This window comes from Mchenga conophoros, linkage group LG9, assembly GCF_057382185.1.
Source record: "Mchenga conophoros isolate Kocher_MC1m ecotype Shallow Benthic linkage group LG9, M_conophoros_male_GT1.1, whole genome shotgun sequence".
Taxonomy (NCBI): domain Eukaryota; kingdom Metazoa; phylum Chordata; class Actinopteri; order Cichliformes; family Cichlidae; genus Mchenga; species Mchenga conophoros.
In genome coordinates this window covers 3,465,627-3,537,715 of record NC_140534.1, presented here as the reverse complement: position 1 = coordinate 3,537,715, position 72,089 = coordinate 3,465,627, and the positions used below count along the sequence as shown (strand labels likewise).

At 44.5% G+C, this 72,089-nt stretch overlaps 1 protein-coding gene, 1 non-coding gene and 1 pseudogene across 2 annotated transcripts; 2 read left to right on the top strand and 1 right to left on the bottom strand.

Moving 5' to 3' along the window:
* Window positions 1-27,995: 27,995 nt before the first annotated feature.
* On the bottom strand, window positions 27,996-28,114 carry LOC146566624 (5S ribosomal RNA). The gene has a single exon (XR_014893986.1). It is a non-coding gene; the product is annotated as a 5S ribosomal RNA (ribosomal RNA).
* A 360-nt stretch (window positions 28,115-28,474) lies between these two features.
* Window positions 28,475-28,593, top strand: LOC146566623 (5S ribosomal RNA; annotated as a pseudogene).
* A 28,563-nt stretch (window positions 28,594-57,156) lies between these two features.
* Window positions 57,157-61,437, top strand: LOC146566622 (uncharacterized). Its single transcript, XM_085285888.1, has 2 exons — window positions 57,157-57,365; window positions 59,201-61,437. Exon 2 carries the CDS (start codon window positions 59,292-59,294, stop codon window positions 59,922-59,924), a length of 633 nt encoding a protein of 210 aa, XP_085142014.1. The 5' UTR covers window positions 57,157-57,365; window positions 59,201-59,291; the 3' UTR covers window positions 59,925-61,437.
* Window positions 61,438-72,089: the final 10,652 nt, after the last annotated feature.

Genomic DNA, 72,089 nt, shown 5'->3' with positions numbered 1-72,089 from the left:
TCCAACATTGTCTTTATCTTGGACAGCATCCGCCTCTCCGACACCACCTTGAGGGAGTCCAGCTCCATCCCCACAACATTGCTGGCCTTACGGATCAGTTTATTAAGTCTGTTGGCATCTGCGACCCTCAGCCTGCTCCCCCAGCATGCAACAGCATAGAGGATCGCACTGGCCACCACAGACTCATAGAAAATCCTCAGCATTTTCTGGCAGATGTTGAAGGACCTCAGTCGCCTCAAAAAATAGAGACGACTCTGGCCCTTCCTGTAAAGTGCTGTGGTGTTTTTAGCCCAGTCCAGTTTATTGTCAATGTGTACTCCAAGGTATTTATAGTCCTCCACAATGTCAACACTGACCCCCTGGATTGAAACAGGGGTCAAGTGTTTCCTGGTCTTCCTGAAGTCCACGATCAGTTCCTTGGTCTTTGCCATGTTGAGCTGCAGATGATTCTGCTCACACCACGTGACAAAGGAGTCGACCACAGCCCGGTACTCTGTCTCATCATCCCTGCTGATGCATCCAACCACCGCAGAGTCATCAGAAAACTTCTGAAGATGGCAGGTCTCTGTGCAGTGGCTGAAGTCTGTGGTGTAGAGGGTGAAGAGGAAGGGGGAGAGGACAGTCCCCTGTGGTGCCCCTGTGTTGCTAATCACCTTGTCTTCTCACCCTATCTCTAAGGGAGAGGCCAGCCACCCTTCGGAGGAAGCTCATTTCTGCCGCTTGTATCCGCGATCTCGTTCTTTCGGTCACTACCCACAGCTCGTGGCCATAGGTGAGGGTAGGGACATAGATCGACCGGTAAATTGAGAGCTTCGCTTTTACACTCAGCTCCCTCTTCACCACGACGGACCGGTGCAGCGTCTGCATTACTGCAGCTACAGCCCCAATCCGTCTGTCGATCTCCAGCTCCCTTCTCCCATCACTCGCGAACAAGACCCCGAGATACTTGAACTCCTCCACTTGGGGCAGGAACTCATCCCCGACCCGGAGTGGGCACTCCACCCTTTTCCGGCTGAGAACCATGGCCTCAGATTTGGAGGTGCTGATCCTCATTCCCGCTGCTTCACACTCGGCTGCGAACCGTTCCAGTGCGAGCTGGAGGCCCTCACCCGATGAAGCCAACAGAACCACATCATCTGCAAAAATCAGAGATGAGATTCTGAGGCACCCAAGGCGAAAGCCCTCCGCCACTTGGCTGCGCCTAGAAATTCTGTCCATAAAAATGATGAACAGAACCGGAGACAAAGGGCAGCCCTGGCGGAGCCCATCACCCACCGGGAACGAGTCCGACTTATTGCCGGCAATGCGAACCAAGCTCTTGCAACGGTTGTATAGGGATCGAATGGCCCGTAGCAATGGGCCAGACACCCCATATTCCCGCAACACCTCCCACAGGACACCCCGAGGGACACGGTCGAATGCCTTCTCCAAGTCCACAAAACACATGTAGACTGGTTGGGCAAACTCCCATGCACCCTCAAGTATCCTGGAGAGGATAAAGAGCTGGTCCAGTGTTCCGCGACCAGGACGAAAACCGCATTGTTCCTCCTGTATCCGAGGTTCGATTAACGGACGAACTCTCCTTTCCAGCACCCTGGCATAGACTTTCCCAGGGAGGCTGAGGAGTGTGATCCCCCTGTAGTTGGAACACACCCTCCGGTCCCCTTTCTTAAAGATGGGGACCACCACCCCGGTCTGCCAGTCCACAGGTACTGCCCCTGATCTCCACGCAACATTGCAGAGGCAACCAGGACAGCCCTACAACGTCCAGAGCCTTCAGGAACTCGGGGCAGACCTCATCAACACCAGGGGCTCTGCCACCAAGGAGTTGTTTAACTGCCTCAGTGACCTCGCCCCCGGAAATTGGCGGGTCATTCCCCTCATCCCCAGTCTCTGCTTCCTCCTCGGAAGACGTGTCAGTGGGATTAAGGAGGTCCTCGAAGTATTCCTTCCACCGCCTGACAATTTTCTCAGTCGACGTCAGCAGCGCTCCGCCAGCACTATACACAGTGCAGGTAGAGCACCGCTTTCCCCTCCTGAGACGCCTGACGGTTTGCCAGAATCTCTTCGAGGCAGTCCGAAAGTCTTTTTCCATGGCCTCTCCAAACTCCTCCCACACCCGAGTTTTTGTTTCAGCCACTGCCCGAGGCGCATTCCGCTTGGCTTGTCGATACCTGTCGGCTGCCTCCGGAGTCCCACAGGCTAACCAAGCCTGATAGGACTCCTTCAGCCTGGTGGCTCCCTTCACCTCTGGTGTCCACCATTTGGTTCGGGGATTACCACCACGGCAGGCACCAACCACCTTGCGGCCGCAGCTCAATGCAGCAGCTTCGGCAATGGAGACGCTGAACATGGTCCATTCGGACTCAATGTCCCCAGTCTCCCTCGGAATGCTGTTGAAGCTCTGCCGGAGGTGTGCGTTGAAGATCTCGCGGACTGGGGCCTCTGCTAGACGTTCCCAGTACACCCTCACTACGCGTTTAGGTGCACCAGGTCTGTCCAGCGTCCTCCCCCGCCACCTGATCCAACTCACCACCAGGTGGTGATCAGTTGACAGCTCAGCCCCTCTCTTTACCCAAGTGTCCAGAACATATGGTCGCAGGTCTGCTGATACGATTACAAAATCGATCATCGACCTACGGCCTAGAGCGTCCTGGTGCCACGTGCACTTATGGACACTCTTATGTTCGAACAGGGTGTTCGTTATGGCCAAACTGTGATTAGCACAGAAGTCCAATAACAAAGCACCGCTCGGGTTCAGATCAGGGAGGCCGTTCCTCCCAATCACGCCCCTCCAGGTCTCGCTGTCGTTACCCACGTGAGCATTGAAGTCTCCCAGCAGGACAACAGAGTCTCCAGCACCCCCCCCCCCCCCCCCCCCCCCCCAGGGACTCTAAGAAGGCTGGGTACTCTGAACTGCCACTCGGCGCATAAGCGCAGATGACAGTCAGGACCCGTTCCCCGACCCTAAGGCGCAGGGAACAAACCCTCTCGTCCACCGGGAAAAACCCCAACGTACTGGCAGCAAGCCGAGGGGATATTAGGATACCCACCCCAGCCCGCCGCCTCTCACCAGGGGCAACTCCAGACTGAGACAGAGTCCAGCCCCTCTCCAGGAGACTGGTTCCAGAGCCCAAGCCATGCGTAGAGGTGAGCCCGACTATATCTAGCCGGTACCTCTCAACCTCACGCACTAACTCAGGCTCCTTCCCCACCAGAGAGGTGACATTCCATGTCCCTATTGCCAGTCTTGGCAGCCGGGGGTCAGTCCGCCAGGGCCTCCACTCCTGGCCGCCACCAGGCACACAATGCACCTGACCCCTATGGCGCCTCCTGCGGGTGGTGGGCCTGCGGGAGGATGGGCCCATGTCTCCTCTTCGGGCTGTGCCCGGCCGGGCCCTATGGACTAAGGCCCGGCCACCAGACGCTCGCCCTCGGGCACCCTCCCCGGGCCTGGCTCCAGGGCGGGGCCCCGGTAACCCTATCCCGGGCAGGGTAAACTGTTCCCTCGGTGTCCTTTTCATAAGGGTCTTATGAATCGCTCTTTGTGTGGTCCCTCACCCAGGGTCAGTTTGCCATGGGAGACCCTACCAGGGGGCAAAAGCCCCCAGACAACATAGCCCCTGGGATCCCTGTGACACACAAACCCCTCCACCACGATAAGGTAGCGATTCAAGGAGGAGTCTGTTCCCATCTTGTTGCAGTATATTAATAACTAACCTCGTATTGTGGATGAATGATCTCAGTTGTTCTCCTGACTGAAGTTTGGCCCGTGTATAGCATCCTGCTATGCGATTGCATTTGTTCATACAGAATCCCTCACGCTAACTTTTATCGAGTGGACAAAAAGTTGGCGTTCATCCTCCAGCTTCACTGTGCTAATGTTATGCTAACATAGCTGTGTCGCTAGCAATCACGTAGCACAACATTATATACCAGGTAGTCCAACTTCAGTAACCCTGCAAACGCCACTGCTGTTTAATTTCCTGTCTTCATTTATGTTGGAAGTGGTAGCAGAGCTGTACGTTTGAATTAGTTTCAAAAATCTCTCAGTCAGAACATGGTATGAAATGTTTAGGTGGAAACTAGCGAGCTAACTTCCTCCTAACTTCTAACTCCGTTAAATTTAATAAATTCTGTTTTCATGGATGCCTGGATGTTAAACTTAATTGTTACACCTGCCAAAGCAGCAACGCTGATGATTTTATTAAAGATGAAAGAATTTAGACCGTTTTTAACTTTGACTTTGGGACCTGAAGCAGACGGAGTTTTGGACCCAGATTACTCTGCGAAGCTCCTCACTACGGCAGCCGTAATGCTCTGACAATCCATCAAGCAGTGCGGCTTACCAAAGTTGTACTAAAACATTTTTGACAGATTTCTGCAGCCAAAATCGGTTCGAGGTCAGTAAGCACAAACAGAATTCATACATAAGGCACTCTCTCAATTTTTGAGAAAATTAAAGGATTTTAAGTGTGCCTTATAGTGTGGAAAATACGTTATACAGAAGAAAATAATATATCACAATATATATCGTGACCACACATGCTTCAAATTATATTGTGATATGGATTTTAGGCCATATCGCCCAGCCCTAGTGTTGGTGTTATACAAATAGTGTTGCCCATCATGCTGTTTATGTAGTCAGAAAACTTCAGCTCGAGTAATAATACCACAAATCACATGCAAAGGAAATTCAGAGGAAGTTGTTTCAACAGAAACCCCCACATTAGTTAACAAAATCTTACTTTAATCTCTGGATTATAAAAAGATTATTATCCTGTTTATGAATCTTCCAGTGTCTCCTTTGTTTTTGTTAGTGTTCTTCTTCAGCTTATTTCACTGTATATTCTTCATAACTTGCAAAAATGCTCAAGATTTTCTTTGTGCTTTGTAGTGGTGTAAAAAAGGCGCTTGCCTTGACTACACAGTCTTTTTCAAGTCATAAATAAGATGCATTGGCTCCTCTCAGTGAAGTGTGCACTAGTAAAGCAAAGACAATGGATTTCTGTGAATGTGTGCGATCCATCATGGACTCTCAGGCCATAGTTACTACAGTGGCCAGGGACAGTTTATGTGTTGTTTTGCTTTTTACAAACATTACTGATGCTTCACAGTGTTTGCATGAGCTGGAGGTATATATATTGCAGTGAGCCTGTGTCTGTTCCCAGGGCTTTGTTCTATGTTTGTACTGTCTCCTCCTCTGAGATTTGCATTAACTGTGAGAACCATCTATTATCCCAGTTAGACCTGCTAAGCAACAGTACATCTACCTGCACTCTGTGACTTTTGGTACTTTGCTTCGTATATACTTACGTTAAGATTGTTCGCATAAGTACAGTATGTACAATACTGTGGAAAGTTCTGAGCAAAAAGGGAAATCGGTGCAGCGATTTATTGAAATGTGCAAACATAAATGGAAATGCAGTATATAAGGTCAAAACTACGGAGCCCCGCAGGGGACATGGGAGAAAAAAAAATTAAGACAGACTTTTGCGAGATCTCACAAAACAAACTCTGGATCTCGCTAAACTTTTGCGAGATCTCGCAAAACAAACTCGGGATCTCGCATTCTTCGGCCTTCGACCTCCCGTTAGCTCGAAGCTAACGGGAGGTCGAGACCTACTACAGCCGGGAGGAACACCGCGCACATCGTGCCTCGACCTCCCGGTCGGCTTCGAGCCGGCGTCCGAGGAATGCGGCTAAAACTTTTGCGAGATCTCGCAAAAGTTTTGCGAGATCCCAAGTTTGTTTTGCGAGATCTCACAAAACTTTTGCGAGATCTCGCAAAAGTCCGTCTTAATTTTTTTTTCTCCCATGTCCCCTGCGGGGCTCCATACAAAACAGATCTTTACAATTCAAATCAGATTAAAAGTCAGTATTTGATATGAGTAGGGCTGCCATGATTAGTCGATAACTAATTTAATAGTCGACGCGTCGTTGGAAGCTTTGTAAGATCCTGAAAGACGCAGGAATAAGTAGTAGGATTTAAGAGTGTAATAACGGACTGAAATAGAAGATGGCAGCACTGCATGTACATAGGGATGGGTACCGGGGTCCGGTGCCATGATGGCACCGGTTCTGACATAAACGGTAGTAACCAGACCGAAAAGCAGCGCACATTTCAGTGCTTTATTTCGGTGCTTTTTTTTCCTGAGCTGTGATACACTTTAGATTCGAGCCAATCATTTTACGTTTCCGAGGATAGTAGGCGGGGCCAGGTACGTACGTTCCGTTAGAGCAGAGCTACAGATTGAAAATGTCCAAGGCGAAGCGGTCAAAAGTCTGGCTGTACTTCATGGCAAAATATGCAAACTCAGCAGCAACAAGTGCTTTAAGCTGATACTGTGATACTGTCAAAGGAGGTAACACCTCAAATCCGATGAAACACCTGGCGACGCATAGCGTTTTTTTTAAAAGCCCAGAAATGCGCCGTATTTGATAGCTTGCTGCGAGACCTCACACCGAGCACATCTACTGCGGGTGGGTTGCCTGTTATGCAACATCCCCCAAAAACACGAAGAGGAGAGTCCTGGCCCCTAGCCCTGCCAGTGTAGCAGAAATGATGACGGCTGATGGTGGCAGCAGCAGCCGTTCTTCTCTGCGTGAGTAGCTAATTTACGTTGAGTAGGCTAACCACGTTATTACATTAATGCATGTAAGGTGAACTAGCAAACATCATCATAGCTACATGCGGCTGTCCTCTTGTTTGATGGCAGATACTCCCTTCACCCTGGCCAAAAAGACTAAAATGACCAAAGAAAAAGTGGAAAACAGTTAAACATGAGAGGTTTAGGACAAAGTTTGTGTTTTTTCCATTGTTTAAGCACTGCTTCCAGCCAAGAGTGATACCATATATGCCCCATAGCTGCAGAAAAGGCTAACATTGTTATCTTTTTACAAAAAACAGCTGAACGTGAGAGGTTTTTTGACCAATTTTGTGTTCTCCATTCTTTAAGCACCGGTTTGAGCACCGTTTGAGCACCAGCACCATTTCAAAAGTACCGATTTGGCACCGGTATCGGATAAAACCTAAACGATACCCATCCCTACATGTACATGTACCAGCTGCTGTTAAACCCCGAAGGGCGCATTTGAAGGCCGATTACATCACGATGCGACGAAGGCTGTCCAAATTTGAAGACTCCTCCAAGATTTGAAGGATGGGTCGGGTGTACCCTCCGTGGCCCAACCTATCCCAGAATTCATAGCGTGGCCCAGCCAATTCCAGTTTTATTCCAGTTTTCCTACTCCAACAATGGCGGCAGCTACTTAGTGTTAATATTACACTTATTACTCTTTCTGGGTCACAAAATAAACTTTTAAGATCTTTTCAGGGGAGAATGTAGCTGTGTAAACTTCAAATATCTGCTCGGTTTATCAAGACATCACATATTTGCAAAAGTGCTCCAACGTATTTGGAGACATCTGTTACCCACCAGCTCGATAGCTAGCCGGGAGGTCAAGGTTCACTAGAACCAGCGAGAACAGCGAACTCCTGGCACATTGTTCCACATTGTTCACAACTCCTGGCAGTCTTTCACTACTCAGGTTAAACATGATATATAAGTTACTTAGATAACTTAAAAATGTTATTGTTTGGTTTTTTTCAGTGTTTTATTAGTTCGTGAGTAAATCGGTTTGGCTGAGATTAAAGTTATAGTTTTTACACAGCTGAATAAACTTCAAACAGAAAACTGATTAAACAGAAGTGTGAGATGCTCGAGAATTTACTCCGGTGTCCTGTTATATTTTAGATAGCAAGGAGCAGACGGCTGAGTTAATTAAACTCCACCTAAACAATCTGCAAATTTCATTCAAAGTTTAATAAACTATCATCCTGTCTTTATTTTTAGTTAGCACATACCTTAAACACTTCAAGCTGTAAGCTAATGATAGTTATATAAGAGCAGATGCTGCTGGTGCAATAAGCTGTACTTTTATGTCCAATGGATGCATGATCTGATTGGTCGACTAATTGCAAAAATAATCGGTGACTAGTCGACTAGTAGCCCTAGATATGACCAACACAGTCTGGACTCTCATAGTTTTCTTTCAACTTCTACATATAGTCTCAAAATTGGTCCTTCAAGTTTCTTGAAGGACATTCAGTGATCTTTTGTGGCTGTCTCTGTTTTCTCACACTGCTTCGGGAATGTTGAAATCTGGGCTCCTCGTTACGGAGGCTCCGCTGTGTTATGCAGATGGATGCATAAGCTCACTGTTGTACTGCTCACTTGACTTTTTCACACATATTCACAACAATTTGTACCAAAATTTTCAAATTTGGACTATTGATCTTTCACTCTGCTTTTTGTGGAATTTGGTATAGCTCAGTGTTTTCTCCCTGTTTCACTTCCTAAAGAATGGCTGGATCAACAGAAGGGTCAGATGCATCTGTCAGATCCTGTGTCAGGTCTTTGCTGGATTTTTCCTGTTTCTTTAAGGGTATGACTTTCAGATAATTGTCAGTTTGCTGCGGATCGTTTGTTAGGTCTGCCGAATTTTTTGTCCTCCACTTGTCCAGCTACCAAAAGTAGTTCTTGCTGAGTTTTCTCTTATGCGTGGGTTCTCTCCGGGTACTCCGGCTTCCTCCCACCGTCCAAAGACATGCAACTTGTGGGGATAGTTTAATTGGATAATCCAAATTGCCACTAGGTGTGAATGTGCGAGTGAATGTGAGTGCGAATGGTTGTCTGTCCCTGTGTGTTAGCCCTGCGACAGACTGGCGACCTGTCCAGGGTGTACCCCGCCTCTCGCCCTATGACAGCTGGGATAGGCTCCAGCGCCCCCCGCGACCCTGAAAAGGATAAGCGGAAGCGAATGGATGGATGTTGAAACACCGTTCATCCATGGAGTTAAATGTCTTTTCTATGCTTGAATCATTAATACACCAGTGTTTGGCAAAACAAAGACCACATCCTCTGAAAATGGTCAGGTATAAGGACCGGACTGAAAATGTATGTGAGAAAAGCAAGCAGTGTGCGCAGAAAAGCTGTTGCTCGTTTTAAATAGTACTGCGCTACATACAAACTGTGAGCATTTAGGCACTGACAGATTGTATTTGTGCATTTTTTTGAACGTTCTTTAAATTCATAAAATGAGTGCAACATGTAACAGGTCCTTCTTATTTGTAAATGGCCTGTATTAGTATAGCACTTTACACATTCAGTCATCCACCCATTCACACACACTGGTGATGGCAGCTACATTGTAGCCCCTGGGATCCCTGGGACACACAAACCCCTCCACCACGATAAGGTAGCGATTCAGGGAGGGGGTCAAAGTATCTTACTGTATATTTTACAGTTTTGTACTGTCTTTCTAGAATATCATTAAATTTACATAAGTAGACTATGATTTTACATGTCAAAGGTAAAATAACATAACGTCACTGTAAATATAGTAAAACACAATTTACTTTTTTTTAATATATGTTTTTGTACATATGCATATTTAGATTGTAAAAATACATTCAGAAATGTATCATAATTTCACAAATATTTATCTGTTATGTGAGAGAATGATCTGTTAAATTCAAATGTAATACTATGGAAAAATATATAAAATGATCGAAAATTAATGAGAATAATGAATAATTAGAGTATTTGAATTAGAATTTGCTGAAAATTTCATGTCATCCAGGTCTGATTCAATAATTCATAGGTAACAAGTGAAAATATAATTATCCATCCATCCATTCGCTTCCGCTTCTCCTTTTCAGGGTCGCGGGGGGTGCTGGAGCCTATCCCAGCGTCATAGGGCGAAAGGCGGGGTACACCCTGGACAGGTCGCCAGTCTGTCGCAGGGGAAAATATAATTAATAGGAATAAAAACTAAAAAAACATATAAAACATTGCACGGTTACGCTGTGCTAATTATATATTTTAAAAAATAAATGTAGAGGTAGGAATTGCAATTAATATAAATCTCCAAGTATTCACAACATTCCTGAACAGAAATAGGCCTCTGCACCTGGGGTGAGGGTGTGGCCATGAAAACAATGTGACATGCCATTGGATGTTGGGACACATAATAAGATGACGCTAAGTATCAGCCAATGTGAACTAACAACCACAAGATCGTGGGTATGGACTGTGATTTCACATTTCAAATGTAAATTAACGTTAAATCACTGTAATGTAATAAAACATAATTGTCATGAGTATTAAATGTATCTGTCTGTACTTAAGCATATTTAGATTGTTAAAATACATTCACAAATGTATCATGATTTCACAAATATCTGTCTGTTATTTGAAAGATTGAACTGTTGAATTCAAATGTAATGCCAGTGGTTCCCAAACTTTTTTCGCTGGGCCCCCCTTTGTTTTACAGAAAAATGGTCGTGCCCCCCCTCGCGCGCGCACACGCACGCACTAACACATCCTCCAAACATACACGCCCATATTTGCTCAATTGCGGTTTATTTCACACCTCAAACTTTTAGTAAACAATTAAGCAAATACAAGTAATCTGCAATAAATTACAGGTAGTAATAAAATAAACTACTAACTCTTTTACGCTACGTCCGCACCTACACGGGTGATTTTGAAAACGCAGCTGTTTCGTCCACACGTTAACAGCGTTTCGAATCACCGAAAACTGAGACTTTTTAAAACTCCTTTTTTGCGTTCACGTGTGGACGAGGAATACAGAGTTCATCACGCAGCGTCAAAGGTATGTGCCTTTTTTCACGTCAGCTGTGCGCCACGTTATTGTTTACATGAGATGAATTGCAGAATGGCAGATAGTCAGATTAACAGTATTTTGTCTCTATCTTCAGGTTTTACACGCTTACATATAAACATGCAGTTACTGTCCCTCCATTTACAAAGGCAGAGGCGTCACAGTGTGACTATTTTACATTTAGTTGTTTTTTCCTGTGTAATAATATTCAACATTGCTGTCAATAAATAAAAAAAAAAAAAGCCTCTCTGTGCAAAATGGGTCTAAAAACATAAACAGCTGTGGGATCCTGTTTGTCCGTGATTTAGACAGGGGGGACAAATCGTGGCAGGATCAGCCTGATGTTATTTGTATCCCGCTGTAACTTTACTGTATAAAGAGCCAACATCTCCAACATGTCAGGAGTAGTTAGTCATTACAACAAGTGTTTGTGAACTAAAAATCAAGAATGTGGGATACTGTTTGTCTGTGATTTGAAGAGCCCAGCGCTGCTCCCGACGAAGGGAAAACCAACCCTGCAGGGAGACCTACCTCAGCACTTGTGCAGGTGAAGCCAAAGGGAAGATTTGCTTTGGCTTTGGCTTAGAATGAAGTTGGTTTGGAAACATATTCAGCGATGCTTCATCTCCTGCTTTGCGTTTCTGTGGGCGCCCCGTGCTAGCAGTGTACAAGCGTTGTTGTTTTTTTCCCCCTTTTCATGCCGGGCCCCCCCTGCAATGGCTCTGGGCCCCACACTTTGGGAAGGTCTGTGTAATGCTATGGAAAAGTATATAACATGATTCCTATAAGCTTGTGTTACATCACATAAGTATTATTCACCTACTGCCTACTGGTGATGGCCAGAGGGGCCGATGGTGCGATATGGCAGCCTCGCCTCAGTCAGTCTGTCCCAGGGCATGCAATCCATTATTATTTAAACCAACTGTTAACTGTATATTGCTGTACATTTACGTATTATGATTCATATTGCCACATTCATTCACCTTGTTTATAGGTAATTTCATTGTTTGATCACGTTAAAATGTTCCTGATTTAATGTTTAAAATCACTTGAAATGGCAAGATCCCATGTAAAATTAGCACAACAAGCTGTATTGTCATTAGAGATGGACCGATCCGATATTACGTATCGGTATCGGTCCGATACTGACCTAAATTACTGGATCGGATATCGGAGAAAAATAAAAAATGTAATCCGATCCATTAAATATCACGAAAGCACCTCACAAAACTTGCAACACGCCGTAACTCACCTCAGAACGTTAGCACGTCGGAGCAGTATGCATCACGTGATAGAGCGGCTGTGGCATGCGGGACCTGTCGGTGCTCTGGATAGCATGTGGAGCTTCGCTAGCAACCCGGCATTTCATCTCCGACAAAGTTATCCCGAGAGAAGTAAAGCAAGTGTGTAAGTCCATCTCTGAATGTTTGTAAAGCATTCCTGCGTTAAGCTTACCAAGCGATATATGGAGCGACTGCCTCTTCTTGCTGCTACTTCAATCATGAAACTGCTTAACGATCAGCTGATCAGCTTTTCTGTCGTGAGTCCGTGTTTCTAGTTTGCTTTTGGCCCACTTTGCACCAGAAAGAGGAAACCAGCGGCTGAACAACAGCAGCACGTTTAAGCTTGATCAGCTGTTGTTAGAATTTATTTAATATTACTTTCTACTCGAGGATCTTTTTCTACGTAGCTGACGCTGGTAACTGTGCAGGGGCGGATCTAGCAAAGTTTAGCCAGGGGGGCCGATAGGGCATTAACAGGGAAAAGGGGGCACAAAGACATACTTTTCTTTCTTATTCTCATTTAAAATGTCGAGCTTTTAATAAATAATTATCTGAATCTTACACCCAAAGTTTTAATCTGATGTAAAATGAATAGAAGTCAATTACTGTATATAGTAACTATTAAGTCTAATATATATACCCTAGTAAGCTATAGTACTTTTTCCTTTGGGAAGGTACCATCTGTGCAGTCTGCAATTTTGTTGAAGAAAGATGTTGAATCTATTTAATATTTCTTGAAAAACAATTGATTTCTGTGCATTTTTTTTCACACTGCATCAAATTAAGGTTGATTATGTAGATTAAGCATCATGAGGTGGAGCGTGAGGGGTGGTTCCCTATTTTTTATTTATTTATTTTTGTTGTTGCTGGGAGTTGGAACCCTATTAGTTAGGCTGCTTAATATTTATGCTAAGTACTCTTTAAAATACCAGAATAGGGAGGATGGTGTAGGTTTAAGTTTATTAGATTGATCAGTATTGCTGAACTATGAAATATTTTTTTTTGTATACAGGTATAACAGAATAGCTTTAGTGTAGTTGTTGTTTTAAACTTGAGTATGAACATATACAAAATGCAGCAAGATATTAAAAAAAAACAGTTTTGTTGATTAAAAAACACTATATCGGATTCATATCGGTATCGGCAGATATCCAAATTTATGATATTGGTATTGGACATAAAAAAGTGGTATCGTGCCATCTCTAATTGTCATTACTGAAAATAACCGTATTTTTATGAGGAAGTTATTTTCTGTTATTTTACGGTAGTATTTTGGCCCCAGCTGCCAGAATATTACCGTTTTTTTAAGATGTTTTTTTAACATGTTTTTTTAACAGTGTACCACATCCATGTTAGCAGTGTATAAACGATAGTTTAGCATATATTAACACAGGTATCATTAAAGGACTACCGTATTAAACACTTTTACTAACCTCAGGCAGATGGACAGGCGCTCTGCAGGTGGGATTGATCGCCTGTAGTTGGTGTCTAGGTGAGTGATGCTGGGACCAATGCGGGACAGCAGCTCCTCAAACTGGGCGAGGGACAGACGGTGGTACCGCTGAAAGCAGCCGTCGTCCAGGCGCAGCTCCTGGAGCAAATGGTGAAACTCACCAAACTGCTCACGCCTCTGGAGGACCTGATGGACCCAGGTACGGCGAGGACGTCCTTAACGCCGCTGCTCTGCTCTCCACAGTAAATAGAGAAGGGAGACTCTCTCTTCAAACGCTAGCTCGACAGCTGCCATCTTGCAAAGATACTGTCAGGCACAACTTCTTCCCACATTCCTACCACATTTCCGGTTCACGCGCGTTATGCAATTTTGAGGCACGATGGATTTGTGTTGGACATGCGTCGAGGTGCGAATGTGAACGCCTCAAATTAGGGGCGTCTGGGGCGTTTTTTATGGCAAGCCATCAGTGCCAAATATCGCACCTTTTCTAACCCGTTTGGTTAAGAAATGGCGTAAAAAACGCTGTTTAATTATTTAAAACACTGTGGCGGAAAAAACAGCGTTCTGTTGGGACAAACGCCGTTTTTTCCGCCACTCAGATGGTGCGTTCAAGGCGCCATCTGAGTGGCAGAAAAAACGGTGTTATTGTCTGTCTGTGAATGCCACTTTTTACGTCACTCGGCCGTTCAAAGACACATAAAAACTGTGTTTTTTACGGCGTTCTGTGTCAGCTGTAACGGCGTTTTAATGAAATTATGCAGGGCACTCCCCATGGTTCCCTCATCCAGACCACACTAATGCATCACCGATTCACCTTGCTGCTAAGTGATTGCCTATTCAGTACCAGTGCTTGTCACAGTATTCACTTGTATTATAATCCCACTATGCATTTTGATGTGTTTAAAGCATGATCAAGCAAACAAACGACAGAATTCTTTTTCTGAAACCTTAACTGTGTTACCTGTTATGGCAGCTCTGCTTATTTCTGAGCTTCTTTCTTATTTTCCTCTTTCCTTCTCTTAACCTTTAACTTATGTCTTAGCAATCAGATTCTGCCAGATTCTGCCGTCATGCATTACCGCTTCGTGCTAGTTATGTTGACTTTTCTCTTCTTTTGTCTCCACTTTTTTCACCCGTATTTGGACACTCGGCGCATGGCTCCTTTGTTTACATTAGGGATCAGCTGTTAGCGCTGCGCCCTGCAGCTGCGCTACCGGCAGACAGACCCTACATCCGCAGTGAGGGAAGAGACGGGGGTGATGTCTCCCGAGAAGGACACCTTACACCATCTCTCCTTCCTGTAATCACTGTAAATGTGAGATCGGTCCCTGATATGATTGAGGAGCTAATGACGCTAACCCGGTCACAGTGGCAGTACCCTGGCACTGCCCGGTACTCCCTCTGTGAGTAGGCTGCCCGGCTTCCAGCTGCTGCGGGCGGACAAGACGAGAGACAGCGGTGAGAGGAAAAGAGGGGGACTGGCAGTGTTTGTTAAAGACAGTTGTGGTATCCCTGGGCACATCGCTGTGAAAGAACAACTCTGCAACAGAGACATTGAGCTATTAGCCGTTAGCATCCGTGGAGGCAGCTTGTGACTCTCTGTGGTCCGCAGACTGCAAACGAAATCTCCGAGAGCTCTTCTTCTAATATCAGGGGACTTTAATCATGTCTCGCTGGACTCCACACTGCCCACCTTCACCCAGTATGTGACCTGCCCCACCGTAGGCAATAAATCATTGTACTTAATGTATGCCAATGAAAAGGTGGCATACAGTCCATCACCTCTCCCTGCCCAAGGAAGATCTGATCGTAACCTAGTGCGCCTTGTCCCTGTGTGCAGCCCTTAGTGTGCAGGGAGCCACTAATCACCCACGCAGTGCAGAGATGGTCTGCGGAGGGCATATAAATAAATAATAAAAGCAAATAAATGACAGTATGCTTTTACTGAAACAAACGGAGACCTTAACTTTTATCAAAATACCGTTTTACTCAGTTTAAAGTAATACCACTGTATAATAGCCTTCAAATTTAATAATGTTAATAGTATCTCAGGAATATTTTTGCCCTTTCAACATGCATTAAAAAAAAAATAGATATGCAGTTTTGAATCAGACCTGTATGTACGTTTTCTGAAAAGTGATGTAAATAAGTAATCTCAAGAACATGAAATAATTGTTTCCCATGTAAACTGGAGATGTCCTTGTTAATGTCATCAGAGTACTCTGGATGTCTTACACGAATTTGAAACATAAAACCAGAGAGTGGCACATGACAGTGTTGCAAATAAAATAACTAGTTTACCTGTATGACATGAAGTTATAAAAAAAAGAATCCATGTAACTTGGTTATGGCTTCTTTCTGATAACTGTAGATATTAGGGGTGCAACAATACTCGTATCGATATTGAACCGTTCGATACATTGCTTTCGGTTCGGTATGCATATGTATCGAACAATACAAAATTTGTAATTTATTTATCAACTTTTCTTCTGACGATGCTGTCTGTGTTGAGCGCTCAGTGGATCTGCGTTCGACTACTCCGCCTAGGCTGCACTGTCGAGTGCAGATCCACTGAGCGCAGCGCAAGCTAGCAAGACAGAAGCTAAGCTCGTTGCAACATGGCAACTGCCTCAACGCTACCCAAACCTCCCCCACCCTCATTCAGATCTGGCTTTTGGAACTATCTTGGTTTTCATGTGAAGCATGACCCTGAAGGTAAGCGCGTCATGGACTAAAGTAAAACAGTATGTCGGATGTGCCACGCAATGCTCAATTTGTGGGAACTAGTGCGTTAGTACAGTTAGCTTGTTAACGCCGTCCAGCCCCATGCACAGGGCGATCCGCGGTAGCTTGTTAACGGAGATTTGCCGCGTTATGGTGTTAATGTCATTTTAATGAGATTAACGCTGATAGCACTAGTGGGAACACAACGAATATGACTGCACATTTACGCCGACATCATCCTAGTGCAAAGACAAGTGGAAGCAGACAAAAACAATAAGCACGCATGCTACAAACTTTAGCCGAGTCATTTAGACAGCCGTTAGCACATGATTCTCCTTATGGGGACCTGATATGTTTAATATGCTGCTGAGAATATAGCCCAGAAGAAGCGTATAGTAGAGCTTTTACTTTGGAAAGAGCCATTTCTCTGTAATAAACTCTTTTCCAAAGATGAGTGATTTCTCGATCATAGATTTATTTTTTTTAATTATTTTGTTGTTTCAGCAACATTAAATTAAAAAACTGTACTTTTGAGTTAAAATATATATTTATAATTTTAATAAATGACAAATTAAAAAGGCATGAACATTTTTTTTGTATCGAAAGAATATCGAACAGTGACACCAAAGTATCGAACCAAACCGTGAATTTTGTGTATCGTTGCACCCCTAGTAGATACCAATCAGCTGCAGTGTGCATGATCTTGACAAAAGTATAAGATACTGAACCCGCTGATACGATGTGGTGGAGTACGAATACCTGGACACCCACATATATACATTTGCTGAACTGGAAGATCAAAACAGAAGCTGTACACAAGCAGTGGATGGCTGTTTTTTGTGAGCAAGCTTGTGCAGTGCACTTTGATGTGTTCTTCTTGGATCAGGAGAGCAAGCTCTGTGATTGGCTGCGTTTCGGAAGCTGTGGTGGAGAGGAAGTGAGTGAACAAACTGCCATGCATCATGGATATTCCTCTCAATCCACCTCACCAGGTACTTCTCTAAAAGTGTGACTCAGGTCTGTTGCCCCAAAGGATACAGGAAATGCACTGATTTCCATGACAGAATCATGTCTGTTTAACCCTTGTGCGGCCTGGACCAAAAAAAAAAAAGAAGGGGGGAGGGGGGGGGGTTCATGCAGACCCCGACAGCGCGGACCCAGGTCTCGTCGCGAAACAGGGCTCCGGTTTGCGGTGGGGGCAGATGGGGGTCAGGCGGATCCCCGGCTATAGCGGGTCTCGTCACAGCGTCGGACAAAGGCACCTAATTGGCTGTAACCCTCCATCGATCGCGTAAGTTACGATGGCAAACCTTGGGGTCTGAAGGGACCCCAAAGCGCCACGGCAACGACTCTCAACTTCACATCATCATCATCATCGTCTCCTTCTCGAGAGTGTTCGCGTAAACCGGCCTCAGTGAGGACCTCGGACTCTCCGTTCCTCCTCGACCTCCTTCCTCCTTCTCCCCGTTCTCCTGCTCCCCGCAGGCGAGCGCTTAGCCGGATGGGCCCCGGGTTACGCGTAAACCGGCCTAATTGGGGACCGCGGGCGCTCCGTGGGTACTCTGTGACCCCTTAGTGATCATGATGGGATATTTCGCCACCCCACACCACATTCGTAAGTTACGATGGCAAATACTGGGGTCTCAAGGGATCCCGAACCACCGGAGCAAACATCTCTCAACTACACATCATCATCATCATCGTCTCCTTCCTGCTTCTCCTTGGTCCTTCTACCCTGCGCTTGCAAACGCTCAGCTTTACAGAGGGTAGTCTTCACGTAAACCGGCCCTCTCCTCAGTTCTCCTGGGCCTTGCTGTTGGACACTTGGCTTTACAGAGGGCAGAGTTCGTGTAAACCGCCCTCCTTGAGGGCCTCAGACTCTCCCTGCCGCCTTCCTACCTCCTTCTGCTCCATTCTCCTGCTCCTCGCAAGCAAGTGCTTAGCCGGGTGGGCCCCAAGTTACGCGTAAACCAGCCTTCGCAAGGACTGGGGGTGCTCTCTACTCCGTGGGTACACTGTGACCCCTTAGTAATGGCGATGGGGTATTTCGCAACCGCAATGCACATTCGTAAGTTATGATGACAAACACTGGGGTCTGGAGGGACCCCGAAACGTCGGAGGAAACAACTCTCAATTTCAGATCATCATCATCGTCTCCTTCTTGGCAGTGTTCGCGTAAACCGGCCTAAGTAAGGACCTCGGACACTCCCTGACTCCTAGTCCTCCTTCCTCCTTCTCCTCGGTTCTCCTGTGCCTCGCTGTCGGACGCTTAGCTTTGCAGAGGGCAGTGTTCGCGTAAACCGGCCTCTATGACGACCTTGGACGCCCCCTGCATCCTAGTCCTCCTACCTCCTGCTCCTCGGTTCTCCTGCTCCTCGCAGGGGAGGGCTTAGCCGGACGGGCCCAGGTTACACGTAAACCGGCCTAAGTGAGGACCTCGGACTCTCCCTGCCTCCTAGTCCTCCTTCCTCCTTCTGCTCCATTCTCCTGCTCCTCGAAGGTGAGCACCTTGCCGGATCAGCCCCGGGTTACGCATAAACCGGCCTAAGCGAGGACCTCGGACTCTCTCTTACTCCCTGTCCTCTTTCCTCCTTCTGCTCCGTTCTCCTGCGCCTTGCAGGTGAGCGCTTTGTCGGATGGGCCCCGAGTTACGTGTAAACAGGCCTAACTCGGGACCTCGGGACCTCTGTGTTCCGTGGGTACACAGTGACCCCTTTGTAATCGCGATGGGGTAATTCGCAACCCCAATCCACATTCGTAAGTTACGATGGCAAACACTGGGGTCTGGAGGGACCCCGAACCGCCGGAGCAAACAACTCTCAACTTCACATCATCATCATCATCAATGTCTCCTTCTCGGCAGTGTTCGCGTAAACCGGCCTAAGTGTGGACTTCAGACTCTTCCTGCCTCCCCGTCCTGCGACCTCCTTCTGCTCCGTTCTCCTGCTCCTCACAGGTGAGCGCTTTGCCGGATGGGCCTTGGGTCACGCGTAAATGGGCCTAAGTGAGGACCACGGGCTCTCCGTTGCTCCTCGTCCTCCTTGCTCCTTCTCTACCGTTGTCATGCGCCTCGCTAGTGAAAGAGAAGCTGTTTGGCCTTCCTATTACGCGAACACCATCCTCCATTTATGCTCCTCGCTAGTGTATGCTTAGGTCTGTGGAGGGCCGGTTTCGCGAACACCCCCTTCGGTGAGGACCACGGGCTCTCCGTTGCTCCTCGTCCTCCTTGCTCCTTCTCTACCGTTGTCATGCGCCTCGCTGGTGAAAGCGAAGCTGTTTGGCCTTCCTATTTACGCGAACACCGCCCTCCAGTTGGATCTCGGGCTCTGCGTTGCTTCTCGTACTCCTTGCTCCCTCTACATCGTTCTCAAGGGCCTCACTAGTGAAAGCGCAGCTGTTTGGCCTGCCCAGTAGGCGAACACTGCCCTCCGTTTATGCTCCTCGCTAGCGTACGCTTAGGTCTGCGGAGGGCCGGTTTCGCGAACACCCCCTTCGGTGAGGCCATCAGGCTCTCGGTTGCTCCTCGTCCTCCTTGCTCCTTCTCTACCGTTGTCATGTACTTTGCTAGTGAGAGAGAAGCTGTTTGGCCTTCCTATTACGCGAACACCGCCCTCCAGTTGGATCTCGGGCTCTGCGTTGCTTCTCGTACTCCTTGCTCCCTCTACATCGTTCTCAAGGGCCTCACTAGTGAAAGCGCAGCTGTTTGGCCTGCCCATTACGCGAGCACCGCCCTCCGTTTATGCTCCTCACTAGCGTACGCTTAGGTCTGCAGAGGGCCGGTTTCGTGAACACCCCCTTCGGTGAGGACCTCGCGATCTCTGTTGCTCCTCGTCCTCCTTGCTCCTTCTCCTTCGTTCTCATGCGCCTCGCTAGTGAAAGAGCAGCTGTGTGGCCTGCCTATTACGTGAACACCACCCTCCATTTGGACCTCGGGCTCTCCATGCCTCCTCGTCCTCCTTGCTCCCTCTTCATCACTCTCATGCTCCTCGCTAGTGAAAGAGCAGCCGTTTGGCCTGCCCATTATGTGAACACGGCCCTCCGTTTATGCTCTTCGCGAGCGTACGCTTAGGTCTGCGGATGGCCGGTTTCGTGAACACCACCCTCTAGTTGGAACTCGGGCTCTCCGTTGCTCCTTGTACTCCTTACTCCCTCTACATCGTTCTCAAGCGCCTCGCTAGTGAAAGAGCAGCTGCTTGGCCTGCCTATTATGTGAACACCGCCCTCCAGTTGGACCTGGGGCTCTCCATGCCCCTCGTCCTTCTCGCTCCTTCTCCTTCGTTCTCATCTGCCTCGCTAGTGAAAGAGCAGCTGTGTGGCCTGCCTATTACGTGAACACCGCCCTCCGTTTGGACTTCAGACACTCCTTGCCTCCTCCTCATCCATGCTCCTTTACATCGTTCTCAAAAGCCTCACTGGCATACGCTTAGGGCTGCGGAGGGCGGGTTACCTGAACACAGCCTTCCGTTTAGACCTCGGACCCTCAGTGTCTTCTCATCCTCCTTTCCCTTTTTTAAAATATTTTCCTTGCTCTCACGCGCCTCGCTGGCGAGCCCTTAGCTTTGGGGAGGGTGGGTTTCGCGAACACCACTGTCTGTGAGGAACCCAGTACCTCCTACACACACACACACACACACACATATACAGGAGGCAGTGAGGAGTAGAAGGAGGTTGTTGCTACGCCTGCGTCGCAAAACCAGGGCTCATTGTGTGTGCGCCCGGAGCAGCTACGGGGGAAACACATGGGACAACTGACCAGTTTGGGGCCATGGTTTATTCAACGTGTATTTTCAGTGTGGTTTAACTTGCTACTCAGATCTGAAATACTTTCCTTGAATGTGCCTTAATTTCACCTCTTTTTTCTTTCTTCTTTTCTTAGCTTACTGAAAATGTTGGCGACCAAAGGCCGGATCCAGGGATGTGTGCTGCTTGTGCTACTGGCGTTATGTGGGCAAACTGCTTGCTGTCAACATCAATACAAAGATAACAAAAGAATAGCCTAGTGTAACGTAGTGTTTTATGTTTTGTTTTTTTTCTAGAATGATTCAAATGTTACCATCATTTCCCCAACCCCGCAGGCTCTGCGACCCGTGAAGAACTGAGACTCCTTCTGGTCGGTAAAACAGGATCGGGAAAGAGTGCATCCGGAAACACCATCGATGGTGTTTCCAGATGCACTCTTTCCCGATCCTGGAAACACCATCCAAGGGGATGCGAACGCTTTCAAAGAAGACGTTTCGCCTGAGTCTGTCACCGACGGCTGTCTCAGAAAAGAGGCAGAGGGCGAAGACGGACGAAATATCGCTGTGATCGACACTCTGGGGCTGTCTTTTGGATGAAATAGATGAAATGGTGGATTTCAATGGAGGAAACCACTACACCTCTCCGAACTCCTCCCAGACCCGAGTTTTTGCTTCAGCCACTGCCCGAGCCGCATTCTGCTTGGCCTGTCGATACCTGTCGGCTGCCTCCGGAGTCCCACAGGCTAACCAAGCCCGATAGGACTCCTTCTTCAGCCTGGTGGCTCCCTTCACCTCTGGTGTCCACCATTTGGTTCGGGGATTACCACCACGGCAGGCACCAACCACCTTGCGGCCGCAGCTCAATGCAGCAGCTTCGGCAATGGAGACGCTGAACATGGTCCATTCGGACTCAATGTCCCCAGTCTCCCTTGGAAAGCTGTTGAAGCTCTGCCGGAGGTGTGCGTTGAAGATCTCACGGACTGGGGCCTCTGCTAGACGTTCCCAGCACACCCTCACTACGCGTTTAGGTGCACCGGGTCTCTCCAGCGTCCTCCCCCGCCATGTCTCCACTCTAATTCTGTTGTTTTCATTCTAATTCTGTTGTTTTCATTCAAATTCTGTTCTTTTCATTCAAATTCCTGTGTTTTCATTCAAGTTCCGTTCTTCTCATTCTAATTCTGTTGTTTTCATTCAAAATCCGTTGTTTTCCTTCTAATCCAGTTCTTTTTATTCAAATTCCATTCTTGTCATTCTAATTCTGTTGTTTTCATTCAAATTATGTTGATTTCATTCTATTTCTGTTGTTTTCATTCAAATTCTGTTCTTGTCATTCTAATTCTGTTGTTTTCTTTCAAATTCTGTCGTTTTCATTCAAATTTTGTTGTTTTCTTTCAACTTCAGGTGTTTTCATTCAAATTCCATTCTTGTCATTCTAATTCTGTTGTTCTCATTCAAGTTCTGTTCTCTTTTTTCTAATACTGTATTTTCATTCAAATTTTTTGTTTTCATTCAAATTTTGTTGTTTTCATTCAAATTCCGTTCTTGTCTTTCTAATTCTGTTGTTTTCTTTCAATTTCCGGTGTTTTCATTCTGATTCTTTTGTTTTCATTCTAATTCTGTTGTTTTCATTCTAATTCTGTTGTTTTCATTCTAATTTTGTTGTTGTTTTTTTCAAATTCTGTTGTTTTCATTCTAATTCCGTTCTTTACATTCTAATTCTGTTGTTTTCTTTCAAATTCTGTTGTTCTCTTTCAACTTCCGTTGTTTTCATTCAAATTTTGTTGTTTTCTTTCAACTTCCGGTGTTTTCATTCAAATTCCATTCTTGTCATTCTAATTCTGTTCTCATTCAAATTCTGTTCTCTTTTTTCTAATACTGTATTTTTATTCAAATTTTTTGTTTTCATTCAAATTCTGTTGTTTTCATTCAAATTATGTTGTTTTCATTCTATTTCTGTTGTTTTCATTCAAATTCTGTTCTTGTCATTCAAATTCTGTTGTTTTCATTCTAATTCTGTTTTTTTCATTCAAATTTTGTTGTTTTCTTTTAACTTCCGGTGTTTTCATTCAAATTCCATTCTTGTCATTCTAATTCAGTTCTTTTCATTGTAATTCGGTTCTTGTCATCCTAATTCTGTTGTTTTCGTTCGAAATCCATTGTTTTCCTTCTAATCCAGTTCTTTTCATTCTAATTCTGTTCTTTTCATTCTAATTCAGTTCTTGTCGTTCTAATTCAGTTCTTTTCATTCTGATTCTGTTGTTTTCATTCTATCCATCCATCCGCTTTATCCGAGGCTGGGTTGCGGGGGCAGCAGCCTAAGCAGAGAGGCCCAGACCTCCCTCTCCCCAGCATATCTGGGGGAACACCAAGGCGTTCCCAGGCCAGCCGAGAGATATAATCTCTCCAGCATGTCCTGGGTCTGCCCCAGGGCCTACTCCCGGTGGGACATGCCCGGAACACCTCACCCAGGAGGCATCTTTGTCAGATGCCCGAACCACCTCAGCTGGCTCCTTTCGATGTGGAGCAGCAGCGGCTCTACTCTGAGCCCCTCCCGGATGGCCAAACTTCTCACCCTATCTCTAAGGGAGAGGCCAGCCACCCTTCGGGGGAACCTCATTTCTGCCACTTGTATCCGCGATCTCGTTCTTTCGGTCACTACCCACAGCTCGTGGCCATAGGTGAGGGTAGGGACGTAGATCGAACGGTAAATTGAGAGCTTCGCTTTTACACTCAGCTCCCTCTTCACCACGACGGACCGGTGCAGCGTCTGCATTACTGCAGCCCCAATCCGTCTGTCGATCTCCGGCTCCCTTCTCCCATCACTCGCGAACAAGACCCCGAGATACTTGAACTCCTCCACTTGGGGCAGGAACTCATCTCTGACCCGGAGTGGGCACTCCACCCTTTTCCGGCTGAGAACCATGGCCTCAGATTTGGAGGTGCTGATCCTCATTCCCGCTGCTTCACACTCGGCTGCGAACCGTTCCCGTGCGAGCTGGAGACCCGATGAAACCAACAGCACCACATCATCAGCAAAAAGCTGAGATGAGATTCTGAGGCCACCAAAGTGAAAGCCCACTCCACCACTTGGCTGTGCCTAGAAATCCTGTCCATAAAAATTATGAACAGAACCGGTGACAAAGGGCAGCCCTGGCGGAGCCCATCACCCACCGGGAACAAGTCCGACTTATTGCCGGCAATGCGAACCAAGCTCTTGCAACGGTTGTCCGTTGCAAGACATTCTGGCAAACCGTCAAGCGTCTCAGGAGGGGAAAGCGGTGCTCTACCTGCACTGTGTATAGTGCTGGCGGAGCACTGCTGACGTCGACTGACAAAATTGTCAGGCGGTGGAAGGAATACTTCGAGGACCTCCTTAATCCCACTGACATGTCTTCCGAGGAGGAGGAAGAGTCTGGGGATGAGGGGAATGACCCGCCAATTTCCAGGGGCAAGGTCACTGAGGCAGTTAAACAACTCCTTGGTGGCAGATCCCCTGGTGTTGATGAGGTCCGCCCCGAGTTCCTGAAGGCTCTGGACGTTGTAGGGCTGTCCTGGTTGACACGCCTCTACAATGTTGCATGGAGATCAGGGGCAGTACCCCTGGTTCTGGCAGACTGGGGTGGTGGTCCCCATCTTTAAGAAGGGAGACCGGAGGGTGTGTTCCAACTACAGGGGGATCACACTCCTCAGCCTCCCTGGGAAAGTCTATGCCAGGGTGCTGGAAAGGAGAGTTCGTCCACTAGTCGAACCTCGGATACAGGAGGAACAATGCGGTTTTCGTCCTGGTCGCGGAACACTGGACCAGCTCTTTATCCTCTCAAGGATACTTGAGGGTGCATGGGAGTTTGCCCAACCAGTCTACATGTGTTTTGTGGACTTGGAGAAGGCATTCGACCGTGTCCGAAAGTCTTTTTTCATGGCCTCTCCGAATTCCTCCCACACCCGAGTTTTTGCTTCAGCCACTGCCCGAGCCGCATTCTGCTTGGCCTGTCGATACCTGTCGGCTGCCTCCGGAGTCCCACAGGCTAACCAAGCCCGATAGGACTCCTTCTTCAGCCTAGTGGCTCCCTTCACCTCTGGTGTCCACCATTTGGTTCGGGGATTACCACCACGGCAGGCACCAACCACCTTGCGGCCGCAGCTCAATGCAGCAGCTTCGGCAATGGAGACTCTGAACATGGTCCATTCGGACTCAATGTCCCCAGTCTCCCTCGGAAAGCTGTTGAAGCTCTGCCGGAGGTGTGCATTGAAGATCTCGCGGACTGGGGCCTCTGCTAGACGTTCCCAGCACACCCTCACTACGCGTTTAGGTGCACCGGCCCAGAAGAAACTCGAAGGAGAAAGGCTGAAGAGGAGAAAGGAGGAAGAACAAAGAAAAAGGGAAGAAGAGGAGAGGATCGAATTGAAGGAGCGGTGTAAATTCATCGGCCTCGTTTCCCTGGGATTATTTGGCCCAGGAGCATATTTTACATCTTATGTTCTCACGGGGCTCGGTGGAGCCCTTGGATATTCTCAGTTAAATTGTACACTGGCAATGTTCGCTTAGCTAAACCCACCCCGTTTCTCCTTGTTACACTATGAAGGCTGAGTTTCATTTCACTTGTTTTCTAGGATTTCTAGTTCTAATGCAGTCTATGTACTTACTTACTTACTTACTCACTCACTGAATGTTTGCCTATGCTGTAGCTGTTCTATGAAGTTGCTATAAAACAACAACAAAAAATATAAGCCCCCCTTTCTAGTATTTTCAATAGAAGGCGATTGTCTCGTTCGTTCTATAACTTTTTTTTTGTCAAAACCTTCTCCCTCGCTCAAAACCGAGGGAGATAAAAAGAAAAAGATGGACTCTGCACCCCTGCGTCGCGACGAGGAGGACAGTTCCTCGGACAGCTCAACTGACAGTTCCTCGGAAGAGGGAGAGATACTGTCCAACGCGGAGTGTGACAGCGGGGGGCGAGCGGCAAGACGCCGAGCTTGACGGTTGGGCGTCTTCTTTACTCGTCGATTCCGTGAAAACTGCGTAGGTGTATCACCTACTCGACCTAGTGATCAACGAGTACCGCACCGAAGCATGCAACAGGTGCAAGACCAATCACCCCAGCCAGAGACAACACGAGTGTCTGCGAGTCTTGGTGTCAGGGTCCCTGTGCCTACCCGGTCGGCTCAGCATGGCTACATATGTTTTTCATTTTGTTCCTGCTCTCTCCCTTCCTCTCTTTCCCTCCTCCCTCTTCCAGGGCGGAGCTCACCTGTGGGCTTCTGCCCTTGGTCCAAGCACCTGGTCGCCATCACGCACCTGTGGCTCGTTACGAGAGTGTTCCAGCTCCTTTATAAGACGGCAGCTCTGTGTTTCTCGTCGCTGGACCGTTGCCAACCCGCATTCCCTGGACCCACCCCTGTGTTTCCTGAGTGATTGAGTGTGCGAGGAGTGGAGTACGTCATCGTGTTTTCTGTGGAGTGTGGAGAGGAGCGTGAGGAGTGGACGGAGTGCGTGTGCACTTTCAGCATCTTTTCCCTTTGTGTGTGGACCCCCGGAGCCCGGCTTCCCCCCTCACCTCTGTAAATAGATCACCTGGTGTGCTGTAATAAAGATTCTTGTGTTTCCCAACTCAGAGTCTGCGCGTGTGTCCGTTCCATCCCGCTGTGACACTTGGAGGATGACTTTTACGCTGAACATTATTACAGCATCAGGAAAAGACTCCTCACGCCTCGTTTCATTCCTTCCATTCAACGTCTCCTGATCATGTATTCACAGCCACCGAAGGCGCTGTACAGCACCGAGCACCTGAAACACGGACAGTTTGTTGATATTGTAATCAAAAATACAGCCCGGGGGGGAGGGGGGGTGTTTTAAAAACACCCCCCCCCCCCCCCCATTGCGCATGTCCCTAAATGGTATGGCCTTCCAGATTGCCTCAGTTGAGTGTAATTTCAAATAAGATAAAATAAAACTCAGAAGCGTCTGTGTGTTGTATTCTTCTTTTTCTTCTTCTTCATCTTCTTCTATTTCTTCTTCTTCTTCTTCTTCTTCTTCTTATTATTATTATTATTATTATCATTGTTATCATTATCATTATTATCATTATTGTGATTATGTTTCATTTTCATGTACTGGGGTATCAATGACCCCCACGCTGCTGCAGCAGCTTCTGTGCGTGGCCCCCAAGTGCTACGTTTTCTTCCACTGAAGAACCCATTAGAATCGCTCTGGGGCACTCTTCGACCCCAAATGTTCGTTCTGTTTTTTTCATTTTCATTCACCTGTCTCTACTGAGGGTGGGGTAATTAGGGACCCTGTGAAGACTCCCCAAAGCTGGTGCCAGGGGTCTAGCGGGTCCATCTAAACAAAAGGCTCTTATACTTAAAGAGATATACGTGTGTTTGCTATACCATATATCAACAAAGAAAAGATACGACCTCTCTCATGCTCCTAGGATGTGGGGGTGAACACCCTAGAATGTTACAGACCTCCTAGGATGAGACATTCTTTCAATATGCCACCAACTAAACACTAATGATTACATGCAGTATTCTACCATATACAAACTTATATAATTAAAAGATTATACTGACTACTAAGTACAATTTCCTATTGACATACAGTATCTACATGAACCCCCTTATCGAGGAAGCCTCTCACTTACGGCCATACCACGCCTGTTCTCATCTGAACTCTGAAGCTAAGCAGGGGCGGTCCTGCATAGTTGCGTCACCTTCACCTTGCTCCAGGTTAGAAACTCCATGATATCGTGTTCCCTGCTCAGGGTAGCACACTGATGTGCATTTATTCAGTATTCTTCGAGACCGCAGTCGGCAGCCAATAAGAGTTCAAACTGGTTGCACATGGGTGTCAGGTTGACACTGCGCCCGCTGCACACTACAAGGTTAACAAGTTCCTCTGTACTGAGCCCAGAGGGACTAGCCACAGACATTTTCTACATTTACAGAATAAATAAGTTTGTGTATTTCCTAAATATTTCGTTCTTGTTTTTTTGTTTTGCACAAAAGCGAAATGCAATCAGGAGCGTTGTCATGAAGCTTTTCCTGAAGCTCACCTCCACTGAGTGAGCAGCGGCGCCCTCTGCAGTTTGTGTGTGGAAGTGCAAAAGCTTACAGCACCTGGTATTCCCAGGCGGTCTCCCATCCAAGTACTGACCAGGCCCGACCCTGCTTAGCTTCCGAGATCAGACGAGATCGGGCGTGTTCAGGGTGGTATGGCCGTAAGCGAGAGAAGCCCGCTATAAAAGACCTTTTATACTTGGCAAATGTCACACAGTTTAAAATATAGTATTATGCTAAGCTTCACATGTTACAGCGAAAGCATGCAAATCTTTGTTGCGAACTGCAGCTTCAACACTGAGCTGCAAAAATGCTTTTCCCGCGGTAACGTCACCATAATAACACATGTTAGTTTCTCACAGCACAGTGTTAAAGTGACAGAGAGCACACAGTGTGTTAGGACCATTTGGAAGTGCAACATTTTTGTGGTTTGGAGAATTCAACTTATATACAGGACATTAAAAAACCGTAAGGATGACTGTGTCATCACAGCATGTATAAAAAGGCTGTTTCTGAAGCAGCTCCTCCCTTACAGCCACACCACCCTGAACACGCCCGATCTCGTCTGATCTCGGAAGGCAAGCTGGGTCGGGCCTGGTCAGTACTTGGATGGGAGACCGCCTGGGAATACCAGGTGCCGTAAGCTTTTGCACTTCAACACACAAATGACAGTTTAAATGTTGAAACGGATCTGAGGCACTCTTTAATGCTCCATGATAACTTTCCTATGAGCTTTTGAAGATCACTGACATCATGGCTTTTAGCCTCATTGTTTCTGCAAAGAGATTTCTGCAGTCACTGAATCTTTTGATAAAATATATTTTTATGCCTCTAGAGGATGGAATATTTTAAGACTTTACACTTGGGAACATTATTCTGAAATTGTTGCACAATTTGTTAATGGAGTTTTTTGCAGATTGATCAACCTCTGCCCATATTTCCTCCAGAGCAACTCTGCTTCTCTAAGATGCTCTTTTACAGTTTTTTCTGATTGCTTAAGCACATTTTTTGTAACTATTGGCTAATTTTGCAAAACTCTTCACACAAAGAGTTTTTATTAACCTCTGTCTCTCTTCCACAGCATGTCTTTATCCTGTCTTCCTTCTCTCACCCCAACCGGTCGCAGCAGATGGCCGCCCCTCCCTGAGCCTGGTTCTGCCGGAGGTTTCTTCCTGTTAAAAGGGAGTTTTTCCTTCCCACTGTTGCCAAAGTGCTTGCTCATAGGGGGTCATATGATTGTTGGGTTTTTCTCTGTATCTATGAAGCGCCTTGAGGCGACTTTTGTTGTGATTTGGCGCTATATAAATAAAATTGAATTGAATTGAATTGAAATAAGAAAACCTGTCACCCAATAATCAAAACATTGTAGTTCTCTTGCAAAAGCAAACACAGCTAGATTACAGTTTTTTCTGAATGCTTAAACCCTAACTGTGATTCCTGTAGCACAATCTCTAAAACTATTCAGACTTATAGCAAAACCACTCACTGAGTTTGCAAAACTAAAAGCACAAAAACTGCTTTGCACTCAGTCTGCAATTTTGTAACACACACTTTGCAAAACTGTAGGCACAATTCACTGCACAACACTCAATTACCAAATTTCCAACACACTCCTAGCAAAAGTATACACATGTATGGCTATCATTAAAACTAATTTGCCAACTGTCTGGCACACTTTCACATGTGAAAACTTCTTTAGATAATTAGTTCACTTTGCAGTCAGCCTAAGCACTATAATACAGGTAAGCTGTGTGTGCGGAGTACAATGGAGGGAGCAGGAAGAGTGAGAAGTAGAGGAGGCCGAGGAAGAGGACGTGGAGGTGAAGAAGTAGGATGAAGAGGACGACAAGGACAAGGAGGAGCAAGAGGAAGACGAGGAGGGGGGAGAGGAAGGGTAGGAAGAGTAAGAAATAGAATTGCTGATGACATCAGAGCTACAATAGTGGACCATGTAATCAACCGTGGAATGACCCTGAGGGAAGCTGGCCAACGGGTCCAGCCTAACTCGAGCCGCTACACTGTAGCAAGCACCATAAGGACATCTTGAAATGAGAATCAGTGAGTACAGTCACTTCGCACAAAGACTTGTAGCACTGCCATATGCCAATGAGAAACACACCAATACCATTGATGTAAAAATACTGAAATTGTTACTTTACAGAATTGCTAGATGACCAGATGCTGGGGGCAGAGGAAGCATGTTCACTGCAGACCAAGTAACCCATATAGTCATTATGGCGATTGCAAATAATCCTATACTTGGAAATAAACACTTGTGTTTGTTTTGATGTGTTTGAATAAACAGCAGTACTTGAAGTTTGGATCCCTCTATGCTTATGGATCTATGACAGAAGTATGAGCTCAAACTGACATAGCCTACCTTGTGCACAGAGGAAGCAAAAGCCAGATGTGTTTTGTATTCATACCATCAGTGTGCAGTTGGCGCATTGTGTGCTTAGTAGATGATGGCTTGTGTGTACTGTTTGATACGGAAACACCATTTTTACGAAGGTATGAATGACTATCCTCCACCTAAAACCGTGGTCCATAAGAAGAAAAATATTATTTCTGCTTTATTATTGAAACAATGGAAAACACAGTCTTAATTGATTTACATGGCACTATTGCATGTCAAGTTTGAATTTTTCTCTGTATGTTGCTTGCGCTGTCTGTGTTCTATGATCTTCCCCTTTAAACATAACAAGTTGTGTTAGAGGACTGCCCATCCCAGGGCCTGGCTCTATTGGATGTGTCTTACTGTTCAACAATTATATTTGATGTAATGTTGAATTTCACTTTGGTCAAAATAGGTGTTCAACAAATCAGTGTGTTTGGTTATGTAGGAGTGTTTAGCTTATTTTAGAGTTTAGAAATGTGTTAACATAGAATGTAGAACTATTGTAGAGACACTGCCCTTAAAGTAATAAAGGCTGACTGTGTCGTGAACTTAGGAGTAGAGTGTAGGAGACCTCCCACACTGAGTGGAAATTCCCCAGAGGATGTATGGGTGGGGGTCTCAACATTTGTAACTGTGGTCTGGAAGGGAGATGGGTTTTATGACCTCTAGGGAGTTACCTACACCCACAGTGTTTTAACTGTCACGCACACACATCCACACGCACTCACACATACACACAGGTATGCGTACACAGTCACACACGAGCACTCACATAGACACGTGGGAACGCACATGTAGGCATTCATGTGCTCGTGCACATAGACACAGACACAGAGTTTGCAGCACACCGTGGGGGGTTTTATGATGGGGTCGCTTCTATAAAGCTGGCTGTAACTAACAAAGGGGTGAAGATTTTTGCAGAGGGACACCGGCCTTGTCTTCCCTTCTAGAAGATGCATGCTTAAATGAAGATGAATAAAGATGAATAAAAGCTTTGTGAAAATGACTACTGAGTCCGGTGCCATTTCTGGATGCTCGAGGAATAAAAAGAACCGGGGTAAAACTGATTTCGTAACAGTTACCTTATCAGCTTGTGATTTCCATCAATGTGCCACAATGAGTTTGGACCTGCAACCTGATATGTTCTTCGTTCTGGTCTCCGCAAAACTGCTCTAAGGGCAGCTGCTCCAGGATTTATCCGTAGCATGCTTGCTAGAACCCTCCTTCGCTGTACACGTAGTCTACGTACTCGCAGGGAGGCTCTGACAGCCTCAGGACCAATTTGTTCATTGCCAGCGACAATGTCCTGCACATGTTCATCCAAGGCACTGTCAGTCAGTTCCGCATACATTGATGCACGGGTGAAATGATACTGTCTGAAATCAGACAAAAAAACATGAGTAATTTATCATTACCATAACAACACACTTCATTACTTGACTAGTGGTGCACATTCAAATATACTTATTTTTACAATTTCACAATACCATTTAATTTGAATAAACAGTGAGTGTGTGTCACAAAGAACTGAAAGTCACACTGGTTTCAAAAGTCACTGACCACAGACGTCTTCGAATTGTACGAAGTTGTGATTGCAGTGCAGTACGGTGTAGCCTAACCCGGATAATGTAACAAGTGTTATAAAACCGTATTTTCAATAATATAAAGTGGCCAAACGGAGTACCATATTAAAGACCTATTAACATGCCTCACCTAAAATGGCATGTTGGCAACATTCCTAACGGACCAAGGTTAGCATGACCTTTTTTTTTTTTTTTTTTTTTAATTTTCCATCCATCCATTTCCTTCCGCTTATCCTTTTCAGGGTCGCGGGGGGCGCTGGAGCCTATCCCAGCTGTCATAGGGCGAGAGGCGGGGTGCACCCTGGACAGGTCGCCAGTCTGTCGCAGGGCCAACACACAGGGACAGACAACTATTCACGCTCACATTCAAACCTAGTGGCAATTTGGATTATCCAATTAACCTATCCCCACAAGCTGCATGTCTTTGGACGGTGGGAGGAAGCCAGAGTACCCGGAGTGAACCCACACAAACACGGGGAGAACATGCACACTCCACGCAGAAAGACCCCAGCCTGATGATGGAATTGAACTCAGGACCTTCTTGCTGTGCGGCAACAGTGCTAACCACCGTGCTGCTTTTTAAATTTTATTTTTTTTTATTATACAATGCTTTGCAATATTGGTTTTGCCTAACAACCTGTTTTTGACTCCAAAATAGTCATTAACGCAACTGCTCTACTATACAGTCAGTGTACCTGATTATAAATCTTTGATTCATGAACCTACACATTGCACCTTATTTACTAGTTGTATGTATTTTAACAGAGCAAGAGGTGGACCACACGTTTGAAGAGTTGCTGGTCTTTATAACTGGGGCTGACTTACTTCCACCACTGGGGTTCCCACAGTCCTGCAACATAGACTTTTACGATCAGGAGTCAGGGATGCGGCGCATCCCATACACATCAACGTGCAGCTTATCCCTGTATCTTCCAAGAAGTGTTGCAGATGAAGATCAATTTAAAGATCTTATGAACGATGCATTAAAAGGATCCCTGGGATTTGGAAAGGTGTAGCTGCATACATGAACTGATGCTGGGAAGCTGTGGTTAAAACCTGCGGCCTTTTGGGATGAAGTTGTTATTGTAAGTGTTCTTAAATGGGATTGCTCCTGGCACTCGGGCTTCTTAAAGATTTTACATTTTAAAAGTGTTGTTTCTACAAATGTGACTGTTCATTGTGTATATAGTTATATTTATAGTCCAGTTAAGACAAATGGGGTATGCATGCATCAAGCCATGCAAAATAAGTGGTGTTCAGAAAGTTTCCAGTATTGGAAGGAAAATGACAATTCATCTAGAAATATTGTTTTGAAAGGTTGTTGTGGATTGTCGTTTGTGTTCAATTATAGTACACTGCATAGAGTGTGTTTTTTTTAAATTTTATTTATTTTTTCAAGATGTACAACAGATGCCAAACAAACTTTAAACTAAAAGACACTGACTTTTGTAAAATAAAGTATTGTAATGTCAGTTCTTATGGTGTCTTGTCTATTTACAAATTAAAGTTGAGGCTCACCTGTTACTGTCAAATACTGGTATTGGGTTCCATTGACGAGGGCTATGTAGTACAATTATGTTCTTAAGTCAAGGTAAATGGTTCAATGAATTTACCCTCATCTGTTCTCAAACCAAGAACTCAAAAATCCATCTCAACTCAGACTTAAAAGTTATGAATATTTCTCACTGCTTTCAAGAACAAAGCAGTTTTAACAAACTGACTTTAAACTTCGGCGTTAACTCTGAGATTGGCACCTGACCTTTGACTATAACCTGGTTAAAAATCAATTTGAGGACTGTGAACATGTGTCAGTGCTGACCGTGATATTATTTTTGTTAAACTGTTTGTGGGGAAGTTTTATGGAAACATTTACGACTTCTGCGTAATTTTACATTTATATAGTTTGACATGAACTTTGTAGTGATTTATGTAAATGTGGTAGAACTATGTAAGGGATGATGACTGTAAAGCTAGTGTTTTGTTTTTTGCGAAAATAACGTCAAGATAATGAACACTGGCATTTAAATTATATTTTATACATAAAAGGCGCTAACTGTAATTACCAAAGTAAAGAAAATGAGTTGTTAGACTTGCTTAAAAAGTGTGTAGCAATTCGGACAGTCAATCCAGTGATAGCTTTGCTTTTTCTATGGCCACCACTTACCTTCTTTATTACTGTCATTTTGCTGCACGTGACAATATATTTAGCTAAAGTTCCTTCTGCTTGTTCAGGTTTCTCCCTGTGTTCTATGTTCATTCAGCCCAACCTCAGGAAACTTGTCTTCTTGCCTACTGTCATCTCTACAAGCCTCCTCATATTCATGCTGTCTGACTCTGCTGATAAGGAACCAAAATCGCTGAAATGAACAGTCGCTTTTTCTAGCGTATATTTTTAAGCCTCAGTTCATCCAAAAACGGGATTACACAGTGGTACATGTTTATAGATCAAACACTCTAAAAATGAATGTTTTTCATTTTCACTAATGTGTGTGCACAAAGGACACAGCCACAAGTGCTTCTACAGTGTTTTTTTAAACCACCCTTTAGCTAAAAGTAAAAACAATGTCACACATGAACTTGTAATCTCTGAAAAATAAGGGGAAAAGGTGAGATTTGAAGTGACTAAGACAGTGCATTGAAGGTAAGTCGGAAGAAGAAAATTAACTCCCCTTTAGCTGCTTAAAGCAAAGAGCTTGAAGCAGAGGAAGAGAGTTGTCTTTGTAGAATGTGTGCCAGGTCTATTGAGTTAAGGAAAAAAAGCCAGATCAAAATATGTTCACAACTGTCTACTGACAGTGAAGATGTAAAATGACATAAGGGAATGCCACATATTTCTCTTCTTGTGGTTTCCAAAAAAGAATTTTAAAAGAGGCTATACACATTTTTCTACTTAATTTACTCGTGTGTGCCATCCAGAGGGAAATACCTCATAATCAGAATCGCGTTTATTGGCAAAGTATATGCGCAAACACATACAAGGAATTAGGTTCCGATTGAGGGCGTCTGTCAAGCACAAAAATGTAAAACACAATCCATCTATGTGTATGGACATACATAAATACACATGCACATATGCACACAGGTGTATAAACTAACAATATAATACACAATCTAATTCTTTTATACAGAAATTACAGGATTACAGAAGTTAATACCAAAGAGTGCAGTTGCAGTCTAGCAGTGTGACAGTTCAACCGCTTAGGAGGGAGATGGCAGGGGAGGGGAAAGAAACTGTTCATGTGTCAGGTGGTCCTGGCTTGCAGGCTTCTGTACCGTCTGCCAGAGGGCAGCGGGTCAATAAGTCTACGTCCAGGGTGTGAGGGATATCTCCACAGTCTTAAGCGTGTTCAGTTCCAGCTTGTGCTGACTGCACCAGAGTACTAGCCGCTCAACTTCCTGCCGGTGTACAGACTCCACAACATCTTGAATGAGGCCAATGATGGCGGAGTAAAACTGCATATCAGGTTCTTTTTAAATGCATGTTGAAGGGGCAAAATATTCCTGAGATACTGTTAACATTAAATTATACAGTGGTATTACTTTAAACTGAGTAAAATGGTATTTTGATAAAAGTTAAGGTCTCTGTTTGTTTCAGTAAAAGCATACTGTCATTTATTTGCTTTTATTATTTATTTATATGCCCTCCGCGGACCATCTCTGCACTGCGTGGGTGATTAGTGGCTCCTTGCACACTAAGGGCTGCACACAGGGACAAGGTGCACTAGGTTACGATCAGATCTTCCCTGGGCAGGTGATGAACTGTATGCCACCTTTTCATTGGCATACATTAAGTACAATGTTTTATTGCCTACGATGGGGCAGGTCACATACTGGGTGAAGGTGGTGTTGTGGGATTTCTTTTTAATGTATTGTCCTTTAATGTATTGTCTTGATGAAATGCTTTCATGTTACTTATTTTAGTACGTCTGGTTCACACCTCATTCATGCTGGGAAACAGACAGTGAGAAACTGGTGAATGTCTCCCAGGAGACGGAAGCCAGGAGACAGAAGCTCACACAGGAAGACTTGACCCCAGAGTGGGGGAGATTCACACAGGTGATAGAGAGTCTTTCTGTTTAGAGCCAAGGTGTGAACTGCAACTGTAAAAGCCTTTTGTTCTGCGACTGTGTATAAAAAGGACTTGAATTGTTCATTGTCAGAGACGACTTTCAGTGACCCCTGACTGACGTCCCTCCTTATGCATAAGATAGCTGAAATAAAGGTGTTGTTACAACTCATCGTGTCTGCAGGCTTTGGTAATTAAAATTTCCACAACAGTTTGGCGCTGTGAGCAGGGTGATCCAATGTTCTCGCTGAAGGACAGCTCTGGGACGGCTGATCACCCCGAAGTAGCAAAACGCTTCGGTCCTGCCAGCTGTTTAAAGCAAAGAGAAAGGCAGAGTCACAGAGCCTGTGTTTCAGCGACCACCGAGATCACATTGACGAATCGCGGGGAAACTCCTGCAGAACGATGAGCTGTATCCACCTTTTTAACAAGTCACGAGAGTTTTGTGTCTGGCCGAGTGAGCGTGTTGCAGGCTTCGGGGAGCTCAAGAAGGTGAACGTGTTACGACCTTCCAGGGCAAGAGCTCCGAGGGAGTCTTTGTGTAGAATCACGGAGTGACATCCCTAGCGTCTTCTAAAGGATCCTGGGGGTGGCGGTGTTCGTTCCTTGGTCCGTAGAAGGCAAGGAACCTCACGGGGGACGCCTTGTGTAGTAATATGGGATCTAGATCCAGTAAGGCAGCCAGCGGAGCCGGACTAGCGGCTCGAGAGGCGGCTGTGGCAAGCGCTCCACGAGGTGGCCAGGGACAAAACTCAATATTTGACTGTATGGTTAAGAAATGGGGAATTGGGTGTATGAAATATGTTGTTAAGTGGCAAAAAGTAAACGGGTTTCCTGAAAAGGGATCGCTAAGTGTTAACCAGTTAAAGAAAATAGAGGAACATTTGAGGGAGGAAGAAGCAAAATTATTGAAGAAAGGGAAAGTTAGGACCATAGATCTGTTTAGGGTAAGCGATGAGAAGGAATGTTTGAAAATGTGGATGGGGGAAGCAGAACGGAGAGAAAACAAAGCAGCTCTGAAAGAATTACCTAGAGAAGTGCGTGGAAGGGAGGCTGACGCAGAATCTGCCTCAGCGCCTCTTCCACCTCTGTATAACACGGAGAACAAAACATCTTTTCCCTGTTCACGCACTGTTTGTGCTTCCCCAGTTCAGGCTGTTTTGCAGGGCCTGAAAGCCGATGCGGACTCCTTTCCCTGCACCACACGCCTCACCGCCAGAGGATGCCAGCGCCAATTCCGCAACTGAGGAATGACAGCCCCTCCAGGATGAAGCGGAAAGAATGACCCTCAGATCCGACACAGCGCTCAGTCACACACGGAGCGCGTCGCGAGCTATAAACGCGTCGCGAGCTGAAGCGACGAAAGAGAAAAAACAGCAATGGAGAGATGTGAAAGGAAAGAGCAGAAGTAAGGACGGCCGCCATGGATATTACGCCCTGCCTTTTGCCACGGATCAGCCTGAATATTCTCTCACTGATGATGAGCGGGACGATACAGACAACGCAGACAGCAGCGAGGAGGTTGAAAAGTTCCAGACCGGGCAGAGAACGCGGAGACAGCGACAGGCGAAAGGACAACCCCTGCAGCTCCCGATGGTGGAAGTGGCGGGACCCGAAGGACCTATTTTAGTTCACAGACCGTGGACACAGTCAGACATCGCTGACGCCACAAGCCATCTATCTGACCCTCTCGTGTCGGGTGCAAAGTTCGGAGAGCAACTCCTAATTTTCTGCCAAGAATATCGTCCCATGGGTCAAGAAATTAGACGTGCACTAGCAGGCAAGCTGAAACCATGCAACCTGAGGACAATATCACCTCACTTGCCTGATCCTACGCTGAGGATACGACACCTGACCTATGAGCATGGAGAAAACCGTGACTATTGTACTGCAGTGACCCACCTGATGGATAAGCTAAAGGAGGTTTTCCCAGATAAGGTGGATGTTAGGTTTTGTATTGTTGATTGTCATTTATGCTTAGAAATATTTAACCATATATGCTTAAAGGTATATAATCAATTGTGTAGTGATAGGACTGTGATCTTTAGCAGGCTGTAAAGGCTTGGTGTGTATTCCACACTAGAATGCACACCCACAGTCTAGGAACATCAGAGAGGTCCTATCTTCTCTTTGTTGATATATGGTATAGCAAACACACGTATATCTCTTTAAGTATAAGAGCCTTTTGTTTAGATAGATCTGCTAGACGCCTGGCACCAGCTTTGGGGAGTCTTCACAGGGTCACATCTTGACCTAACACAAATCACACACACACACACACACACACACACACACACACACAGGCAAGGTACTCTTTGTGTGTATGTAGACGTCATATGTTAATGAACCTATGCATATTCATGTAACCTCAATAAAAGGGCAGTGTTACGGGAGAACGGACGAGAGCAACTGGGGTCAAGCGAAGGAACGGCGTTTGTCCGGTCTCTCCCGTGCACGAGTAACATGAAGAACTTTGCCTACTCGTGTCTTGCTTTGCTGTGTAATTATATTGTCTTCAACGTTCCAGCGGATAGGTTCAAGCTACAAACCTATTAGTGGACATGTCAAAGATTGAGTCTTGCAAGCAAAGAAAGGATGAATCTGTGGATGATTTCATACATCGCATGACAACTGTGTTTGAAGCTAATGGTGGAATACCCAAAGATGACATGACGGGTGCCTCCGCCTCCACATATGAGCACCATCTCTGCGGCCATATTTTCCGGGGACTGAGATCAGATGTGGCAGCCGAGGTAAAGCATTCGTACGTGGGGGGAGAAGATGAACCGCGGCTAACGGAGCTACGACGCCATGCCCGCCACGCTCAGAGCCACCTGGATGAGAAGAAAAGCAAAAGAGAGGAAAAACAAAATGCCGACCTCTATAATGTAGCCCTAACACTGTATAAAGCCGTGGCAAACCCGCACGGAGGTTTCCACAACAGAGACAGTTGGCGTGGCCGAAGTGGGGAGAACAGACGAGACTGAGGACATTATCAACAACAACAGCAGTCAAGACGAGATCGGGACGCCTGTTTTGTCTGTGGAGACTACGGACATTGGCGAGGAACCTGTCCTAACCGTGGCCGTCGTGGAGATAGACAGCAACAACGCCGGAATTACCAAAGGCTGAGCCCACAGTGGGAGCAAGCGGACTGAGAACGGAGGGAAAGGACGCCAGAATACGCTTCAGGCTGTGGTTTTCTCACCTCATCAGAACAGGGAAGTGAAAATCACACACACATACACACACACATTGATGTAGAAAGTGTTTTACACAGACACACACACTTTAATACATCACACTTTTGAGCATGTAGAACACGTTTCTTTGTCACCAGCTGGTACATATGTACATTTAAATAGCGCGCCTTATAAATCACTGCCCTTGTATAAAATGTTAGTTTGTAATCAGGAAGTAGAATTTCTTGTAGATTCCGGGGCCACCCACTCTGTACTACGCTCAGATTCTCTCTCACCCCAACCTGTGCTGGGTGAGAGGTTCACTCATTCTGTATCAGCATCAGGAACCATACAGAGAGAAACTTTCACCATACCCCTGTGTTGTGCAGACGGACAGGGTAGAAAATTCACACACGAGTTTCTGTGGTCAGACCTGTGCCCGGTCAATTTACTTGCCAGAGATTTGACTGTAAACTGAAAATAAGTTTCATCTCCTGCTATAATGGCATCACAATCACGCAATCTGACTATGATTATATGATGGTGAAATATAACCCCGTGACCTTGGCTTTCGCTTACGGGTGGAAGCTGGAAGAGGGACCGCTTGTTACAGAATTCATACAAGCGACTCGCAACTGCATGCCTCCAGATGTCTGTTTTATGGCTCCTGGAGAGTTAAGTTGCGTGTCTCACTTTTCTCTGCATGGCCCTGATGACAGTTATGAGGAAGGATGGTACATAACCGAGAATGATTTGCTAACTGTGACATGTATGTTTTGGAGCTCCACATTTGCTGCGCTTGCGATTTCTCTCATCGATGAGCAAAGAAACATGTTTACTATGAATGCATCCATCCCACATGTTCCCCTGGCAAAAGCTCACAGCTGCCAGTGGGAAGACATGGGAGAATTTATGCACCGGTGCTACCGCGCTTGCGATTGGGAGACTACAAAGAATCCCACGGTGCTGTTTTCTCGAGAAATGAAAGCCTACAAAAAAAAAAAAAAACATGACGTATACAGTCCAGTGTTTCCGCTCAGTTGAGCTAGTGAACATAGCTGTCTCACACTGTCTGCTTCAAACAACACCTCCTCTAAACTCCTCACACACCCTGCTGACAGAGGTGCCTGACGGCCTGTGGGCCTCATCTAAGTATGATGTAGGCCTGATTACAGATTGTGAGCCAGTGGTAATCACTCCAAAGTCCTCGTTTAGACCATGCCAAAGACAATATCCTCTGAAACAGGAAGCCATAGAGGGGATTAGTCCTGTGTTTGAATCCCTGTTAAAGGCCGGAGTAATTATCCCATGCCCCACCTCTCCGGTTCGCACTCCACTATTCCCTGTGAAGAATATCAGAGGACCAAATGAACCTGTTGAGTGGCGGTTTGTGCAGGACTTACAAGCTGTGAACAAGGCTGTAATCCCCAGAGCCCCTGTGGTTCCTAACCCCCACACCATTTTGTCCCAAATCCCATCTGACGCTATGTGGTTTACTGTTGCTGACCTGACTAATGCATTCTTCTCTGTTCCAGTTCACCCAGACAGCCAGTTCTGGTCTGCCTTTGAGTTCCAGGGAAAGGTTTACACATTCACTCGGTTGTGTCAAGGCTAATGTGAGTCCCCCACAATCTACAATGCAGCCTTAAGAGACTCTGTCAGACTTGATCCTCTCCGAAGGCACAGTGTTACTGCAATATGTCGATGATCTGCTACTGTGTGCACCCACACAAGAGCAGTGTCTGGCCGATTCTCTCACTTTACTGACACATTTGTATCACAAGGGCCACAAAGCTAGTAAGTCAAAATTGCAGTTTTGTAAAGAGCAAGTCACATTCTTAGGCCATGTGATTTCTTACAACTCTCACCAGATTTCCTCCAAGAGGGTGGAAGCTGTGATGACCATTCCAAAACCTCTCACCAAAAAACAGATGGTGTCATTCCTAGGAACCACATCATACTGCCGCAATTTCATTCCACACTACTCCTCTGTGGAAGCCCCACTCACTGCACTCATTCATGGTACAAGTCTGTCAGCCAATGGTCGCATTTCTTTGACACCACAGGCTGAAGCTGCCTTCACCTCCTTGAAACAGCTGCTTCAAACAGCGCCCGTTTTAGTGCTTCCAAATCCATCCAAACCATATACACAAATGGTGGATGAAAAGAATGGTTTCATGTCCTCTGTTCTTTTAAAGCAGCATGGTGATTCACTTCGCCCGGTGGGTTATTACTCTTCCAAGCTTGGCCCAGTGGCTGCAGGACTGCCTGGATGCCTACGAGCAGTAGCTGCGTGTTAGAAGGCCGTGCTCGCCTCACGTGACATCATAGGGTACTCTCCTCTGACAGTGCAGGTACCCCATGCAGTTTCTCTCATTTTGCTGGAGCAGAAAACTTCACACCTTTCTGCAGCTCGCTGGCTCAGGTACTCTTCCATACTGCTTGACATGCCCAACATCATAGTGAAACGATGCACAACACTTACCCCGCCACTCTTCTTCCCACGCGAGAGGATGGTGAACCACACAGCTGCACTGCTGTATTGGGTGAAACTTGTACACCTCGGATTGACTTGTTAGATGTTCCCATCGAGAACTCTGACATAGTGTTATATGTAGATGGCTCCTCCTCACGTGATTCACGTGGAACTAACCGGGTGGGTTTTGCTGTGTGTTCTGATCATGCTACTCTCGTTTCAGGCTCATTGCCCAGACACTTCTCAGCACAGACTGCGGAACTTGTGGCGCTCACAGAAGCCTGTAAACTTGCGGAGAGTCAGTCAGCCACCATCTACACTGACTCTCGCTACGCGTTCGGTGTGGTGCATGATTTTGTGGAGGCACAGAAAATTCCTGAAATCTGATGGGAAGCCCATCCTCAATGCTAACCAGGTAGCAGCGCTGCTGGTCGCCATCGTCCTGCCTGCTCGCATTGCTGTAGTGAACTGTGCAGCACACACAGGTAAAACTGATTCTGTCTCCCAAGGAAATGCCGCCGCCGATGCAGCAGCCAAAGCAGCAGCCAAAGCAGCAGCCGAAGGAGGCCTACCCTTCCAACTTGTCTTGGCACCACTGTCCACACCTAACCTCGCTGCTCTTCCTGCTGTACAGTCATTTGCCTCCCAGCCAGAGAAAACTCTCTGGCACAAACATGGCTGCACACTGGTCAAATCTGTCTGGCGATCTCCTGACGGCCGCCCATGTCTACCTAAACACTTCTTCCCCTGGTTTCTAAAATGGACACATGGGTTAGACCATGCGTCCAAAGGGGGGATGCTACAAGCAGTAACATTGTATTGTATTGTATTGTATCTTTATTTATTTCAGACATAATAAAACAAACAACCAAAAAACAAAAAAAACAATATATACTCGTCTACATGTACTTTCGTTTACGGATACGAATATATGTGTAGATATACACACACACACGTATTTGTACAGACAAGCAAAAAAGAAATATAATAAAATAAAACACATTCGTCTAACATGAAATAACAATTGTTTGGTCTGAAAAGGAGTAGGAAGAAGTATACACATACTTATTAACTCCTACCCCTGCTCAACATCTTATTAATCCCACATATTTACCTAATTCTCCTCATCACATATTCCACACAATACATAAGAAACTTATATCAACAAGGCTGGCACGATATTTATAATTTCAATACGAGTTGACATATTTATACATACAATGGGTGATTGTTTTTTTCAATATCATATCCTTCCAAAAGTAATTTTCGAAGTGTCTTTATGAACTTGCCAATTCCTGAGCATTGCTGTAATTCTGCAGTAAAGCTATTCCACAGTTTTACTCCATAAATAGTTACACAAAAAGTTTTAACATTTGACCGTGCTTTAAGGATCTTCAGATTTAACTTACCCCTTAGTTCATAGTCTCCTTCTCTGTCATAGAACATCCTCTGTATATTTCCTGGTAACATATTATATCTAGCTTTATACATAATTTTTGCCGTTTTGTATTTTATAAGATCCATAAACTTCAATATTTTTAATTTCAAAAACATGGTGTTAGTATGGTCTCTATATCCAGCTTTACTAATCATCCTGATTGCTTTTTTTTGAATTTTACATATTGGTTGAAGTGACGTTTTATATGTGTTTCCCCAAATTTCCGCACAGTATTCCAAATATGGCAATATAAGTGAACAGTAAAGTACCCGGAGTGATTTGGAAGGCAAAAAATATTTAACTTTACTCAGTATGGAGACACTTCTTGACAGTTTAGCTTGTAAATACTTTATATGAGGTTTCCAGCAGATTTTGTTATCTATTATCACACCCAGAAATTTTGTATCTGAAACTTGCTCTAATTCGACATTATTTACTAATAACTTTGCTTCGGCATCTTTTTTATAATTTCCGAATAACATAAATGTTGTTTTTTCCAAATTTAATGATAACTTATTTCTATCAAACCATGTTTTCAGTTTAATCATTTCTTGTGTGACAATTTCCAAAAGCTGCTGTAAGTTCTCTCTAGCACAAAAAATATTTGTATCATCTGCAAATAGAATAAACTGTAATATATCTGATGTTCTACATATATCGTTGATATAGAGGATAAACAGCTTTGGTCCCAATACTGACCCCTGTGGAACTCCACAAACAATGTCCACACACTCTGATTGATGTTCCCCAATTTTCACAAATTGCTTCCTGTCTCTCAAATAACTCTTTACCCATTCTAACACCACTCCTCTAATGCCGTAGTACTCCAGTTTATCAAGTAATATTTCATGATTAATTGTATCAAAAGCTTTTTTTAGGTCGATGAATATACTAGCTATACATTGTCTTTTATCTATATTGTTAGTGATATTTTCGATCAATTCTATTAATGCCAATGATGTTGATCTATTTGATCTGAAACCATACTGACTATCCATTATTATTTTATGTTTGTCTATAAATTTGTCGAGTCTATTAATAAAAATTTTTTCCAGTATTTTTGAAAATTGAGAAAGTAGAGAGACAGGCCTATAATTTGTAAATTGGTGTTTATCACCATTTTTGAACAATGGTGTTACTTTAGCTATTTTCATTTGTGTCGGGAATGTACCAGTTTGTATGGACAAATTGCAGATATGTGTTAAGGGTTTAGAAATGCCCTCTATCACTTTTTTGACTATTTCCATATCTATATCATCAGAGTCTGTAGAGTTTTTTGTTTGTAATTTCCCAACAATATCAATGATTTCCTTTTCTTCTACTGCCGTTAAGAACATTGAATGAGGATTGCGATCAATGAATTTGGTTTCTTTCTCTACCGAATCTGTCATATCAGGAATTTTTTCAGCCAAATTTGGCCCAACACTTACAAAGAATTTGTTGAAATCATTTACCACATCGCTCAGATTAGTAATATTTCTATCATTATTTGTGAAGTACGAAGGATAGTCTGACTGTCCAGAGCCCTTTTTAATGATGGTATTTAATGTTTTCCAGATCCCTTTAATATTATTTTTATTCATAATCAATAATTTCTCATAGTATTCCTTTTTACATAACCTCAAAATACTCGTTAATTTGTTTTTATATTTCTTATATTTTTTTTCAGCTTCTATACTTCGGTTCATTATAAATTCTCTGTATAAGGTATTTTTCTTCTTACATGCATTTTGCAATCCTTTTGTAATCCATGGGCATTCTGCATATTTTTGTTTTTTACTGTATTTCCTTACTGGGCAACGGCTATTATATAACATTTTAAATTTTCCTAAAAAAATCTCATAAGCTTTATCAATATGTTTTTCCCTATACAGCGTCTCCCATTCTTGCTTGAGCAAATCATTTTTAAATGCATTTATTGACTCTTCTGTTCTCATTCGTTTGTATTTTACTATATTTTCCTGTGTAACCTTCCTATAGTTTTTATTATACACTATAAAAACAGGTAGGTGATCACTGATATCATTTATTAAAAGACCACTTATGGATCTATTTTCTATTTCATTTGTAAATATATTGTCTATTAAGGTTGCCGATTGTGCTGTGATCCTGCTGGGTTTAGTGATCATTGGACAAAGTCCCAAGCTATACATTGTATTAATAAACTCCTCTGTCATTTTCTGTTTGCTTGGATTTAATAAATCTATGTTAAAATCCCCACAAATGAACATGACTTTTTGGTTTGTCCTGGTGAATGTTTTATCTACCCACTCCTTAAAAATTTCAGTATTTGAACCTGGTGTTCTATATATACAGCTTACAATGACATTTTTCTCTTTTCCCATACTAATTTCTATTGTTACACACTCTAATATATTATCTACCACCATCGTCATTTTTTCTACCATCTTGTATTTTAAATTTTTATCCACAAACAAGGCCACACCACCGCCATTCTTATTCTTTCTATTTATAAGATTTAATTCATATCCATCTATTACAAAGTCCCCACCTTTCTCTTTATTAATCCATGTCTCAGATACTGTAATCACACTGAATGGATGTGCAAATTTGCTTAAATATTCTCTTATTTTATGAAAATTTGCATATAAACTTCTACTGTTAAAGTGAATTATAGATATTTTACCGTCCACCTTGACAGTTTTGTTGAATTGTTCTTCAGTATGATAGTAGCAGGTATTTTTGATGTTAAAAAAGTTCAGTTCTGGATCAATGTCCTGCTCTGTGAAGTGTGTTTTGTATTCCTTGTTTGCTGGTGAATTTATCTCCTGATTAGCAATCTTTTGTGATAACAATGTATAGATCCCAGATAATGAGTTACTTGATTGTTCCATCCTTAAATGTGTTACGCTTTTAGCTTTCGTTGTTGTCTTCTATTACCTGCTTGGATGACTGTAGATTGTTAGCCCACCTCCTCGTCTTTGTAGTTATATTACTTGTTAATGTTTTCCAGATCCTGCATGCATTTGATGACCAACACTTTAGCTTCCTCCGGTGTGCTGTTAAGCTTAATAAATATTTTACAGTTTGTAGTCCAGGTATTCTGAATTTTTCCCAGTTTCCTTAAGTGTCGTGCTTTCTTCGCCATGTCAGTGTTGGATTTTGTTAGATGGTCATTCATGTAGACATTCGATCCTTTTAGTTTCCTCCCCTGCTTCAGCAGTGCATTCTTGTGTTTCCTCTTTACAAATCTCATGATGATAGCTGGTTTATCACTAGCATTTCTCCTGGGCAAGAGGTGGCATGCCTCGATGTTATTGCAATCCAGGTCGATCCCTTTCGACTGCAAGAAGCCAGCTACTTGTTGCTCCGTAGAGCTCCCATCCAATTCTCCTTGCTCCTCTTTACTGCCAGCAGTCACAGCCCGAGCATATGACCGGGGTATGTAGCCCTGTGATGATCACATCATTCATTCTGGTATATTGCTCCAGGTCCGCGACCTTACTCTCCAGATAGACAATCCGTTTCTCCTTCTCTGCATTCTGGTTACGTAGCGACCTTATTTCCTCGACTAAGTCTAGGATATATTTCTGTTGTAGCTTGATAGCTGATGTTTCCTCAGTTAGAAAGTCCAATGACTTTTTGATGTCCTCAATTTCATCGGCGTTCGGTGTTCTCTTAGGCCCCATTGAGCTTGTTGTGCTAACGTTAGCCGCAGAATCGCCTTCCGAACAAATGTTCAAAATGTCCCGTGATTAGGAGGTCTGAAGAACGGACAGACTTTTACAGACACAGCTGGAGGTGACCATAAGTCTCCTTGCTACTGCGCTGAGTGGTTAAGGGCTCCATTATGAAGCTTGTGGTAACTATTTATTTTCTACTGTTCTGTGATTGTAAATCCAGGCCTTCCTGGTTTCAGTCAGTGGGCTCTATGCTTCAAGTTCTCGTAACATCGTTATGGTTCACCAAAGGGTTTTCCACAGCAGCTGAGAGGTATTGTAAAAGGTGTCTCATTTGTGCGACCAACAATGTGGGACGCCTAGTACAGGTAAACACTGCAGCACACCCCCCACCAGACATGCCTTTCGACCATCTAATGATGGATTTCATTGAATTGACACCAGCCGAGGGAAAGAAGTATTGTCTGGTAGTAGTGGACATGTTCTCTAAGTGGGTAGAAGCTTTCCCCACTAAAAGTGCAGAGAGCAGTGCAGTGGCAAAAGCCCTCCTGTCAGAAATCATTCCCAGGTGGGGCATCCCGGGAAAAATCACAAGTTATAATGGTACTCACTTTGTGAACCAGGCATTGAAGGAGATTAGCGAGCAACTAGGTTTCAAATTGCAAACACACTGTGCATATCACCTACAATCTGGAGGTGCTGTGGAGAGAATGAACGGCACCTTAAAATCCAAGCTGGTAAAGTGCTGTGAAGAAACTGGCCTCACATGGCCAAAAGCACTTCCCCTCGTGCCATAGTGCGCATGCGCCAACCAGCGTGCAGCCTGTTACAGTTGCTCCTGCTTTTCTCTTCGTTTAGCTCTTTTTTCTTACGTATTCTTTTTTTTTCTGACTTGTATTTTCCTCCGTTTTCTATCTCTTACTCAATCATGTGGATTGAGAGAGTTTTTGTTCTTCTGGTGGCCGTGGAACTGTTACTTTTATCATGGAACGGGACCGCGGCACATCTCCTACACGCACGGACTGTTTACTCCAGAGATCAGCTGATCGCCCTGATGCCGGCTCGCTGGTCAGGCCCGCAGAAGTACCAGCTGAAATTTGGAGGAAAACACATCGGGGATGCAGAGGTCAAGGACAGAAGAGAAGAAAAAAGGTGACGGTGAGACAGCGGAGGCTCAAAGCGAGGAGGAGGTTTAAACCGTGTCTGCCGTCTATCGTGATGGGAAATGTGCGATCGTTGGCAATTAAAATCGACGAGCTCTCAGCACTGGTACGGAGTCAGAGGGAATACCGAGAGTGTAGCCTGATGTGTTTCACCGAATCATGGCTGCACCAGGACATTCCCGATGAGAATGCTTCCGTGGAAGGCTTCCACACTGTTCGGGTGGACAGGGACAGCATCGCTAGCGGTAAGCGTAAAGGAGGTGGGCTTGCTGTTTTAGTTAACAACCGGTGGTGTAACCCTGCCAACATAACAATCAAAGAAAGGATTTGTTGCCCGGACACTGAACTGTGTGCTGTTGGACTCAGGCCGTATTATTTACCCAGGGAATTCTCTCACGTCATCTTGGTGGCTGTTTATGTTCCCCCCTCTGCTAACCCCACAGCTGCATGTGACACTATCCACTCTGCCATAGCTCGGCTACAGACTCAGCACCCGAGTGCCTTTATTGTGATCTCGGGTGACTTCAACCATGTATCACTGGACAATACACTACCAACATTCAAACAATATGTGGACTGTCCCACCAGGGGAGAGAAAACTTTAGACTTACTGTATGCTAACGTCAAGGATGCATACAGCTCCTCCTCCCTCCCCCCACTTGGTAGGTCAGATCATAACCTGATTCACCTCACCCCCCGCTATGTGCCAATTGTGAGGAGGGAACCTGTGACCACCAGGACTGTCAGGAGGTGGTCAGAGGAGGCAATAGCGGAACTACAGGGCTGTTTCGAGGTGACCGACTGGGAAACACTCTGTGAGCCTCACGCCGAGGACATCAATGGGCTTACTGAGTGTATCACAGGCTACATAACTTTCTGCACCGACTCCATTGTTCCAGCTCAGACTGTTCATTGTTACCCAAATAACAAGCCGTGGGTGACTAAGGACATCAAAGCCCTCCTCAACAACAAGAAGAGGGCTTTCAGAGGGGGCAACAAAGAGGAGGTGAGGAAGATCCAGGTGTTACTAAAGGACAAGATCAGAGAGGCTAAGGACAATTACAGGAGGAAGCTGGAGTGGAAACTCCAGCAGAACAGCATGAGAGAGGTGTGGAGGGGCATGAAGACCATCACTGGATTCAGGCCAACCAACAGCAGGGGAACTGAGGGAGGTGAGAATAGAGCCAATGAGTTGAATCTGTTTTTCAATAGATTCGACACCACAGTGTCTGCTCCCACCCCCACAACCTCACCTGCAGTCAGCCTGGAATCCAGAGCCACACCACTGTGCCAGCCTCTCTCTTCACATGTTGCCTCCTGTGAGATTCCTGACACCCCTCCCCCACCCATCACCTTCACTCAATACCAGGTTGAGATGCAAATGAGGAGACTTCACTCAGGCAAGTCTGCTGGACCAGACGGAGTGAGTCCCCTCGTCCTCAAGGCCTGTGCCCCCCAGCTGTGTGGAGTCTTTCATAAACTGTTTATGCTGAGTCTGAGTCTGCAGAGGGTCCCGGTGATGTGGAAGACATCATGCCTCGTCCCTGTACCAAAGACGCCTCGTCCCAGTGGCCCCCAGGATTACAGGCCCGTGGCACTGACCTCCCACATCATGAAGACCCTGGAAAGGCTCATCCTGGACCAGCTGCGACCACATCTGGATCCCCTTCGCTTATCAGCCTCGTCTCGGAACAGAGGACGCCATCATCTACCTGCTCAATCGTGTCTACACCCATCTGGACCAGCCGCCGAGCACTGTGAGGGTCATGTTTTTTGACTTTTCCAGTGCTTTCAACACCATCAGGCCGACCCTCCTGGGTGATAAGTTAGCAGCGATGCAGGTGGATGCTTCTCTGGTGTCCTGGATTGTTGATTACCTGACAGGAAGACCACAATATGTACGTCTCCCACAGTGTGTGTCTGACAAGGTGATTAGCAACACAGGGGCACCACAGGGGACTGTCCTCTCCCCCTTCCTCTTCACCCTCTACACCACAGACTTCAGCCACTGCACAGAGACCTCCATCTTCAGAAGTTCTCTGATGACTCTGCGGTGGTTGGATGCATCAGCAGGGATGATGAGACAGAGTACCGGGCTGTGGTTGACTCCTTTGTCACGTGGTGTGAGCAGAATCATCTGCAGCTCAACGTGGCAAAGACCAAGGAACTGATCGTGGACTTCAGGAAGACCAGGAAACACTTGACCCCTGTTTCAATCCAGGGGGTCAGTGTTGACATTGTGGAGGACTATAAATACCTTGGAGTACACATTGACAATAAACTGGACTGGGCTAAAAACACCACAGCACTTTACAGGAAGGGCCAGAGTCGTCTCTATTTTTTGAGGCGACTGAGGTCCTTCAACATCTGCCAGAAAATGCTGAGGATTTTCTATGAGTCTGTTGTGGCCAGTGCGATCCTCTATGCTGTTGCATGCTGGGGGAGCAGGCTGAGGGTCGCAGATGCCAACAGACTTAATAAACTGATCCGTAAGGCCAGCAATGTTGTGGGGATGGAGCTGGACTCCCTCAAGGTGGTGTCGGAGAGGCGGATGCTGTCCAAGATAAAGACAATGTTGGATAACACCTCCCACCCACTCCATGACATGTTGGTCAGCCACAGGAGCTCGTTCAGTGAGAGACTGAGATTACCGAAAAGCACCACTGAACGACACAGGAAATCATTCCTGCCTGTGGCTCCCTGTACAACGCATCCACTTAACACACTGTTTGCTGCTACAACTACACATGTTTCTTTTCCAAATATTTATTTATAAGTGACTTACAGTGGGGCAAAAAAGTATTTAGTCAGCCACCGATTGTGCAAGTTCCCCCACCTAAAATGATGACAGAGGTCAGTAATTTGCACCAGAGGTACACTTCAACTGTGAGAGACAGAATGTGAAAAAAAAATCCATGAATCCACATGGTAGGATTTGTAAAGAATTTATTCGTAAATCAGGGTGGAAAATAAGTATTTGGTCAATAACAAAAATACAACTCAATACTTTGTAACATAACCTTTGTTGGCAATAACAGAGGTCAAACGTTTACTATAGGTCTTTACCAGGTTTGCACACACAGTAGCTGGTATTTTGGCCCATTCCTCCATGCAGATCTTCTCGAGAGCAGTGATGTTTTGGGGCTGTCGCCGAGCAACACGGACTTTCAACTCCCGCCACAGATTTTCTATGGGGTTGAGGTCTGGAGACTGGCTAGGCCACTCCAGGACTTTCAAATGCTTCTTACGGAGCCACTCCTTTGTTGCCCGGGCGGTGTGTTTTGGATCATTGTCATGTTGGAAGACCCAGCCTCATTTCATCTTCAAAGTTCTCACTGATGGAAGGAGGTTTTGGCTCAAAATCTCACGATACATGGCCCCATTCATTCTGTCCTTAACACGGATCAGTCGTCCTGTCCCCTTGGCAGAAAAACAGCCCCATAGCATGATGTTTCCACCCCCATGCTTCACAGTAGGTATGGTGTTCTTGGGATGCAACTCAGTATTCTTCTTCCTCCAAACACGACGAGTTGAGTTTATACCAAAAAGTTCTACTTTGGTTTCATCTGACCACATGACATTCTCCCAATCCTCTGCTGTATCATCCATGTGCTCTCTGGCAAACTTCAGACGGGCCTGGACATGCACTGGCTTCAGCAGCGGAACACGTCTGGCACTGCGGGATTTGATTCCCTGCCGTTGTAGTGTGTTACTGATGGTGACCTTTGTTACTTTGGTCCCAGCTCTCTGCAGGTCATTCACCAGGTCCCCCCGTGTGGTTCTGGGATCTTTGCTCACCGTTCTCATGATCATTTTGACCCCACGGGATGAGATCTTGCGTGGAGCCCCAGATCGAGGGAGATTATCAGTGGTCTTGTATGTCTTCCATTTTCTGATGATTGCTCCCACAGTTGATTTTTTCACACCAAGCTGCTTGCCTATTGTAGATTCACTCTTCCCAGTCTGGTGCAGGTCTACAATACTTTTCCTGGTGTCCTTCGAAAGCTCTTTGGTCTTGGCCATGGCGGAGTTTGGAGTCTGACTGTTTGAGGCTGTGGACAGGTGTCTTTTATACAGATGATGAGTTCAAACAGGTGCCATTCATACAGGTAACGAGTGGGGGACAGAAAAGCTTCTTACAGAAGACGTTACAGGTCTGTGAGAGCCAGAGATTTTCCTTGTTTGAGGTGACCAAATACTTATTTTCCACCCTAATTTACGAATAAATTCTTTACAAATCCTACCATGTGGATTCATGGATTTTTTTTTCACATTCTGTCTCTCACAGTTGAAGTGTACCTCTGGTGCAAATTACTGACCTCTGTCATCATTTTAGGTGGGGGAACTTGCACAATCGGTGGCTGACTAAATACTTTTTTGCCCCACTGTATGTATGTATGTATGTATGTATGTATGTATGTATGTATGTATGTATATATATTTATATATTGTACTATTCTTAGTTAGCGTATTGTCTGTCTTGTCTTAATGTTGATTTAAAATGGAGCACTGTAACAAAAAATAATTTCCCCCAGGGATCAATAAAGTATTCTGATTCTGATTCTGATGTATGTGCGCACGCGAACCAGACCTCCAGCACACCTCAGCCCTTATGAGGTGTTGTATGGACGACCGGCCAGAGTGGGGGCAGAACCTCCGAAATGGACTGGCATGTCCACAGAGTTGTGCAACAGCGACATGATTGTGTACTGTCAAAATCTTTCCAGGACTCTCTCGCAGGTACACAGAGCAGTGAAAGCAGCCCTACCCAGGCCAGCAGAAGGACCCCTCCACCTGTTCAACCCAGGGAACTGGGTGCTAGTGAAGGATTTCAGGAGGAGACACTGGAAGGCGAAGCGGTGGCTGGGCCCATTCCAAGTTCTACTGACCACACAAACAGCGGTAAAGGTTGGAGAACAAGTTACTTGGATCCACGCCAGCCACTGTAAGGTGTTTGGAGGAGAACCACCCGGAACGGAGAAACAACCAGAAAAGACAAATGGGTCAGAATAATCCCCGCACCTCATTCAGGTAGTAGGCAGTCTACCCTCTACCTGCAACAATGCAACAAGCCAGGAAGCAGCTCATCACTGGGGTAGCTCTGATGCCCTTTAGTGGGCTGATGATCGCCCTCTGGTGGAGCCTCTGGAGAGATCAGCAGCTGAGCACCATGCCAACATCCAAGGAGGTTCATGCAACAGAAGGAGCAACCCACAAGCTATGGTGGGTCCTCTGTGCTGCATTTTCATTCCAAACAACACAGCCTCAGATGACACTGTAACCAGAGCCTTGGAAGGTTTGCGAACACTGTCATCCCAAATGACAGAGGACTCCAGCATTACTAACCCCTTAGACGGGTGGTTCAACAGACAGTTTGGGAAGTATAAGGCCATAGTAATGTCGTTGCTAATGTCCATAGCCACTTTTATTGCCATTCTCACATGCTGCGGTTGTTGTCTGATCCCATGCCTCCGTACCCTATTGAGTAGATTAATCACAGTGGCACTGACAAGAGAAAGCGAGTCTCCCAAGTTGCAGCTTCCCCTATTGCAGGCTGAAGATTACATTGATGATAGCGAAAGCGAGGATGATTGTGATGAGTGAAATTATTTTCCTGACACTGTAAGAATGATGCATATTGTGAAACCTTTTGAGTGTGCCATAACAGGTAACACAGTTAAGGTTTCAGAAAAAGCATTCTGTCGTTTGTTTGCTTGATCATGCTTTAAACACATCAAAATGCATAGTGGGATTATAATACAAGTGAATACTGTGACAAGCACTGGTACTTTTTTTTTTACTTTTTTTTTTTTTTTTTTTTACAAGCACTGGTACTGAATAGGCAATCACTTAGCAGCAAGATGAATCGGTGATGCATTAGTGTGGTCTGCACTTCCTCTTCTTTGATTGGGTGAAATGAGTTGAAAGAAATTGGATGAGGGAACCATGGGGTGTGCCCTGCATAATTTCAATAAAACACAGTTTTAAACGCTGTTACAGCTGACACAGAACACCGTAAAAAACACAGTTTTTGTGTGTCTTTGAACGGCGTTTTCTGCCGAGTGACGTAAAAAGCGGCGTTCAAAGACAGACGATAACGCCGTTTTTTCCACCACTCGGATGGTGCATTCAAGGCGCCATGTAAGTGGCGGAAAAAAACGGCATTTGTCCCAATAGAACGCCGTTTTTTCCGCCATGGCGTTTTAAATAATTAAACGGCGTTTTTTTTTAACCAAACGGGTTAGAAAAGGGGTGCTATTTGGCACTAATGGCTTGCCATAAAAAAAACGCCCCAGACACCCCTAATTTCACGCGTGCACATTCGCACCTTGAGGTGTGTCCAACACAAATCAATCGCGCCTCAAAATTGCATATTTTGACGCGCGTGAACTGGAAATGTGGTAGGAATGTGGGAGGAAGTTGTGCCTGACGGTATCTTTGCAAGATGGTAGCTGTCGAGCTAACGCTTGAAGAGAGAGTCTCCCATTCTCTATTTACTGTGGAGAGCAGAGCAGCGGTGTTAAGGACGTCCTCGCCGTACCTGGGTCCATCAGGTCCTCCAGAGGCGTGAGCAGTTTGGTGAGTTTCACCATTTGCTCCAGGAGCTGCACCTGGACGACGGCTGCTTTCAGCGGTACCACCGTCTGTCCCTCGCCCAGTTTGAGGTGCTGCTGTCCCGCGTTGGTCCCAGCATCGCCCGCCTAGACACCAACTACAGGCGCTCAATCCCACCTGCAGAGCGCCTGTCCATATGCATGCAGTTAGTAAAAGTGTTTAATACGGTAGTCCTTTATTGATACCTGTGCTAATATATGCTAAACCATCCATTTATACACTGCTAACATGGATGTGGTATGCTAACAGTGAATCCCGTCGGTGTTTACTGAAAGCAAACTGTGGTATGGAGACGACTGTTTATAATATTTCCAGTGATACTTGAAAGATCTCATCAAGTCCAGATTTTATTTGATTTATGGTGAAAGTTGAAAGTAATTGGATGAGGGAACCATAGGGAGTGCCCTGCATAATTTCAATAAAATGCCGTTTTAAACGCCGTTACAGCTGACACAGGACGCCGTAAAAAACAGTTTTTATGTGTCTTTGAACGGCGTTTTCTGCCGAGTGACGTAAAAAGCGGTGTTCGAAGACAGACAATAACGCAGTTTTTTCCGCCACTCGGATGGTGCGTTCAAGGCGGGGTTTTTTTGGCGTTTTAAATAATTAAACGGCATTTTTTTATGCCATTTCTTAACCAAACAGGTTAGAAAAGGAGCGATATTTGGCACTAATGGCTTGTCACACATTTTCGCTCGCGTCGTTAGAGCCGGATGTTTGACGTGAACGACGCGAGCCGGCTCCTTATCACGAGCCGTGGGTTGTTGTTGTCCTCTCACCCTCTCGCACTTTTTTTCCGCTTCACTCCGCACACGAGCCTTGTGCTTTGCGCTGGGAAGAGGTTGGAGGGGTGGTAGTTACACTCTCAGTAGCACAGGAACAGAGTGGGAGAGAGGGACAGAGAAAAAGAGCCAGGGACAACAACGTCACATTACAAAGGTATAGTAATCATCCACAACTATTTTCAATTGCGGATGATAAAGGATTCAGAAAGTTTATTCATGCAGGCCCATATGACAGAGAATGTGGATCTTCTTTTTGTTTTCATATTTTAATTTATATTTAATTGTGTTGTGGTTTGCAGTGTTTTGTGTTGCTTTCACTTTAAATTTGTTTAAAAGGAAAAAGCTGAAAATTTAAATAGTTAAAAGTTGAAATGTGAATAGTTGTTTTTTGTATTATATGATTTATTTATTACATTTTATGTGGGGTGAATAAATAAAAGTATATTTACGGTGGCCCCTAGAGACAAAGCATGTACAAACTCCAAAACACGTACAAAAAACAACAGAAGTGCTCCAGGATGCTGGGCGCAGTGTTGAGCTTTTGTTACCTAGTGGCTACACAAGCCAGGAAGTACCAACGACCGGATTCTGTGTGTGGTAGTAACAGGTAAATGAACTTGTGTAATTTAAGTGATCTGCTCCGTTTTGGATGTTCAGTTAACGCTAGAAATGTGTTTTGGAGTTTGTACATGCTTTGTCTCTAGGGGCCACCACATATATTTATATATAAACATATATAAATAAAACCACTTTTTTTTTTACATTAGTAATTCCTTCTGTGCATAATGTTATATTATTGTTAATAATAAATTAATTAAAGCAACAAAACAACCCGAAGAGCCGGTTGGGAGCCGAAAGAGCTGGCTCTTTTTTTGGGTTCGGTACGCATATGTATCGAACAATACAACATTTTTAATTTATTTTATCAACTTTTCTTCTGACGATGCTGTCTGTGTTGAGAGCTCAGTGGATCTGCGTTCGACTACTCTGCCTAGGCTGCACTGTCGAGTGCAGATCCACTGAGCGCAGCGCAAGCTAGCGAGTTAGAAGCTAAGCTCGTTGCAACATGGCAACTGCCTCAACACTACCCGAAACTGAACCTCCCCCACCCTCATTCAGATCTGGCGTTTCGAACTATCTTGGTTTTCATGTGAAGCATGACCCTGAAGGTAAGCGCGTCATGGACAAAAGAAAAACAGTATGTCGGATGTGCCACGCAATGCTCACTTACATTGGTGAGAACTAGTGCGTTAGCGCAGTTAGCTTGTTAACGTGTTGACAGCGTCGAGCCCCACACACGGGGCGATCTGCGGTAACTCGTTAACGGAGATTTGCCGTGTTGTGGCGTTAACGTCATTTTAACGAGATTAACGCTGACAGCACTAGTGGGAACACAACGAATATGACTGCACATTTACGTCGACATCATCCTAGTGCAGAGGTCAGCAAACTGCGGCTCTTTAGTTCTTATACTGCGGCTCCGCGTGGTTTGGGAAAATAAATTAGAAGTATTTAGCTGAAGTGTATTTTATTTATGTTAGTTCTTTAACTTGTAGTTCTAAATTGGAAGATTATTGTGATATTGAAATACAAAAATAAAATGATCTTCTATTAATTTTTCATCGCTCAAAATAAGCGTCACACTCGCGGAAGTGCATTTATCGAGACTTTCAACCCCAGGTAGGCCAGTTATGGATCTTCGGATCCACATTATGTCAGCAGCTGTTCTCAACCGTGAACCATGTTAAAAACAAATGCCGCTCACGCCTCACAGAAAACAGCTTACAGTCCTGCATAAAGATGAAAGTGACTTCGTACAGCCCCGATTTTCAGACGCTGTGCGCAGAGGTTCAGGAGCAGAAGTCCCGTTGTAAACATACCACGGCAGACCCGAGGATGTTTGCATGAACACGCTTTTCAGCATCTCTTTATTGACCACTTCTCACACATGGTTGCTGTACGCATACAGCCGGCTGTAGCTTTTCAGCTCACAGCCCGACATATACCAACAACAACAGCATAGATGGCACAGACGTTAAGGCGGCGAGGTGTGATTGCGGGTGCGGCTCAGGTGCGTCCACCTCCCCTGCAGCGGCACTGCAGACCACGCCCCGCCACACACATTAACCTGGTAAAATACATATTTAGGCAGAATTTTGCAAATATCTATTTTTCATTTTTCAGCAGCATCGTGCTTTTTTTCCAATTATTTTTTAAAAGTCAGAGGTAAGTGGTGAGAGGTAACCGGACTAACTAAATGAAACCATATCCCACTTTTAAAGACAGTAGAAGGCGCTCTGGCTAGATGGAAATGTCTACCCATATCACTCATGGGAAGGGTTGCCGCTATAAAAATGATGGTCTTACCGAAAATAAATTACACTACAAAATACACTACAAAAGACCAAGGATAAAGGAAGATTAGAACTACCTAACTTTCAGCACTACTTCTTAGCCAACAGGCTTCAGTTTATCTCAGGATGGCTAAAACATACACTGTAAAAAAAATATCCTGTTGATTGTACAGAAAGAATCTGGCAGCTGTGGTTGCCAGAATAATTCTGTAGAAAAAACTAGAAACTAGAACTAGAAAGAAGAATACTTAAAAAGCTGTAAAAATTACAGTTTAAAACTGTTATAATTTCTCCCAAAAATACATTTCAAGCCAGTACATTCAACAGCCCTTTTATGTCAAGTTAGCATGGCCAAACTGCTATTAAACACATTTTTCCTGTAAGATTTACAAGAAAGTTGCTGCTTGTTGTACACTAAATCTCAGTTTTGCAGAAAAAAATAAAAAATACAACAGTATTTTATTGTGAAAGCTTCATTATAAAACTGCTATTTAACAGAATTTTTCTGGTCTTTTCTGGTTTACTCAAAAGAGGTCTCTGATGTTCTGTACTTCTAGCAGGTCTGCAACTTTAATGCGTCACGATAACATCTAATTTATTTTTAAATTTTCATTGTAAGTTGAGTTAGAACCCTGTTCTGACTTCTAACAAAGTGAAAATAGAAATAACACTATGAATTTATTGCTTTAAAATGTTATTGGTCTAAAAATCCAAATGAATATATTAAAGGCAGTAACCCAATGGACAAAATTGGAAACCAAAGATATAAGTTTAAGATTTAATATATTAAAAAGCTTAGGCCAAGACAATTTACAATTTAATTATTTATTGATCTAAAAGAACAGTGAACTGTTACATCAGTCTGAAACACAGATTGTTTTTTTATGAACACATTTCATTGAAACAAAACCACAATGACAGAACCCCTGGCACTACTTTTAATTAATAAATGTAAGAATTGTTAAACAGCCAATAAGAATTACTGTATTGCCTTTTCAAAATAGAACAGTTGTACTAATATAAATATTTCTTTTTCAAATTAAGGTACAGGAATGCAAACAAGGAACTACATAACCAACAATCATACAGAACCGAATAACATTGTCTTTAACTTTTCTGTTCCTCTTAGGCTATGTTAACTCTGCAGGTCTTAATGCTCAATTCCGATTTTTTGATCAAATCCGATTTTTTTGTCTGCTCGTTCACACTACAAATAAAATGCGACAGCAAACGCGCTCTAGTATGAACGCTCAAAGCGGCCCGCATGCACAAAAGAAGACGTCACACACAACGCGCTCTGTTTAGACCCAGAGCAAACAATATTGTTTGACTGATGGCCTTAATATAAAGACTTCGGATTTCATGTTTCCCAATTTTTGCTTTAAGTTATTTTGTTATTTACATAATAATGCAGATAACCTAATAATGATCCTTATTGCTGTTTTAGAGCGGAGCGGTGCTTCAAAGGATAGTTGCAGATTTCTGTCAGAATCTGCAGATTATACAGTACAAATAAAATGTTCACGTTTCTCCAACGTTGTCTTCCCAACAGTTTCACCGGATGGCCAGGAAGCGTTCGCGATGTCTTATCGGCGCTGATAATTGGCGTCTGTCTTGTGTCAGTGACGTAAAAGACGGATTTAATGCGACTTAACCATTCAAACAGCAGTCGCTTTCTGAACGTCCTTCTAAACGTCAGTAAGACAAAGGAGCTGATAGTGGACTTCAGCACTAAGCAGGAGAGGAACTACCAGACCCCCGTCATCAACGAGTGCCCAGTGGAGAGAGTGGACAGCTTCAAATACCTCAGAGTTCACATCACGCAGGACCTGTCATGGTCCTGTCACATCAACACCGTGGTGAAAAAGGCCCGTCAGCGTCTCTACCACCTCAGACGCTTGAGAGACTTCCAACTGCCCTCCAAGGTGCTCAGGAACTTTTACTCGTGCACCATAGAGAGCATCCTGACGGGAAACATCTCAACCTGGTTCGGGAACAGCACCATGCAGGACAGACGAGCTCTACAGAGGGTTGTGCGGTCAGCTGAGCGCACCATCCGCTCCGAGCTCCCTGACCTGCACTCAATCTACAGCAGGCGGTGCTGGACCAAGGCCAGGAAGATCGTGAAGGACCTCAGCCATCCCAACAACAGACTGTTCTGTCTGTTGAGGTCAGGAAAGCGATTCTGCTCCCTGAAGACCAACACAGAGAGACTGAGGAGGAGCTTCTTCCCGCAGGCGATACGGTCTCTCAATCACACCACCACACAGTACTGACCCACACATATGGTTCTTACACACACACTGGACTTTCTGGACTTTGTTTTCACTTCATCACTTTAAGCATATTTGCACTGCAGAAGACATAATGTGGATCGCACAACACTGGTCACTACATTCTTCATTTCCAGTTAATACTTGTACAGCTGCTGTTATTGTGTATATATTTATTTATATTTCTTCATACATTCTTATATAGTTCTATATTGTGTATTTTGTTGTACAGTTATTTTATTTTCAACTTTAATTTATATATTTTATCTTATTCTTTCCCAGTTAAATTTACCCTTCATTCTAATTTGTGTTGTACAGTTATTTCATTTTTAACCTTAATTTATATTTTATTCCTTCCTAGTTAAATTTACCCTTTTTAATTTTTCATATTTATTTCCTATCTTATTCATTGCCTTTTCCTTTTTTGTTTTCTTTAGGTCACGAGCAGTTGTCCAAGCATTTCGCTGCATATCGTACTGTGTATGACTGTGTACGTGACAAATAAAATTTGAATTTGAAACATCGGATATGTATCGGATTCAGTACCACTACGAAAGTGACCCAGATCGGATTTGAAAATATCGGATTTGTGCCGTTCACACTGTCACACCATGATCGGATATGGGTCGCATAGGGTAAAAAAAAAATCGGATTGTATGCGCTTTCGCCTGCAGTGTGAACGTAGCTTTTAGCTTGAAGAACTGACCTGATAAAGGGCTGAAATAAACCTTCATGCTGTGAGTGTGGCCCCTTACATAACTCTTAGTGTGTTTAGACATCACGCCATTCATAATCTGAAAGTTCCTGTATCATGGTAAGGACTCTTGGCTTCACCTGAAGATGGGATGTGTTCGTTTTCTCCACTTTAGTGCCCTTCTCTCTGGATTGATGGAGAAAAAACAGATTAGTTGAATTTTATCAAGAACATCTTCACATCAATAACATTATATAATATATACAATAATAACTCTTTATTCCAACAATTACTTTAAAGGTATTTAAATGGCAAAATGAAGTCCCCTAAACTCAAAGTCACTTCAACTACTATTTTTTCCAGTTAAGTGCTGGCTAAACTAATCCAAAAGAAGTACCTCTGCAGAAACTCCAGGGTTGATGCCAGCTGTGATGGGAACTGAAAATCATTATTTGTCTATACCCCAATTGATTGTAAGGTTTCTTCAAGAATATCCTTTGTCACTTCTGGAAGGTCAGGCAGGACCTCATTGATTGCAGTCCTTAGCAACATTGGTTCAAAGTCAGTCATTCCTGGAATCAACGAAGAATGACGCGCTGACAAAAGGCAAAAGTAATATTATATTTAGTTAAGTAACACGGTGCATATATAAGTTATCAATTACTTCCGGCGCCGCTCCGAGCTGGCAGCCAGCATCAACAGCTCCGACCTGACCGAGTCCTTTTTTCTCTTTAATATATGTTTCTCTGTACAATACTCTGTATATAGTAACCATTGTCCTTAATGTAAATATGTAAGAAAGATTGTGTATGTTTCTGTTCCGTGTCCTGCATACTGTTTGTTTGTATATGTGTCTTTTTAGCTGCTGTTACAACCAAATTTCCCCTTGTGGGACAATTAAAGGATTATTCTATTCTAAATAAGATGAATTTCTGCTTTCGTGGCATAATACGAGGGATGGTTTACACCTTTTATTTTCTGCATATATAAAAGGTATTTCACTTTCATTTTTCCCCTCCCATCACAACATTTTCTTTTTAAATCATTGTAGCACACATGCATTTTAATATGGTTTCCCAACAACAGTGGTGACATAAAAAAAAAGAAGCTTATTTTGACAACACACGGTGTTTAAGAGGAATGACTTGGTGGCTGTGAAGTAGTCAGACTCGAACGTCAAGGAAGGTGGTAGGGAAGCAGACTATGCAGACATTTCAGGTTTCCAAGGTGAGCAATTTATTTACACTGAACTTAATTTAATGTAACTTAACAAAACTTCCCCCCAAATAAACTCTATTAACAAAACTCAACATGACATGGTAACACGACTCACCTCTCCTCTCTCCTGCATCTTGTAGAGACTGGCTTTAAATAGGGCCATCAATTTCCCTCCAATTGCCCAGCCAGTACCACTCACTCAACTGAGGGATCTAAAACTCTACACAGATGATCCAAAAACACAAAACCTCTACATACTTCTAATATGCACATTTACACAACTAAATGGCGGTATTAACGAAAGAAAAAACATTCAACAAATCCCTTTAAACCTTAACACAAACAAAAGGAAGCATCTCTATGGACAAAGAAACCCCTCCACTTGGTTTCACCTGATGATGTCATATGTGACATCATCAGGACTTTAAAATGAGGAAATGCCAGGCGGGCGTTTCCCCACACCTGACCCTCATGAAGACTGAAAAGACAAACAAAGTATGAACAAATGACTTAATCTGTAACATAATAAAATATAAAGAAACATCTACCTGAGTATTTGCCTTAATTTGCAGAATGTTTGATTTGCCAGCAACAGAACGCTTACACAAACAAACCCGGGATAGTGAGTGAAGCAATGTTACATGACAAACAGCAAATCATAGCAAATACATAGAAACAGAATAATGTGTACAATGTGCAAAAAAAAAGGTAAACGCATATGGGACAAATTGAGAGCATTGCAACTGCTCCTCCACTTTGTCACAGTGGCCATTAACAAAGTATGATGGTAATGGCTAAAAGTCAACCAAGTCAGTGATGTTAAGACATCGCAGCCTTGTACTGTCCTTTGTCACGTGGTATTCAGAAAGATACTCAGCTTGGTGTGCATCCAACACAAAATACACTGCTGCATCATTTTTGATTCAAATAATAAGAAGCTCTCCAAACTCAATGGGCTCCTCATTTTTTGACACAAGGAAATTCCCCTTTTTATATGATGTACCTTTATACTGTATCTCTGTGCAAACACTAGTATCATTTCCTGTAAAGCCAAACTGTCTAGCTGCATATTTGATGGCATCACTGTAGAGGTCGGGGTAGAAGGTGCAACTGTCTTTCACTTGCAGAAACTGACTGCATCCTGGCCCAGCTGAAAGATATGCCTGAAACATCTGATGTCTTTCAGATAAGGTTTGGCAGATGTTTTTAAAGTTTTTCAAACTCCTGGCACATCTTTTGAAGTAACTATGTTTACTTTCAAAACTCATAGTCCATAACCTAATCAAGGGGCAAAATAAGTGCAGGATAGTGACGGAGGAAATGGTGTTTAGGTTTTAGTACACTCTCTGGAAATAAACACTTTCTTGAATCCAAATATTCATGGATTATAATGTCAAGATAGGCCACCTGTGACAGTGACATGTTTTGTACACAAATCATTTCAACTGTGTCTTTAAGCTGGAGCATTAGCTGCCGTACATAATCCTTTGGATTTTGGACTTTATCACCAATTAAAACAGGTAGCAACCTTAAGAAATTCCAGTTCTGAATGGCTTGACCTGAAAGCTTGGTTAAATCTGGGTTGACAGCACATGGCTTTGTTACCGCATCAGCTCCTTTGTACTTGAACTGTTTCAAAAGTGCACATGTAAACCATTTCTTTGTCTTAATAAAATACTTCAAGTAGAGTGCACTATCATAGGCTAAGACTCCCTCAAATATGTCAGGGCCAAGACAAGGTGGTAAACCAGGTTGGCAAACATGAAAAGATTTCAAGGTATTAAAAACAGAGTTTACCTTTATCCCTTTGATTCCTTGACTACCTTCAGCTTGAAGATCGCCCACAGCAGAATTGTAGCTTTCAGGTGTGCGCTGTGGACCACAGACATTTGGATCATTACTCTGAATACTTTTGCAGATACTGTGAAATCACACGAAGTGAGTTTCAGAGTGACTGAAGTTCTCAGTAAACCCACCAATGTTGTGTGAACCCAAATTATCACCAGCAATGCTGTACAAAGCTGCTTTGACTATTTCATCACCAGAAATTATACCATTTTCCACATTTTTTAAGGTCATTCTCTCCACATAGTAAGACAAGGGACATGTGATCAGTATTGGACTGCAGATGAGCAGGCAAATTTGCCACTGACAGAGACTGCAACCACTTTGTGTTTTTTCTTAGCGGAGCCAAGAGGATTAACGATTTCAAATGCATCCTGGTACAGAATTAGCTTCAGGCATCCTGGATTTTCAATAAAAAACTTGTTGGACTTAAAGCTTTGTCCATCACTTATGTCTCCCACAGCCTCAGAGTCAGTTTCACAAGACTGCTGTGACACTGAATTCTTCCATAATTCAGATTCTAATAAGCTGCTTAATGTTTGTTTCACCGGTATATAGTAGGCAAACCGTGGTGTCATATTTTCATCATTTCCTAATGTTAATTTTTCAGGCTCTACGTATTTAAATATCTTTTTGAATGTCTGAGTTCTTGTGTATGTTGTTCTCAGTGGGCCCTTATGACAGGTAGAAAACAGATCTGACTCCTTAATACAATCAGATTTTAACAATAGTGTCATCTGTTAGGCACAAGTCATTTGCATCTCTTCAACAATTGTCTGTATTGTTGAAGCTGGAAGAAGGAGGTGGCCTCGCAGTTTTAGGTAAAACAAACACACATTCCTAAGGAAGGCCTCACTGAAATTATGTGGCAGTTCGGTGCCTTCATTTGTTGTTGCCTCATTTAAGCTCTGGGGAGCATCTTCACCTGCAAATACAGCAGAAGACTGCTTTACATGTTGCTTATGCTTTCAACAGAGCATTCTCTATGTTTTCTGGACATATGCGCAGTAAATGACGATTTCACAGAGAACATACTTTTCCACCAGTTACTGAACATGTCACAGGTCGCCCCTCCACTATATGCTGTTGTAAGTGCGATATAAGTTCTTTCACTGTGTGAAATTGGCGCTCACAGAGTGTAGTGGCACATTTTAAGTCTGTAAAAATGGCGCTACCAGCAATAGGGGGTGCAGGTACATTGTGAACCCGATAGAAACGGGCTTTAAAGGCTACGTAAGCATAAAATGTACGCCTGCATTCACTACCGACGCATTTGAAAGAATGATGGGGGTCATTCCTGTGAACTCTACAATGCAGCACATAACCCCTCAACGTCTTCAGCGTTTTGTTGCAAAAAGAGCAGGAAATCATTGCAGCTGTCGACAGCACATTTGTTTTAGGTTACTAACTATGACCTTTCAATAACCACTGCTTGAAAACAGCAAGGAAAAAATAGGACTAGCCTATCGCTCGGTCAGACGCCATTAATACTATTACTGGAAAACATACTCTCATGTATTTAAAGAAAACAGAAAATGCAATGTTAGCTTACCAAAACTTTTGCTCGTGTTAAAATAGCTGAATATCTCAACGTATACACATCTCCACCACTCTGCTCGCAGACTTGAGCACGTAATGACACGGGCTGCCAAGCTTGCTACTCCCGCAATAATTTAAGTAGTCCAATCAAAGAACAGAAACAAACTCTCACGCTCAGTGATTTGCCAAGGTAGAGCTCGTGTAGTTTTAAATACTAACACACTTTGGGCATTAAAAAAAAATAAACATTTGAGCAAATGATTAATTTAACTTTTACTAAATCTGGCTAAAATTGATTGAACGTGGTGCAAAATTAAAGAAATGACTAACACGGAGGAGATGACCAGCTGTCTATTTGAAAGATTTTATAATTACATCACAGTCTGGCCAGTGGGCTGCCATAACTTTTAGGTCATTTTTAACATTTATTTATTACAATTTAAGACTAAAGACTTATGCTGAAGGATTTCATTTATTTACTACAGCAGTTTGTCTTTAAAATGTAGAAAAACTGACAAGTACTGTTGAAATTGTACTGTCATATAAAGATATCTCTGATAACATCTTTACACTGACAGAATTTGTACTGGTCTGATCCACTTAAAAAGTGGTCTGTATGTGACCAACGTTGTAAATGAGTTTGAATGAATTTGTAAAATGTAATACAGATACTTTCTGAATTTTTAAAACCCCCCAAAAAACATTATTTTGTTACCGTTTCAGTTGTACGTGTTGACTTTTAAATTACCATTTTTCAGTGTTTTTAAAACAGTAAACTGTAAATTCAACAAGGACATTTGACATTTAAAACGTATTCCTACTGTAAAATTAACACTTTACAGGTATATATGTATTATTTACAAAATGTTGATGTAAATTAAACATTGCTTTTTTGTTTTTCTATTTACACATTTTTGATGTCACGATTTTTCACAAACATTTTTTACAGTGTGGTAGAGCAGATCAACTAGTTATTGAAACTTTGGTGGTTTCATTCCTGGCTCCCCCAGTCTGCATGCCAAATATCCTTGGGCAAGATTATTACCTGTCGTGGTTTTCGGTAGGGAAAGAGACGACACCTTGTAGAGCAAACAACTTCCACCTTTATTATCTCTCACTTCCGGTACCCAACACACTTTTCACCATAAAACCGGATATACTTAAACAGATAACACCACATCCTCCTTTCGCAGAAAACAACAACTTATTGAAACATTTACTGCAAATGGGAAACTGTACTTTCGTTACTTCTTAGAACCTATTGCAGAAACATAGCTACTCTATTTTTAACTCGAGATGCTTTTCTTTATTTAATCTCACAAGTTCAACCTTTGTGGTTTTATGACAACTCTGCCAGCTCTAGTTCTGACAAGACCTGGGACTTCTGTCTTGGGAGTCAGAGTTGTAGACGTCGATAGGTTGGAAGCTGGCAGGGTATTTTCTCTGGGACTGACGGGGGTAGATGGGGTCTGTAACTTTGGTGTGGACTCTGGTAATGGCTGGAGGTGACGTCTATTTCTCCTGATGGCTCCTGAAGGAGTCTCAACCATATAGGAGCGGGGTGTGGAGTGAGAGGAGATGACAGTCCCTTCACGCCTAGTGTCTGTAATCCACACTGGTTGCCCCGGTGCGAGTGGGGGAAGTTCAGTCGCCCGATGTCTCCTGTTGTACGCATCACTGTCCCTCGCCCTTCTCTCTCGCTTTTGCCAACACTGTATTCTTATTGGGCAGGCTGGGATTGAGTAGGGAAGGAAGCTGGGGAACTGGCGTGCGCAGTCTCCGTCCCATCAGTAGTTGCGCCGGGCTATATCCGTTAGCCAATGGTGTTGCTCTGTAAGCTAGAAGTGCAAGATATGGGTCTTTTGCCTTCTTTAGCAGGTTTTTCACAGTTTGGACATGACGCTCAGCCTCGCCATTGCTCTGTGCAAATCTAGGACTGCTTGTTACATGTCTGAACCCATAAGTTGCTGCAAAGTCTTTGAACTGTTGTCCTGAAAACTGAGGTCCGTTGTCAGTGTAGAAAAGCTCTGGAATTCCATGTCTGGAAAAGACAGATTTTAGGTGTACTATAACATCTTCCGATCTGGTGGGGGTAAGTTTGGCTACTTCCACAAATTTCGAGTAGTAGTCCACCAAAAGCACATAGTTGCTGTCATTGAGTGTAAAAAGGTCTGCACCAACTTTTTGCCATGGCCTCTCCGGGAGTTGGCTTGGCATTAAAGGTTGTACTGGGTTAGTACGCTCTTTGATGATGGTGCAGTTTTTCACAAGTTCGTTTATTTGCCCACTCAGACCAGGCCACCACACTGCCTCTCTGGCTCTCTCTCTGCATCTAGACATTCCCTGGTGCCCCTCATGTAGGGCACTTAGGACAGAGTGGCGCATAGCAGTGGGGATTACTAGTCTGGTGCCTTTCAGTAGCAGATTGTCATGTACAGTTAAGGTCTCTCTGTGTGGCCAATATGGGCCTATGAGATGGCTGTATTCTGGCCAGCTGCTCTGACAAAAAGTCATGACCTCTGAACATATGCTGTCGGTTTTTAGCTGTTCTTTTACCTGTGTGATGTATGTCGAGGTAGCAGGCATGCATTTGACAATTTCATCCACATAAATATTTGTGTCTTCCAGAAATTCAGCTGTAGCTTTTGAATCAGGGTCTTGGTTAAGGGGTGCACGTGACAGTGCATCTGCTGTGAGGAGTGCTTTACCAGGAGTGTGTGAGATGGTGTAGCTGTACCTCATAAGCCTTAGGCGGAATCGTTGGATCCTGGGTGGAAGCTCGGTTAGAGCTTGCTGTCCTAGCAGGCTGATGAGTGGCTTGTGGTCAGTCTCTAAGGAGAAGTGTCTCCCGATGAGGAAATCTTTGAATCTTTCACAACCCCATGTTAGTCCAAGCGCCTCCTTCTCCACCTGTGCATACCTCTGTTCTGTTTCCGTTAAAGAACGAGACGCATATGCAACAGGTCTCCATTGCTCTCCCTCTTTTTGAAATAGGACTGCTCCCAGTCCATAGGAGGAAGCATCTGCAGACAGTTTTAACTCTTTGTTTGGGTCATAGAAGTTGGAGAGGAACAATATGAGGGAGGTCTGGAATGGTGTGAAAACCATCACAGGCCACAACACCAAGAAAAGCACAGTGGGGGGGACTGTGGAGAAGGCAAACGAACTCAACAACTTCTTCAACAGGTTTGACCAGCCCACAACCCCCCCACCCTCACCCTCACCTTCACTACAGAGTCCTCTCCCCACTCTCCTGCCTCCCTCGCTTCCCCCCCTTCCTGACACCATGACACCCCCCTCCTCCAATCCCTCTCTCAGCAGCAAGACATCTCCCCCCCTCCCCTCCTCCCAAACATCTCCCAGTGTCACAGTGGATCAGGTCAGGAGACAACTGAGGAAGCTTCGCCCCAGAAAGGCAGCAGGCCCAGACAAGGTGTGTCCTAGGATGCTTAAGGCGTGTGCTGCTGAACTTGGGGAGCCGCTACAACGAGTCTTCAACCTCAGTCTGCGACTGGGGAGAGTGTCCGCCCTATGGAAGACATCCTGCATCGTCCCGGTCCCCAAAAAGAACCGGCCCAATGAGCTGAATGACTTCCGACCGGTGGCACTGACGTCACATCTTATGAAGACTCTAGAGCGGCTCTTCCTCAACCTCCTCCGACCACAGGTACAACATGCCCAGGACCCACTACAGTTTGCATACAAGGCGGGTGTCGGAGTGGAGGATGCCATCCTGTACCTCCTACACAGAGCCCACTCACACCTGGATGGGGGAAAAGGCACGGTCAGGATCCTGTTTCTTGACTTTTCCAGTGCCTTTAATACCATCTGGCCCTGTATGCTTCAGGAAAAACTGAACAGGATGGAGGTGGACCCCTGCCTGGTGGCTTGGATCTCCGACTACCTCACCGACAGACCACAGTACGTCAGGCTGAAGGACATCACGTCTGACACAGTGGTCAGCAGCACAGGAGCACCACAGGGAACTGTGCTGTCCCCTCTTCTCTTCACCCTGTACACCTCTGACTTCTGCTACAACTCTGAATTATGCCATATTCAGAAGTTTGCAGATGACACGGCCATCATGGGGTGTATCTGGGATGATCAGGAAGAGGAGTACAGAAGTCTGGTGAGGAACTTTGTCGCATGGAGTCACACAAACCACCTGCAGCTCAACACCTCAAAGACTAAGGAACTGGTTGTGGACTTCGGGAGGTCCAGAGAAGGTCCACTGCCGGTTCAGATAGAGGGGGAGGAGGTGGAGGTGGTCAACAAGTACAAGTACCTCGGGCTGTGGGTGGACAACAAACTGGACTGGTCATGCAACACAGAGCACCTGTATAAAAAAGCCCAAAGCTGACTGTACTTCCTCAGGAGGCTGAGGTCTTTTAACATCTGCAGGAAGCTCCTGAGGATGTTTTACCAGTCAGTGGTTGCTGGAGTACTTTTCTATGCTGTGGTGTGCTGGGGGAGCAGCACAGCAAAGAAGGACTCATCCAGGCTGGAGAAACTGATCAGGAGGGCTAGCTCTGTGGTCGGCATGAAGCTGGACACTCTGGTGACAGTGGCAGAGAAAAGGACATTAAAGAAACTGATGGACATTATGGACAATGCCAGACATCCTCTGCACACGGCCATAAACAACCAGAAGAGTCTGTTCAGTGACAGGTTGCTTCTCCCCAAGACAAGAACTAACAGACTTAAAAACTCCTTTGTCCCACACGCCATCAGACTGTTTAACTCCTCTCTGGAGGGGAGAGGGAGGGGAGACAGGAGGACAAAGGAGGGAACAACTAAGCTGTAGTGCCTCTTCACCTCACTGTACAATACCTTTTGTGCAATACTTTTGTAAATAGTCAACGGTGCAATAGACTCAATACTTGAAATGTGCAATTCACTTGTATTTTTATTTTTTATTCCTATTTATTCTATTTATCCCCTTTGTATATTTTATTTATATTTGTCTCTGTATTTATATATATGTGTGTGTGTGTGTGTGTGTGTGTGTGTGTGTATATATATATATAACAGTTCTGTAACTGTAACTTTGGTCGTTGCTGTGCTTTTTTTGGAAGTCGAATTTCCCAGAGGAACCCACCCGAGGGATTAATAAAGTTCTATCTTATCTTATCTTATAGAGTGCAAGAATGGGAGTTGACGTCAGATCGCCTTTCAGCTGCCTGAATGCTTTTTGCTGTGCGCAGCTCCAAACCCACTGATTTTTCTTCGAGAGCAGGTCTCTTAGGGGCTTATCTTTTTCAGCAAGTCCTGGGATAAATTTGCCTAATTGGTTTACCATCCCAAGAAAGCTGCGCATTTCACTGACGTTTGATGGCTCTTTCATTTCTGAGATTGCTCTAATTTTGTCTGGGTCTGGCTGTACTCCTTCCGCAGACAAGATGCGTCCAAGAAACTTCACTTCCTGTTTGCTCAGTGTGACACCGGCCTCTTGTAGTTTATTGAGCACTGTGTGCAGTCTGGCGTTGTGCTCCTGCTGATCCTGTCCCCAAATGAGAATATCATCCATGTGACAGACCACGCCTGGCAGCCCATTAAGGATTACTGACATTCTACGCTGAAAATGTTCTGGGGCAGACGCTATTCCAAAAGGAAGTCTGTTGAAGTAGAAGCGCCCAAAGGGTGTAATGAATGTCGTGTAGTGTGCTGACTCTGGTGACAATGGGACCTGCCAGAAGCCTCTGTTTGCATCCAACTTGCTGAAGACTTTAGCTCCCGCCAGAGAACCTAGAGTCTGTTCAACCGAAGGCAGGATGTACTTTTCTCTGCACACTGCTTCATTGAGGTGAGTGAGGTCAACACAAATACGTACTGAGTCGTTTTTTGCTGGCACCGGGACCATTCCTGCGCACCACTCCGTTGGTTCTTCTACTCTGCTGATTACTCCCATGGACTCCATTCTTTCCAGTTCCTGTTTCACTTTTCCTAACAGTGGAATGGGGACCCGTCTTGGTGTGGCCAGGGAAAAAGGCACAGCCTCAGGCTTCAACTTAATTGAATAAGGTTGTTGCATTAAGCCTAAACCCTGACACAGTTTCGGGTATTTTTCGTGCAGCACATTCATGTCAATACTGTCGGCTCTACACACTAGGTTCAGCTTGACGCTTGCCGGCCTGCTTAACAGTGCTACGTGCAAATCTTTGATAATGTACACATTTTCCTGTATTCCCTGTTCACCTTTGCAAAGTGTTTCTCTGCTCATACCCAACATGTCAAGTGGGGAACCACTCGGACCAAACAACGGTCTATCTGGTTTGCATAACCCTGTCTCGTTCTGGTTTATGCTGTAAAACGTCTGGGCAGGGATAACAGATACGTCAGCTCCTGTGTCTATCTTAAATCTGACTTTGTGGTTTCTGATAGTGAGATCTGCATACCAAGGATCTGAGCCTACGTCTACAGAACCAAGAAACACGGGTGTAACATCGCTTTCTTCGGCTTCTATCACATGCACAGATTTAACAGATTTACACACTTTACTGAAATGACCTCTTTTACCACATGAGTGACAAGATACATCTTTCGCTCGGCATTGATCTTTACCATGTACAGGGGTTTTCCCCACACCTGTAGCATGATCTCCCATTAGATGTTTTGTCCTTTGATGTGTATTTGCGATCTCCACGGGGTTTGAACATTGAATGCCTTTGTTCCTTGTGCTTAGCTGACACAGCGTCTATTTCCATTTTATTTTCCCCTCTGATGTCTGTCTGTTGTTTTTTGATGACTTCAGACTGCCTGGCTTGGTTAACCGCTTTCTCCAACGTCAAATCTTTGTCCAATTGAAGTCTCTCCGCTAAGCTGATGTCCCTCAGACCCACAACGAGGCGATCTCTTATTAACTCATCGTGCAG

Coding starts and splice junctions, on each gene's coding strand:
- LOC146566622 (XM_085285888.1), top strand. CDS start 59,292: ATGCGACTTAACCATTCAAACAGCAGTCGCTTTCTGAACGTCCTTCTA.